Source organism: Malus sylvestris, chromosome 14 (assembly GCF_916048215.2).
Source record: "Malus sylvestris chromosome 14, drMalSylv7.2, whole genome shotgun sequence".
In the NCBI taxonomy this organism is placed as follows: Eukaryota; Viridiplantae; Streptophyta; class Magnoliopsida; order Rosales; family Rosaceae; genus Malus; species Malus sylvestris.
The window spans coordinates 15,702,696-15,769,400 of NC_062273.1; the positions used below are offsets into that span (position 1 = coordinate 15,702,696).

General features: G+C 38.1%; 2 protein-coding genes and 1 pseudogene across 2 annotated transcripts; 2 read left to right on the forward strand and 1 right to left on the reverse strand.

The window, feature by feature from the left end:
- Positions 1–9,986: 9,986 nt before the first annotated feature.
- Positions 9,987–17,888, reverse strand: LOC126599049 (uncharacterized). Its single transcript, XM_050265417.1, has 5 exons — positions 17,884–17,888; positions 16,962–17,639; positions 11,990–12,121; positions 11,523–11,610; positions 9,987–10,097 (listed from the first exon to the last, which is right to left on the reverse strand). Exons 1-5 carry the CDS (start codon positions 17,886–17,888, stop codon positions 9,987–9,989), a joined length of 1,014 nt encoding a protein of 337 aa, XP_050121374.1.
- Positions 17,889–20,091: 2,203 nt separating this feature from the next.
- On the forward strand, positions 20,092–24,876 carry LOC126599051 (uncharacterized; annotated as a pseudogene).
- A 19,913-nt stretch (positions 24,877–44,789) lies between these two features.
- Positions 44,790–50,211, forward strand: LOC126600238 (uncharacterized). Its single transcript, XM_050266804.1, has 8 exons — positions 44,790–45,048; positions 45,158–45,179; positions 47,527–47,583; positions 47,678–47,759; positions 49,170–49,265; positions 49,390–49,514; positions 49,599–49,617; positions 49,734–50,211. Exons 1-8 carry the CDS (start codon positions 44,949–44,951, stop codon positions 49,995–49,997), a joined length of 765 nt encoding a protein of 254 aa, XP_050122761.1. The 5' UTR covers positions 44,790–44,948; the 3' UTR covers positions 49,998–50,211.
- Positions 50,212–66,705: the final 16,494 nt, after the last annotated feature.

The following is a 66,705-nucleotide window of genomic DNA, read 5'->3' on the forward strand; positions in this document are numbered from 1 at the left end:
TTCGATTCGGCCTTTTACTATCGGCCAAATGAGCACATATCGAATGACATCGGTCTGGGCGATGCCCTGAGTGACTGAAGAGAGCATGTAATGCTTAAGTTTTGATGCAGCAAAAAATAAGGCTCGGTAAAGCTTCTTGACGACAAAATAATTAATCTCCAGTGGGTTGAGATTTCGACTAAGATAAAAAATGGCCTGTTCTCGCCCATCATCATTGTCTTGTGCAAGAAGGCATCCAATGGATTCGTAAGGGAGACCTTGATCTATGTAAATGCCTCTTGGTGTTCTGCACGCCATTCGAAGATGTCAGAATCCTTAAGTTTTAAGAGTGTGGAGAAGGTTTTCATTTTTGTTGCCGAATTGGCAATAAATTGATGGAGAAAGTCAATCTTGCTGAGCAATGACTGTAATTGTTTCTTAGTCGTTGGGGATGGAGCGTTGATGATTGCTCCTTATTTTCATCTACCTTAATACCACGATGATGTACAAGGAACCCTAAAAAATACCGGCTAATATGTCGAAAGAACATTTGGCGGGATTTATTTTAAGGTTGTGCTAGCAGATATGTAGGAAAGCCTGATGGAGATCATCCGAATGTGTCTGCCGACATTGTGATTTGATTACAACATCGTCAATGTAGACTTCGACAGTGGTACCAATCAAATCATGGAAAATAGTATTCATGGCTCGTTGGTATGTGGCACTGGTATTCTTAAGGTCGAATGGCATGACGACCCATTTGTATGTGTCGAGTGCCCCTGGGCAACAAAAAGCGGTCTTATAGACATCAACCTTGGTGATGAAAATCTGGTTATAACCAACATGTCCATGCATAAAGGATAAGATCTCGTGGTTTGTTGCTACGTCGATTAGCAAGTCTGAAATTGGCATTGGATACTCATTTTTAGGAGTTTCCAGGTTCAAATTTCAAAAATCAATACAGATACGCAAAGCACCATTTTTCTTTAAAATTGGGACGATGTTTTCTAACCACTCGACGTATCGAGATGTCTGAATAAACCTAGCTTTTAAAAGTCGAACGAGTTCATCTTTTATGCCGAGTTGTACTTCAGTTGAGAATCGTCGAGGTGGTTGGCGGAATGGTTTACACCCGGGTTTGATGCATAATTCATGTTCAACTAGAGTTCGATTTAAACTAGGCATCTCATGGAAGATCCAAGCAAAACAATCCTTAAATTCTCTGAGCAAATTGCAAAGCTTGGTTTTTACATGTTGGGGTAACAAAGCACTAATGAACAAAGGTCGTGGGTCTTCGGCCGTTCCAACATTTATTTCCTCTAAAGGATCCTTGACTTGAGGTTAACTCTCTTCGAGCTCGGTTGGTGCAGCTTGAACTTTGTCTAGTGAAAGTACTGGGCCATTGTCTCATTCGGCCAAAAATTCAACTAAGTTTACGCTTGAATTTGGTTGTTTAGAAATAGCATACCAATGGGCCAGCAGTCGTTCCATGGTAGATGAAACCGTGGCCCGGTGTCTGTCCTGGCTGTTTTCAAACATCAATGTCTGCGATTAGATCGGCCAACCCAAGTCTCATCGAATCCTGATGGACAGTCTCGGCGCCTACCTTAATTGCTTTCTGTACTGAAATTCAAGTCGATCGTCATTCTTTGTTCAAACCCTGTAGGGTAATATAGCCGACGTGATCATTGTAATACCGTGCCTTAATCATATTGGCTTCAAACAGTTGATTGTCGGCCGGATAAACCATAACGGATTTGTCATCCCAAAAGATGAGATCCTGATATAATGAAGAGAGAATGCAATTTGTTTGATGGATCCAATCCTGACCGAGCAATGCATTATACTCGGTCTTGGAATCGACGATAAAGAATGCGGTCATGTAATTACGACCTGCAACGCTTACCTCCAAATGAAGCATTCATTTGGTCTGAGACTTGTCGTCAACAAAGTTGTTCATGGTTATTCCTAATGGAATGAGTTCGTTGTTAGATTGTTGTAGTGCCTTCATGACAAAAATGGGCATGATATTAACCATAGCCCCACAATCGAAGAAGATTTTGGAGATTGGATAACGTTTAATGTGAGCTGTGACATACAACGACTTCAAATGTTGAAGATTAACTGAATAAGAGTGGGGAAATAATACGGCCAGAGCTGCTTTAAGTTTGTCAGCTTTACTCGGTTGCTCGTCTTTTTCAGTGGCAATTAAATCGACTTGTGTTGCTTCCACGGCAACCACGTCCCCATCCAAGGAATTTGGTTGGTGTGTGGTTGGTTGAAATTCAGCAGGTAGGACATGGACCATGCTGATTTCCATATTTTTGAGGACTGAAGGACCCATCAGGTCTTGGTCGTCGTCCTCCGGGTTATCCAGTATAGTATCATGCTTTGGAGTATCCTCGACCTCATCATCTCTTGCCTCATCGGGTACCTGCTCTTGTGGTATGTCAACTGAACCTGTTTCATTCTGGCTATCGTCGTCGAGCTTGTTCGTTGCTGGGGTTTTATTTTGTCCCTGCAGTGCTTTACGGGCTCGTTCTTCATAGGTGATTTGGGCGTCCCTTATGTCTAGATAGGTATCCAAACGCACCACACAATCCTTCTCATTGGCCGTAAGGCTAAAAAGATATACGGCTGAGAAGATTTCGAAATGATGTTGCAAATACTGAAGGTCTTCAAAAGAAAAAGGGAACTCAGTGGTGTCTATGTTTGTGTATGGGTCGACCTCGAAGTCGAGGACCAGCTTCACGTATGTGCTGGAATTTGGCCTTCATTGCTGGATCAGTGGTTTTCTGGATAATCTGTTCAGCATCAGGGCAAGTTAGTGCCAGGTCAAGAGCTTATTGACACGTCTTGGGTAAGCCATACAAGTCATTGACAGAATGATTCTTGTGAAATTCTCACATGTACTCCTAGGATTCTCCGAGGAATGGAGAATGTAGATTCCATCAGACTCTTATTAACGATTCTCGAGGGGGTAATGAGGGAAACTTGTTTTCGACTTCTTTTTTTAAATGCTCAAAACGAGCTTTCATCTCCCCAGGCCGAATGAGGAGTTTAATGCGCTTCTCAGACTCTTCAATGGTGGTTTCAAAGTCGCGATCAATTACCTTTTTCCCTTGAATTAATTCGGCCATGATTGTCGAGGGTTGTCAGTCATCTCCACTTCCTGTTGCTTCTTTCGGATGCCATTTGGTAGCCAAAGTAGCCTGTGTTGCATGTCGTCAAGCCATGCAGTCTATTCGCTGGCATCGACATTTATGAGATTTTGATAATGCAATATACATACCTATAAGAGAATTGTAACTATACCAATGTTGGTCGCATGGCTTAGGTGGCTTGAAGGTTTTTTTATTCACCGATGAACTCGAACTACTGGAGTTATGTGAGTAATAATCCTTGTTATAAAACGGCGCATCAAAATCAAGACGCTATCTAACTGAGGTTGGGCTGTCCATTCGTATTTAAGGGCAGAGTTTGTTAAACACTTTCTGGCGCTGGCCTACGTTGAGTACCTTTGGAGGTGTTGTCGCGGCCATGGATGGTTGCCATGGTGTTGGAGCCTGAGGTGGTTTCTTCTTTGGTTCGGTTAGGATGACGCGTGCTTTACAATAGCTGCACAAAACCATCGGTCCATCAGTTGAGTCTAACATAGATTCGATTATGGCTGGTCCCGAAAACTCTGTAGGTGGTTCGTTTGAAAATAGATCAATCTTGAGTCGCGGTCGAGAGTTCTGCTTTGGGACATGTTGTATTGGAACGAACTCAGCCTTTCCCTTCCCTTTGCTCTTGGGCAAATGAGCCTCTACAATGCCAACTGTCGCTGAAGGGAAGGGATCAATGTTGACAATCATCTGTTTTTCTGGAAATTTTAGCTTGCCTTTATCAATCCAGCTTTGAATAGCATCACGGAACACGTTGCAGTTGTTTGTGGTATGCTTATTCGAGTTATGGTACTTATAATACGGTTTGCCTTTCAACTATTCGGCCTTGGGAATGTTATGTCCTGGTCGAAGTTTGATGATCTTTGCCAGCAACAACTAGTCAAAAATTGCATCTGCCTTGGTGATATCAAAAGTGTAAAATTTTGATGTTTTAATTGTCTCTTCAGAGGCCGAGCGGGTTTTGGTATCCTCGGAATTAATTTGAGCCAATGCCTTGTATACGTACGTTTTATCTATCACTATCTCAGCCTTGTCCACATTGGCGTATTGGGAATCCTTGCCTTCGACCGATGCATAGCTAAACGTGGGATTCTTGTAAATTGTTCCCCGGGATGGGGACTTCAAAATCTTTTCTTCTCGGAGCAAATAATCATATTGCTTGAAGTGCTGGGCCATTTCGTACATATCTCGGAAGTTTGCCCCTAAGAATTTCTTTTTATATTCCATATCTAGGTCGTTCAGAGCGATTTTGACGAATTCAACTTCAGAGAGAGGTACTCGACACCAATTTTTGGTCGACTTGAACCTCGTTAAGTATTCCATTGGCGACTCGTTAGATGCTTGAGCCATCTTAGCCAGTGATGAAATTGACATTTCCATCCCTGACCGGTCCTAACTTTGGATGGAATTGGGCGGAAGGTTGATGTACCAAGCAAATGCTGAACTTGTTAACGAGAAGTTAAATAATCACAGTTTATAAAAGTCATTATTAACATCTTCGCATTAAGCAGTGAACCGAGCCACATGGTCTAACGAAGACAGAGATGTTTTGCCAGTAAAAAGGTTGAAATATGGGATTTTAAAACATTTAGGATATTCAAACTTCTCTACATAAGCTGGGTATGGATGGATGAATTTTGGGAACTTCGACCCCTTTTTCAAGGTCGAATCGATCATTCTTTGGACCTCAATCACATCGACGGATGTTGTTTCTTTTTTCTGGTTGGATTCGTCTAATCTGTTGCTTGATCTTCCTCTTTTTTCCAAATCGATCATTTTAAGCCGAGCAAATCCTGTCTCGGCTTGTTGCGTTGATACCAGATTACCCTTAGGTGGATGTTGCCAGGAACTATCGGTGGGTCCGCTATTGTAAACTTTACTAACTAACAGTTCGAGCATTTTGTTGTGTGCCTCACCATTACTGCGTATTACTTCAAGTATGCTTCTTACTTCCTGACTGAAAATCTGAGATTGCTCTTCGAGTCTTCTCCAAAGAAAAGATCTAGTCAGTGGATCAGAACCTTCACCACCATCCTCATCGCAATCTTCTATTAAAACGCCCTTGGTTCTGTTAAGGGTTTCTGAATTAAGGGGTAGGCCGCCGAGGCCAACTTCATTTTCTTGGTGTGTCACACTTGTGGCCTTAGGCGTTACGGCAATAAGAGGATTTTGTGCCTGTGACGAGTCTTCTTGTCCTGAATTTTGGACTGGAAGGTTGGTCGTGAACTTTCCCATGACTGTTCTCTTTTTAACCGATCGTGTCTCAATGGTCATGAACTTTGTAGTTTTAGCACTGTGTCCCACTGGGTGTGCCAAAATGTTGACCCTAAAAACTACCAAGCATATGTGGTGCGCAGGTCGAGTAATAATAAGCTAACTACGTCTTTCGGTTGTGTGCGAGGCGTGCCAACTCAATGGCTGAGCTCGGCCCGTGAGTAAAATTTGTTGATATTGCGTTGGGTGCACTGTTGACTTCTGAATCTTGTGACTGTGGCCGAGGAAGGAACATGCCTCAACCTTTGGGTTCTAGATCCTAAAGACAAAGCTGTTAGTTCTGCAAAGTTCAATATCAAATTCAAATCTTAGGGTGCCGAATGTAGTAACCTGGTAACACCTCACTTCGCCGAGAAGGCTGATGAGATGACCTCTGGCAATAAGGATTTGAAAATCCTTCTTGATTGAGACTTGGATAGGTAACCAGTCGGCCTCGTCGCAGTGCTATTTATCCAAACTGAAGGTGCTTCGTGATCGATTGATTCTACGACAACAATGTTGTTTATCTAAACTGAAGATGTGTTGACGGAAAAGAAAATAATAATCTTAAGGTGTTTGAGAGGTTTCGCATAGAGCGAGTGTTTGCGCAAGGCAGTTTGTGTGTTGAATTGGAAGGGTTTAGAATGATGCACCCCCTTCTTATTTATAGCAACCAATCTTATCATGGCTGAACCAGAACTATACTCGGATTAGGATTCCTTAACCTAATCCAACTAGGTCTCGGCCAATCCTGCGTCCATTAGGGCTTTGAACCAACCATTTTATCCGGCCACATTCACCTCTCAAATCTCAGCATCCTCATCCCATTGAGACTTCTTGTTATAATAGGATTTGACTTACCCCATAAATCCACCTCATACTAGGACTCGGCTGAACTTAACCAAGCGGCCCATAATAACTAAAATTCGCGATGATTCTAGAAACATACTGCCGGGCCGAGAATAACTTCTAACTCGGCCCACACCAATATTTTGGACCCAAACAATAGTCTATTATTTTAATACTCTTTCGCTATTGTATTGTGTTTAATGAAGATGTGCATTTGATATTTCTTTTGAAAACATGATTACGAGGAATGCTAGCGACATTCTCCACTTGTCTTCCTTCCTTTGCCTTTCTCACTTAGTGGATGTTGTGTGAACATATTTACACCCAAATTTGTGAAGGTTTTGTTTGTCCCTCAATATGGTAATCGAGCAGCATACTTTGTGGCTTCATTCATATTTAAATAAGGTGGCTTATTTATGGATGTTATGTGAACATATCTTACACTTAAATTTGTGAAGATTTTGTTTGTCCCTCAATATGGTAATCGAGCTGCATACTATGTGGCTTCATACATATTTAAATATGGTGGCTCATTTATGGGGTTGTTTTGGCCCCAAATTTCTGTTCAATATTTTGGTCAAGGACGTTAACATTCTGATTAGAATTTTAGAAAATCTACTTTTCTGATTAAAAAAATTATTTTAATAACTTATAGTTTTATTTATTTATTTATTATTATTATTATTATTATTATTTATATAAGTATCATTTTTACACTGTCTTTTTTTTTTTTAGGTTATTCTAAAAAAGAAAAGGATGAATGCTGGTCATGACTTATAAAGTTCAAGATTTTGAAAAGCAAATAGATATGGTGGTCGAGTTCAATAGAAGAATGAACAATGTTTCCGGTGTATGTCGTAAGTTTGAATAAAAATTTTCTTGTTGAATAGAATGTTAGAAGGAAAAAATAAATAAACAAAAAAAAAAAAAGGAGATTCCAAAAAAAAAAAAAGGAAACTCTTACAAAAAATAATATCAATAATTGAAGGATTAAGTACCTAAAACATCACAATTTTTTAGTTTCCTTCCAAATTTGGTCTCAATTTTTTTAACATTCCAAACAAACACCCAACCTATTAGAAATATCACATCCGTTAAGCCCCATATAATTTTTTCGTTAAATGCACATGTGGCAACAATGAGTCCCACTTTTTAACTTACTTGGAAACCAAGATTCTAAAAAACGCTAGGTGCTAGTTAGGCGGCGGGCTGGGACCTGGCGCCTAGGTGGGCGCCTGTGCAGACTAGGCGGATTTAATTAAATATATTATATTTCGTATAAATAAGTGGCTGCGTATACTTGAATATATATATATATATGTATGTATGTATGTATATATATAGGCCCTTTAAGGGAAGGGATCCTCATTTTTTTGGGGACACACTCTTGACCGTTATATTTGACTTTAATGAAATTTTGTGGTTGAGATTAAATCATAGGCCACAGAATCTCAACCACAGAAAAGCTAAATCTAACGGTAAAGAGGATGTCCCCATTTTTTTGAAAAATGGGGATCTCTTCCCTTAAAGGCTTCCTATATATATATATATATATATATATATATATATATATATATATATATATATATATATATATATATGTATGTATGTATGTATGTATATATGTGTGTATATATATATATATATATATGTGTGTGTGTGTGTGTGTATGTGTGTATATATATATGTGTATGTGTATATATATATATATATATATATATATATATATCTGTATGTATATATAACTTCATCATAAACTATAAAATAGAATGACATATATATTAAGAAGTGTTGAAACATAATGAAAATATGGGGAACAAACATCTAATATGTGTTCATTTAAGTATTCAACAAGTCTCTTATAATTTATTGAAAAAAATAAAATGCAAAATTAAAATTATCTATTTTCTATCAAAGTGAGTTGCGACCTAGGCGGGTACCTAGGCGAGTCTGGGCAAGTTAGGCGGGTGCCTAGGTGATTTAGGTGGGCGGCAACAGGTCTAGGTGTCATTTCTTAATTTTCAAACACCTATGTATTAATCGGGGCGGTGGCCAGCCACCTAGCGCCTAGGCGGTGCTAGGTAGAGATTTTTAGAACAGTGTTGGAAACTGAACTAATAATAAAATTAATAGCTTGAAGAATTAAAACAATATGAAGATCGAGAAAAATCAGCCCCCGACACCTCCATGCTAAACCATCTACCACTGAAATCTCAACACAACCTTTATATTCAAAATGGCAGTATGGAACCTCTCAACAGCTCCCACCAGTCAACTGGGGTTTTCAAGGTCAACATTAATATTAGTTGTCTCTGAATCTAAAATTAAAACATATATTATATAACATGGAAATCCATGATCAAAAGGGTATTGAATTGAATTGAAAATGGATCCAAATTGATTTACATCAAGAGGGCAATCTCCCATAAAGAAGGGGCTAAGAATTCAGATAGGTTTTCAAGGAGTGTATTTCTGCTAATGTGGTTTCCTCATTCGCCGATCTCGTAAAACTTGCAGTTCTTCCTTTTGGACTGTGAAGATGGTGGTGACCTATGTCCACATATTGTTGAATGAGTTAAAATTTGGATATCCTTGTCATAGAAAATTTAAATCATACTCATATGATGATAATCAACACTATAGTGTTTCTCATCATCACTTAAAAAGTAGTGAACAAATGCTAGCCCATTGTGAGGCTAAGCCCACCCCTCCCATCTCCCATAGTGTGGATAATATCGTTTGTAAAGAAAAAAAAAAGTAGTGAACAAATATACAGGGTTTATGCTCGCCCCTTGGAAGTTAATTTTAATCTCACTTTAGTCCCTATAACTCGGAAGTCGTCACTTTACTTCGTAGAACTCAAAGTTCGCTTCACTTTGCCACTTAGAACTTGATTTTGATTCCATTTTGCCCTTTGAAACTTGAAAGTCGTCTTTATAAAACTCAAAACTCGCCCCCACATTGCCTTAGATCTATTATTCTCTTATGTGGGTTTGATTTGGGTGCACCATGCTAAACAATTCTTTATTTATTTATTTTTTTCATCTATTCAATTTCTTTTAAGCTTAATATTCTCTAATTGTTGAATACTAACGCATAAGGAAGATTTGTAATCAAATTTATTACAAATGTGGCATATTCTTATTGGGTGTTGGGTCTCACATATATTTTAGGAGACGACCTACAAGTTTCAGGGAGAAAAGAGAGTTCACAAGTCAAAGTCAAATGAATTTTGACTTTCAATGAGTAAAGTGATGATTTTTGAATTACAGGGTCCAAAATGAGGATCAACATTGAATTTTTGGTGGCATAGCTAAAAATAAGCGATTACAAGAACGATATACATGCATGTGAATGGAAACTACCATAACATTGACAGAAACAGTTAGATTATGGGCTCGTTTGGTTGTGCTTTTTAAATGACTGAAAGCGTTTTTAGAGAAAATATTTTTGGATTCTAAAAGCACTTTAAGTGTTTACTACAAGAAGTACCAGTTATGTGCTTCTTCTAGGAAGCACTTTAAGTGCTTTTCCAGGATTTACTAGTATTTTTACTAAAGATTGTTTTCAAAAATATTTTCACAAAAAACACTTTCAATCATTTTAAAAGCACATCCAAACGAGTTTTATATTATTCATTACCACATATATACAGAGAAGTTTGAAATGATTCGAACCTAAAAGAAGGAAAAGCAAAAGAAACTCTTTGATTCTTTTGCTTTTACACAAAAAGGCTTTTTAGTCATGTTGTGGTCCGAACCCAAATATGCTAGAAAAACTCCTCCTAAAAATCCCTCCTCCTTCTACTGTTGCATTCATCTCTTCCTCTTCTACATTGAACCCTTCAACCTGCACAAAATTAACCTCATTAACTCTATGTTATCGCAATAACAGAAATTGTATAATTTAACATACAAAAAAGTAACGAAATCGTATATATAGAGTACTAGACTTGTAGTTGTCAGACCGTGAACAATAAACATAAATCACAGATTCACAATAGTAACATGACCAATCTGTTCAAACTCTTAGTCACACAAATTATAATTTAAGGTAATTAATCATTATTATGTTATCATGTAAGTTTATGATTACTTACCTTAATAGTTTATATGGTCAAACTTTTAGCCCATTGTCATAATATAGCTTAACAAGTATACACAAGGTAATATCATATTGCTAGACCTGCGTTATCAAATAAATTTGCTGAATACCATAAATTTAAACCAAATGTGTCTAAATTCTCAATCTCACAACATGTATAGTACCATGTAGTGGTGGTTCGGTATGGGATACCATACTGAAACTAGTATTCCAAATCCCAAGCCGAAATTTTTCTGGACGGAAATTTGAAGACTAATCCAAACCAAATTTTCGGGAATCCCAAAATATTTTTGGGATTTCAGGACAAATCAGGAATCCCAAATTGAAATATGAAATTATGAATTGTTCTTCAAATATATAATTCAAGAACACATTCATGAACTAGGAATGTCATTTCATTCACACTACCATTTAATCGAACACTGGCATGCCTGACTGTTTTTATCAGAGTCAAAATTTAAATTAATTAAACCCTTCATGTACTTAGACTAACCAACAACCCACATTAAGTTTAAACACAGTAATAATCTAATTTAACACTAAAAGTTAATGTATTTATGCAATAATATTATGTTTAATTATCTTAATTTAGATGATTTTAAACAATTTTAAAAGACTTTAGAATCTTGGTGTAGTCAACTAGAATTTTACAATATTTTAAAAGAGTCAATTCAAATACAGGGTAAGTCAACTAAGGGATTTTAAAAAACTTTAGAATCTTGATGTAGTCTACTAGGATTTTGAAGGATTTTTATAGAGACCATGCAAATCTATAGGTATTAAAAAATTACTAGATTTTGAAAGATTTCTTTCAATAAGAGATTTTGTAGGATTTGAGAATGAATGGTAAGCATAACAAGTTCCTACCTCCCCCCCTATGATTACTTTTCAACTACACACTTTCTTTCTCTCTTTCCCCACATTGCAACTTGAGCTTTATTTCTCAATCTCTATTTTCTTCGAGAAACCCATCATTCATTCCTTCTGTCGTCTCAGCCACCCACCCCATCCTCTCAATATACAATCTATATACTATTGTGTACAATCATATACAAAGATAACAAAGTTGATCATACCTTTGGAGATAGGACCTAAAGAAGGCGAGAGAGGGGGGTGGATAATTGAAGGGTTTGAGTTGCATTTGCTGATGGTCTCCTTCATTTTTCTGACCTTTGCAGTATCCATTCTTCCCTCTTGCATTTGCTGATGGATTCCTTCATTTTTCCTACCTTTGCAGCATCCATTCCTCTCCCTCTTTCTTGAATAAGAGGAATCACTTTTTAGAAAAAGTCAAAAGCCAAAAGCGCTTTCATGAATCAATGATTATGGTGGAAGGTTTGTGCCGTGGAGGACCATGGGCATGGAGGATAGGGGTTACTTGGGAGAACTGAGCACAATTCTTCATTCACTTTCAAGTTTAATCTTTTTTTTTATTTAAAAATAAATTTTAAAATGGCAAAAGAGTGTCTCAAAATCCATTTAAATCTTTAATCAAAGTCCATAAGAATCCTTTCAATTCTTTAATCAAAATCCATAACTTAAAAATCCATTTGAAAGTTGTAAGGATTCTACGATCATTTGAAACCTGTCACTTAAAAAAGTCTTTTAAAATTCTATGAAATCCAAATTCACTACACCCAGTTTTGTTGAAGTTTCTCTGTGGCCTTTTGGCTCTGTACTGTGAGATTCTCTCTTTCCTCTCTTCTGGACTATACTTCCTCGTTTTGAAGTTTGCAGCTGCTTCTTCCATCACTGAGCTCCCTCTAGTATTGAGGGTATAAATGTAAATGTAGGTAATAAAGATCCTACTTAGATATTGGATAGATATTGGATAGATAGCTAAGTTTGTTAAGTGCTTTCTATATACTTGTATCTATACAGGTTGTATGATTATTAAAAGTCAATGAAAAGATTATTTCTCAATATGGTATCAACCGCCTTCTGTCTTACGACCTGATCCAAACAGGCTACCGCCTTGCGACCTTTCTTCTTCCTTCCTTCTACATACGATCGTCGTCTTGATCTCCCAAACCCTAACTCTGTGCATCAATGGCGGCTCCTGCTTCTTCGTTAGATTCTACTACTCATGGTCATCCACCTCCATCCTCTGTCACGGTCTTTCCTCCGATGACCTCCTCCATCACAATTCAAAATATTGGATCTATGGTACCAATTAAGCTTACCACTACTAATTACCTCACCTGGAGTGCTTTGTTTGCTCCTATTTTTCGCCGCTACAATCTCACTGGCATCGTTGATGGCTCAACGCCTCCCCCGCCTCAAATGCTATTAGATGATTCTGGCAATCGTACGTCTCTCATCAATCCTGAGTATGTTTCTTGGTATGAGAATGATCAAAACATTCTCATCTAGCTAAATTCCACATTGTCTGAAACCCTATATCCTTACACTGTTGGAGTTAATTCTTCTCGCGAACTTTGGGCGAAATTGGAGTCCTGATTGGCTGCTGCTTCTTAATCTCACATTCATGATCTTCGATCGCGTCTGCGCACCATTACAAAAGGTGAATCTACTGCTGCTCAATTTCTCCAACAAATTGAGGAAATCACCGATGCTCTTGCGAGTGCTGGAGCTCCGGTGGTCGATTCCGAGCTCATTTCTGTCACACTTCATGGACTACCATCGGAGTATGATTCTTTTGTTGATGCTGTTCAATTTCGCATCAGATCGACTACCATTGATGAATTGCATGGCCTTCTTCTGAGTAAAGAAATTCAGTTGAATAATCGCAAGAAATAGCCTCTCACTGCTCCTTTCGAGGCGTTTAATTCTTCTACGGGTCTTCTTCCCGCACCATCTATGGCTCATCAGGCTTACACTGCTCTGGTTTATTCTTCACAGCCTTTCTCTTAAGGTCGTTCTTCTAATTACTCTCAAAATGGTGGTAGTTCTTCAAACCCTAGAAATTTCCAAGGCAGGGGTAATTTCAGAGGCAATTCTCAACGCACCTATTACCGGTTGAATAATTAGCGCTCTTCTCATGGTGGTCGTTCTTTCTCTGGCAAACACACTCCTTGCCAAATATGCCATCAATATGATCATGAAGCATTTGACTGTCCACAGCGCATGAATCTTAGCTACACTGGATCTTCATCTCACTCTGCTATGGTTGCTCATACTAATCCTACTTCATCTGCTCTCACTTGGCTTGTTAATTCTGGCGCCAGTTCTCACATGACTAATAACTACACAAATCTACAAAATCCTGAGCCTTATCGTGGTCCTCAGCAGGTCTGCATTGGTGATGGCAAATGTTTGCCCATTCATCACTCTGGTTCTTCTTCTTTAAATACTGATCACCATTATTTTCAGTTGAAAAATGTTCTTCATGTGCCTGATTTAAAGCAAAATTTATTATCTGTGAATCAGTTTCTTCTTGACAACTGGTGTTCCATGCATCTTTATCCTTTTCACTTCACTGTGAAGGATATTTCTTCGGGGAAGATGCTTTTTAGTGGACCAGTTCGTGATGGATTCTACCCTTTTCATACTTTGTCTCCTGCTCCTGGTTCTCCACACTTGTTTGCTGCTACAACAATGGCTTCTCAGGATCTTTGGCACAAGAAACTTGGCCATCCGTCTACCAAAGTTTTAAATAAATTGGCCTCTACTTCGTGTATTTCTATGTCTCGTACTATGAATAACACTTTCTGTTCCGATTGTGCTGTAAGAAAAAGCTCTAAGCTTCCTTTTGTTTCTAGTTCTTGTACTACAAGCAAGCCTTTAGAGCTTTTTCACATGGATGTCTGGGTACCAGCTCCTATTTCCTCTGTACATGGTTTTCGATACTATGTGATAATTGTTGATAACTATACAAAGTATTCTTGGCTTTATCCTCTGAAGTTCAAGTATGATGTTCTTTCTACATTTGTTCACTTCAAGTCTCTTATTGAAATAAGTTGGGTGTCAAAGTTATTTCTATTCGCTCAGATTCTGGTGGTGAATTCTTAAGCTCCAAGTTCTCACAGTTCTTACTTGACCATGGTATTACACACCAACTCAGCTGTCCTCACACTCCTAAGCAAAATGGGTGTGCTGAGCGCAAGCACCGACATCTTGTTGAAACTGCCCGTACTCTATTGACAGTATCTAAAGTTCCCTATCAATATTGGGATCATGCCTTCTCTACAGCCATTTATCTCATCAACCGGATGCCTACTGCACATAATGTCTCTCCATGGTAATCTTTATTCAAGAAAGCTCCAACATATGCTTCTCTCAAAGTCTTTGGTTGTAGTTGCTTTCCTTGGTTGAAGCCTTACACTACATCTAAGTTAGAACCAAAGAGCGAACATTGTGTTTTCTTGGGGTATAGTTTAAATCACAGAGGGTATCAATGCCTGGATCCTTTATCTCACCGAATCTATATTTCTCGGCATGTCATATTTGATTAGCACAATTTCCCTTTTCATAATCCTTTACCCGTCTCATCCTCTCAGTCTATATCTTCCTCACCCGTACATATAATCCCATCTCATCTCACATTCAACTTTTTTCAATCTTCCAAGCCATCATCACCCCATGCCTCTCCTTTCCCACATCTATCTCCTCCCTCATCTACATCTACATCCCAACAACTCCATATATCTCCTTCCCAAAATTCATCTTCCTTACCAAATTCCTCTTCTGCACCAATTCTATCCCAACACCCACATATCTCTTCTTCACTACTGTCCTCTTCTTCTCTCAACATTCATCCTATGCAGACTCGTTCCAAATATGGCATCTTCAAACCTAAAGCCTTGCTTGCCACTAAACATACTCTTCCATCTCATCTCAGTGTTGACTTTGTTCCTTCCACATATCATCAGGCATCAAAATATTCCCACTGGAGACAGGCAATGCAAGAAGAGTTCAATGCTCTTCTCAACAATGGTATTTGGTCCTTGGTTCCCTATTCTCCTTCGCAAATTCTAGTAGGTTGCAAGTGGGTATTTCGAATCAAACACAAGCCTGATGGATCTATAGATCGGTATAAGGCCCGATTGGTTGCAAAGGGGTTTCATCAACAGGAAAGGCTAGACTACACAGAGACTTTCAGCCCTGTTGCCAAACCTGTCACCATTCGCCTTTTACTCACTTTAGCTGCTCAATATGATTGGTTTCTCAACCAACTTGATGTCAGCAATGCTTTTCTGCATGGTACTCTTACAGAAACTGTGTTTATGCAACAACTTCCAAGGTTTCAGGATTTTACACAACCTGATTCTGTTTGCAGACTTCATAAATCATTGTATGGTATCAAACAAGCTCCTCGAGCTTGGTATGATAAACTACATGGTGCCTTACTCTCCTTGGGATTCGTTGGCTCAAAATCGAATAATTCATTGTTTGTTACGAATGATCCTCACTTGGTGTTTATCCTTTAACTACGTTGATGACATTCTTATCACAGGCCCTTCTCCTTCAGCCTACAAGCATGTTATTGATTAACTCAGTGCTCTCCTTCCTATCAAAGATCTTGGTTTTTTGCATTATTTTCTTGGTATTGAAGTTAAGCGTTCTTCCAAGGGTATTTTCATCTCTCAGCCATACATCTTGGACCTGTTGCACAAGGACAAAATGGATGGTGCCAAACCCTATGTCACTCCCCTGAGTACATCAAACCTTGATCGCTCTTCTCCTCTCTTGGATGATCCTACTGAATATCGATCTCTTGTTGGCGCCCTTCAATATCTCACATGAAATAGGCCCGATCTCTCTTTTGCAGTGAATCTTGTTTGTCAGTTTATGCACTATCCTCGCATTTCCCATCTTCAAGCTGTGAAATGCATTCTGCGTTATCTCAAAGGCTCCATTGAGTGTGGTCTCTGGTTTTTTAAAAGTTCTTCACCACCATCTCTCACTGCTTATTCCGATGCTGATTGGGCAGGCTGCTCTATAGATCGCCGTTCAACTGGTGGTTTTTGCATTTTGCTAGGGAATTCTATCATTAGTTGGAATGCTAAGAAGCAATCCACCGTGGCCCGGTCCTCTATAGAAGCTGAATATCGATCGTTGGCTAACACTGCTGCTGAATTATCTTAGATCTGCCAACTTATTGCTGATATTGGTCTTCCACTACCCTGTGTACCAAAGTTGTGGTGTGACAATATATCCCATTTTCCATGCTCGCACTAAGCATGTTGAATTGGACTATCACTACATCCGGGAAAAGGTTTTGGCTCATGAAATTTCTCTGCATTTTGTTTGCTCCCAGGATCAGATAGTTGATATTTGTACCAAGGCTCTGTCCAAATCACGATTTATGTTTCTCCGGTCCAAACTTGCTCTTCGGCAACCTCAGTTCAGTTTGAAGGGGGATATTTAGGGTATAAATGTAAATGTAGGTAATAAAGATCCTACTTAGATATTGGATAGATATTAGATAGATAGCTAAGTTTGTTAAGTGTTTTCCATATACTTGTATATATACAGGTTATATGATTATTAAAAGTCAATGAAAAGATTATTTCTCAATATCTAGGAGCACAATTTGTTCTAAAATTCTACAAAAAAATTGGGAAAAACAAAAAAAAATAAGACATGGGTTTTGATTTTAATTAAACATGGATTAAATCAAAACAAACGCAGAGCAGATTAATTAAAATTCTGGAGAGTAATATGATTTGCAAATCACCAGTGCTGGAAATCCTTCTCATTTGACCGTCCAGAAAGCTGCTTTCCGGAGAGCTTAAGTTCAAAGCTTGGTTCTGAAAACTTGGGGACTTCATGAGAGAATCAAAGCTTGGTTGGAAGTAAAAACCAGGCTTGTTATTATTTCCATCAAAGCAGTTACTGCTGTAGCTCATCTGCATAAACTTTACCGCATTCTCCGTGCTGCCATAGCTATGAGGCTCAAAAGCTTGATGAGATTCTTCAGCTTTGACCTCCAGAGCATCAAAAAGCGAGAAATTCGGCCACCCAATTGGCAAATTTGGACATTTTTGTTCCATTTGGTACAACTGGGTTTGCTGGTATAGACTTAATGTTTCGAACTGGTAACTTGGGGGAGAAGAAGAGATGAGAGATGGAGAGTTTGGGTCAGTTGCGTTTTGATAGGTTTGCTGGTTAGAGATTGCTTGGAGTTGAAGGAGGTCAATGTCCGAGAAGGGAGAGAATGGCTCGGAGAAGAACTGCAGGTCTTCCATTTCTGAGGTGGTGGAGTGGTGGTAGAATGAGTCGTTGACGACGTAGAGATCGGGCGAGGACTTTGTTGGAGACCCCAAAAGAAAATGGAAAAGTTGGAAACTGACCAGGAAAGTTAGGAAGTAGGAAGTATTAAGGCTACAAGTCAGTAATACAGTTAGTAAGTTTGTTAGTATTTAGTAAGAGTAGTTATGATTTCTCTTGTAAAAATAGAGTGGGTAATCTTCATTCAATCAGTTAATACAAATCCTATTTTCTCTCTCTAAACTCTCTCTCTAATATCTCTGTGTTCATCCTTCTGTTCATCATTTCTTCTTAATTTTCCCTTCAATTCCCAAATATTGCAATGTAGTTAACATGGTATCAGAGTCACCAGGCTCACGCCATAGATTCTGGTGGTTCCGGTTTTTTTATTAGATTTCATCTTCTAGTTTTATTTTCTCTTCAGATTTTTTTGAATTTTCCGTCAAGTTCTTCAGTGTTTCCTTCTTCTCTCTAATCCTTGAATCGGAGAAGGAATCAAAATCAATTTATTACTCAGTTTTTGTGGATGCGAATCGATTGAGAATGAGCGTTCTTGTGGAGATCCTTTGTGCCACCAGCGTGTTCCAGGCGCTCGGTTTCTTGAAGGGTTGGCGTAATTTCTTGTTGGGTTCAGAGACCTTAAGTTACTTGCTCAGTTTGACCTCTGTAAATCACCTCTCGAGAAGCAGAATCACTTGGCGATATGATATGGGTTCATCTTTTTCAAGAGAAATTGCAACCCAGACAACGGGATCAACAACTTAATCCACATAGAGATTGGATTCGGGTTCCAGAGAGATAAAACTTTGATCATTCCTAACTGGGTTTTGGAAGTTGATCAGAATCCATCACATGGGCTCAACATAACAGCAGCATTTGGGTAAGAAAGGCCTAAAATTAGATTGCTTTATGTGGCTTGCCTATCGTTGGTGGCATGGACAGAGAGGATGATGCTCCTACCGATGTCACAACATGGAGACAAAAATTATTTCTTTGCGACGGGATCTATTGTAGAAAAGGCGAATGGGGTGTTGATAGCATTAGGATGGGAGACAGATATAATCACACTCTTCGATATTGTTTGCGAATTTGATTTGTGTTTTGCTCTCTAGTGTGGAAGAAGGTTTAGACTTTTGTATAGTCTAAATGTTTGACGAAATGTCAGCTTAGAATTTTCATGTGAAGGTTAAGTTTTTTAGCCACTTCTTCTAAATTTCTTACTAAGATTCTTTCAGTATTTTGTAAATCAGTTAGTTTGTTATTGTGGGTATGAAGTCATTCAGTTGATATGTTGAGATTCTTCCAGTTGATAAGGGCTTGTTTGTGATATTTGCTTTCAAGATTCTTCATTGTTTCAAGATCCATGTTTGTGATATTTGGGATATTTGGTTCAAGAATATTGGTCATTGCTGGATTGTGCAATTTGTATGGTGGTGTCCAATTCTTTCTCTGCTTCACTGATATTCTGCAAGTTTATTGGGTTTGATCTTTCTGCAACTCTTGATATATTTGGAGAAATGGGTGTGAATTCTTGCATTTTGGCATGTATAATTTTGTGGTTGTTCAGAATATGCTTTGTGCCAAAATGAGAAGTGTAATGTCTGAGAAGATTGTTCAAGTACTTATTGAGGAGTTTGTGCAGTATGTTTTCGTATCATAACCGATAATGTCAAGTCTAACCAACTCAGTTGTTAGCATGTATCTACAATAAGTCCAGTTATACGATGAAGTTTGAAGAAGTTGATAACGGTAAATCCCACGAAGGGTAATTCCGTGATGTGAATAGGTAAATCCCACAAATGGTAGAAGAAGTTGTTAACGGTAAATACCACAAAGGGTAATTTCGTGATGTGAATAGGTAAATCCCACGAAGGGTAATCCTACATATATGTTGATTTTTTTTTGTTGAAATTGTGAAGGCCGATGCCATTGTTAAGAGTAGTTTTTTGGTAAAATCCATAAAGGGCGATCCCGTGGTACTATAGGTAAGGCCTATGCCACACTATAGTTTGTTAATTTTCTGTTTTAAAGGCTGATGTCAATGTTAAATGAAGTTGTTGACGGTAAATCCCACGAAGGGTAATCCCGCAAGAAATTGTTAGAACCGGCATGAGGATGTGTTACAACTTTATAAAAGGTTGTTCTTTGTGAAGCTCTTGTCAAAGACAGTGGAATATTGGAATTTTTACATGTGTGCATCATAGTTCTTTTCTAAGATCTTGGTCTGTATGTTGTGGTGAGGTAGTGAATATATTTAAAGTGGAAGGGCATCTTGTTGCTATCTGCTTCATCCGCGGATGTGCGTCCTACTGAGCTTGAAGAATACTTTAGGGCAGATTGAGATGTGTCTGTTGTGGTTTCGTCTTCACTGTTGCTCTGTAGTTTGTATCTGTCATAAAAGTCGCCCTTGCTTGCCTGAGATTTCAAGTCGATCTCACTTCATTCTGATGCAGTAGAAGCCGTTGTGTGGCTTAATTTGTCTTTAGCATCCTAGTTTCTTTTCATTATATAAATTTGATTGTTATTTGTAATAGTCTTTTGGTTAGAACTACAAAATAGTTTTACAATGTCATTGTTGTCAAAGTTGTGGTGCATTACAGTGGATGTTATTGGTACATTGCTAGCTTACAAGGGGGAGCTTAGGGACTACTATTGCATGGTAGCCAAAGTTGTAGGGCTGGAATGCCTGACTACAAAAAAGTGCATGAAGGCTTCAAATATGCATATAAAGACATGGCCACCAAGTATCCATGTTTCGGGCATGGTGCGAAAATGGCCAACATCATGTGGTGGAAAACTTGTGTCAGAGACTCCTTTATAAGGGTTGGATATCATTAGATGAGAAGGCATTTGAGAAAGTGTTTCGACGTATATATGTGTCATTTGGTTCCTCTGCTCCTTATTCCATCTTTCTTGACTCTCAACCCTTCTAAGATGGGTCCATGAACAAGGTCTTAAAGTTGGAATTATTAGCAATGTAGAATACCTTTATCGAGATGTAATTCTTCCAAACTTGGGTATGCACCAGGGAACTGATTGGGATTTTCTCATTGTACATGTCGATGGTTCAACTATGTGTTCTATTGTCTGGTTTCATAGGAATGATTGCATATATATTCTTCCAATCTCAAACTAGGTTTCCCCAGTTGAGATTGAGGGGGAGTATTAAGGGTACAAGTTAGTAATACAGTTAGTAAGTTTGTTAGTATTTGGTTAAAGTAGTTAGAATTTCTCTTATAAAAACAGAGTGTGTAATCTTCATTCAGTCAATTAATACAAATCTTATTTTCTCTCTGTCTGTCTCTCTCTCTCTCTCTCTCTCTCTCTCTCTCTCTAATATCTCTGTGTTCATCCTTTTTTCTTAATTTTCCCTTCAATTCCCAAATATTGGAATTTAGTTAACAGGAAGAAGCAAAAGCAGTTAGGTTTTGCTTTGCTTTTTGTGTAATTTGGTCATGAAACGGCCAATATGTACTGACATATTTGGGCTGGTTTTATTAAAACTTTTGAAAGATGGTTTTCAAACATCACAAGAAGAGACCAGTCCAAATCTCTGTTATGCTATATAAAGGGCTAGATTTTGCACATTTGCCCCCATTGTTTGTTACAATTAAAGGGTTCTCCATGTTTGACAAAAAAAAAGGGTGGGGGTTCTCCATAAAAAAATTCTTTTAGTTAATAATCACAATAGTTTCCCTCTTTGTTTGTTGGCCAAACTTTTAGGTTTCTATAGTTGTTGGACTTTGATTAGGACAAATTAGTGAAGCTAGTGGATTAGGGCATGTTGAAGACATACATCAACTTTATATTCATTCAACTTTTTGTAAGGATGTGCAATGTTTTCTCACATCAAAAAAATTAAGAAATTTTAAAATGACTTGTAAGGATTGAGTCAAATTGGTATTTTAGTTGTTGGGGGACTTTTAGGTCAGGGTAGACTTGGGCTTTGAGAACGTCCTTTTATCTCCCTTGGTACGGATTCGTAATAAGTCATGGGATATCTCGAAAAAGTTAACTTGTCTTAGGAAATACCTCAGTAACATCAACGGCTCGAAGATCGCATGAATGATCAAGATAATGACTTGCTCAAGTGAAGATTGGTGTGGAAGCTAGAAGATTATCAGTTGACATAAGAGAGAAAGGGTTTGCATGGTTGCATGGCATTCTTAGCTGCATGATTTGGGCTTTCCTAGGGTGACATCAAGGCTTCTAGTGGTTGGGATGTTTGATGGAAGGTTGTGGGAATTACTAAGGTTGTATGGATGATGATGCTTAAGGCCTGGAGTATGCTTCTAGGCTAACTGGAACTCTCTAGGCTTATTTACTAGGTGGTTCTCTCTTCTTGCATTTCTCCTATCTCTCTCTATGTTACTTTAATATTCTCTTCTAATGGCTTCTCTCCCTCTTTTTGTATGTGAACGGTTCTTCTCTAGGCTTCAAGAAAATCTCCCTTTGTGGCTTGGTCTTCCCCTTCTTTCTCCCTAGCTATCATATTATTCCCATTTTGGTGTAAGATAATTGCACTGTTGAGACCTGCAGTTTTCTTTTTCTTGAGACGCGGCTTTACTAGGGAAGCCTTTCACAGACGCTACTTTTGGTAGTGCACCTTATGGCTTTCACGTTTTGGTTGTCTGTGTAGGCTAAGAAGGGAAAGTCAGCATTAAATGCCTGACTTGCTTCAATGATGCCTGATAACCTAAAAGTCTTCAATGACCTCGATTCGATATAGGCCTGATAACCTTCTGTAACCATCCACACCACAATCCACTTGACAAAACCTGAATATGTGACTTGGGCTTAGTATGGATAATGACTAAGGAAGCATGGCGTGATGAATAAGCATGAGCATGGCGTGAATATCTGGCTTAATCACTATGGCATGGCATGTTGGTAAGTATATTCCTCGTCAATCTCGCGCCTTGGCATGTGTTTGGGCTTGAATGTAAGCTTTACATGACAATTGGGTCTTGAGACTTGGTTGGATTGGTGTGTGATTTGGGCCCCAACATTAGCCCCCTTGATTATTTAGGCTATGAGACATCTTGAGTTGGCTAAATAATCAAACCAGGCCCAAGGGATTCCTTTTTAAACATGGGCTTCCTTATTGGACTCATCATCTTCCCGCATGGTAGCTAATAACTAACTGCCATTGTGCTCCCTTGCCTCCTGTGCACGTCCAATCATATGGAGAAACTATGGGTATTCCTCCACCTCTACTTGGTAATCGTTACAAACTGCTCTTCTCCCTAGGACAAATATTTAATTTGTCCTTGTTTTTCCTTCTTCTTCTTTAATTCTCATTCCTTCTTTAAATTTTTCTTAATTGTTTTTTTTTTCGAATTTCTCTCTGCTTTTTACGCTGGGTTGTGCCATCATATTCATGCTTTTCCATGCTCTGTGACAAGTCTTCCTCAAGTAAGGAAGTTCTTCCCTTCACCCTCTTTTGAATTGTCTTCTTCTTTTTGGCTTGTTTATTTGCCCTAATGATGAAATTAGGCACGCATCTCTCATTTTCGATTACACATCCCAAAGATTTAGGGGTTTCAGCATCGGCTCACAAGGGGTGCGGCTTTTTCTTCAGGAAATTGAACTTCACTCCTTAGGCAGTCTGCTGCTTCAAAATCTTGTGCGTTTGCTTTCTGTGATTTCTTTCCTGTTTTTCATGTATAATGTGCAATTGTCATTTAGCCCAGCTTGTTTGCATGTTGATGTGTGCTTGAGCAAGATAAACTATTGATTGCATCAATATGCTTGGCATGATTAGCTTGACTGCATATAGCCTGTTTTTGCTTGGATATGTGCATAACATACTTTCCTTGACTTGATATTACAAGGCTTTGATAACATAGCATGTGTAGGGAAAGATGCATGTATTTTGCGTGATAGCATGTAAGGAAAATAATCTCATGTTAAAGTCTTAGACACTTTCATGAAAGGGTTTGACTTTTATAAATGTACCATTTTGCTTTCCCAAGGCTCGCTTGCTTGCTTTCCCAGGGTAAATTCCTTGTTATGCCTTGCTTTGCCTCCTTGTATATTTCTTTATGCATGTTACACTGGCCTGTAGTATCTATGGTTTGACGTTTGCTTTCCATAAGTGTGCTATGGCTGTGGAATCACCAAAGTGCTTAACTGCAGTGGACAGGTCTTTCACTACTGAGGACCTTCTTCAATGAGGCAGACCGCCACCTCCTCTTGGTGCTCAGAACAAAGCTTTGAAGAAAGATGAGCCCTCCTTAAACTCAATCCCTCTTATCGATCCCAAGCGTATTTTCCAATGCTGCATTAAGAATGGGTTGTTTCTCGCCATGCCGTTTCACTTTGAGTTCTCCTGCAGTGAGGCCACTTGCTTGGCAGATTGAGTGGACTCTGAGCTTGGCTTTGCGAACTAGTGTGCGACCTTGACAATGGCCAATGTTTTGGACGTTGTCTTCATGACCAAGAAGTAGGTTGTTTGCCTCGAGCCCAAACTTCTTCACCACGTGGCTAGGATGTGAAGTACAGAGAAACATACTTTGATTTGTGCCTGGGGAGAGTTTACCCCCACTCTGGAAGATGTTGCCAATATTATGCATCTTTCGATTGCGGGTAATATAGATCCATTCAATTATGTTATTCCTCCTGCATATACTGATACTTTTGATGTTTTAAAGAAGGGTGCCTCTACTTATCCAAGCAATGCTCTCTGCTTTAATGAGTGAATCAAACATTTTTGGTAGAAAAAACAAGAACCAAACTGCCGGTTCGAGGCCATGTTGTGTTGTAACTAGGCTGCTTTATCTTCTGCGATAGTAAAGATACTTTCAGCCGCTAAGTAATTCTTTGGGCCATGATGATTGCGTGTGCCTATGTGGTTCCACTGGCTTCGTTGTTCCTTGGGCTTTTCCACCATGAATTAGATTAGCTTCATAATTCTGATGAGCAGGTTGTGGGTAGTGCCTCATTGAAGAGTTTCCTCTGTGTTAGCTTTATGCAAATCTTCATATGGGAGCGTATTAAGGGTTTGAAGATAACCCTCTACCCTTCCGGTGCAACGAAGAGCTGTTATGTTATTGGTTTTTCCTCTTACTTGCCCATAAATCTCCCGCTGGCTTGCAAGGGGTTCGGGAAGATTCCAGCAAAGAAGCAGGACTTCTTGGAGCTTTTAGATGACGTGAATAACTTTGTTTTCCATCCGTACGCGTTAGTCCCTGAAAGTTTTGCCTCTGTGATGTTTTTTACTGATGGTGTTTGTGGTGATGATCCAAGTGTGATGTCGATTCCTTTTTCCGAGAATCTAGATTTTTCTTCGCTCACTGAAAAAGTCATTGGCTTTGCTGGCTCCTTCAATCCCCTTCCTATGAGAGGATAGCGAGGAAATGAATGTTGTTTACTCCCCTTTCAAAATGCGATGTCAGCTAGGCTTTGACCAAGGTGTGCCACGATCTTCCCCAGCCGAAGCTAAGGCTCGTTTCAATCATTTATTTTGGAGTTATATGTATATACCTCTGGAATGTCTTCACCTTTTCTATTATGTCACAAACCAGACCCAGGTAAGCCGTATCTCCAAAGGCTACGTTGCTTATTGGTTAAAGTGTTTCATTGTCATCCTCAAATTCCATGGTGATAAGCAGCCACGGTTGTTTCCCAACATTGTCAGCCACCTCAGACTAGTGTTAGATCCTACAGCTACTGCTTCTGGATCGAAGCGCCGATGCTTTATTGCAACAGAGAAAAGCAATGTTTTTGGTGATTCTTCCAGAAGTACCAAGAAGAGTAAGGCATTTGGTGTTGGTGAAGGAAAGCTTGCAGGTCAAGGGAAGAAAGCGGCTTTGGGTATATTTCTTGGCTTAACTTCTTTTGCTAATTTTCCCTTTGCATGTTTTTCCTTAATGCTTTATATGTTATGCCTTAAATGATGCAGTGAAGCACTTTAGGCCTCGAGTGGTGAAGGATGGTTTTCCCAACAGGAAGCTTGATGCTTTCCCCACCCCAAGGAAATCGAATATTCAAGGTTCCTCAGCGAAGCCAAGGATTGGTAATAGATCTTATTCCTTCCTTTCTTTACTTTTGTTGATTTGCAGTTGTATGCTAGCCATGGTTTTTGTTACAACCAACGAAGCAACTCTTGTTGCCCTTGCTAGTAGAACCAGTAATGCTTCAACATCCTTTTTTTTCCAGCACTCCCAAGCTTTATGAGTTCCTCGATATTACTGCCGCAAGTGAGGAAGAATAAAGCGCTGAAAAAACTAACGGCGATGAGGTAGCTGACGAAGGCTTGGATATTGTGGAAAGCAGCAATACAAGTACCGAGTCTGACCCTGGGAGTGGAGGACATCCTCAAGCTTCCTTAGGGAAGGACACGGAAGGTGAAGACAGTATCAGAGAACTAAGAGGCAAGGATGACAACAAAGCAGCAAAAGATGTTGATCTTAACGAAGTCAACAGATTTTTGAATGATGATGTTCAGGTAGAAGCAGAAGATACAGAGGCATGTATCCCTGTCCGTCGTTGATGCTTTCCCTTGTGTGAATTTGCTACTGTCAACCTTCTCCTTAAGTCTTTGAATTTTGCTTAAGCTTGCATGTGCATGTAGGAAGTAGCTAAACTTTGCCTAGCATGTTTTCTTCGTGTTTTTGCATGTGCATGTATAAGCATGTTGGTCTGTTGGAATTATGTATTGGATAGCTTCTGAGCTTCTGTAGGCTGTGTTGTTGTGTGTCTCCGCTTGTCGATTTATCCCCTTACTTGTGTATACTTTCATGTTTTCCTTGTAGGTGAATGATGGTGCTGCAGAGGCTACATGAGCTATTCAAGCCCTCAGTGACTTTCTTCCCGAGCCTACAGCTTTTCCTAAGGACATTTTTTCCTTTGATGAGCAGGCATCGATTGAAAAGTGAGCATCATGGCATGAGGCTCTTTGAAAGCTCAAGCATAATATCGTCAATGAAACCAGGGTATTAAATTCGGTTGAGGAATTGATCTATTTAGGTGAAGCTTTCTTTTCCCAGGTTAACTTTAAGGAAGTAAAGGTCCGCTCCAGGCTAGCTGAGGCGCTAGGCAGGTTATTCGATCGCGTCGGCGATGCAAATGTGAGCTTGATAGGTCTATCTTCTTTCACGCGTATAGTGATTTTTTAAGAGCTTGGGACCTTGATTTGTGGCATGGAGCATACTTCCCCATTGGAAATAACAAAGCACAGGCTGCTATGTTGGCGGGATATAATTAACGATGTGGCAGCTTTGGGTGTACCAGTGGGTTCTCTAGTCAAGAAGCTAGGAGAGTTGTGCGATACCATGTTTGGGCTCCGCCTTGAAAAAGAGAAGGGTGTCTTGGATCAATTCATCGAAGTTAACAAATTGATGCGTGTTCTTGAGCTGCAGCATAAGGAACTAAAGGTTGAGAAACTCAAGTTGAAGAAGTTTGTCTGCGAGAGCTCTAAGGAAATAACAGCTTGCCTTCAACTTGCAGCGAATTAGTTGCATGTTGGCACCTCTAGATGTTCCTTCGAAAGGTGGTGTTCTGAGCTTAACTTATCACATTCTCACAACTGCACACTTTGTAATGACTGTTTGCGTTTTCTTAACCCTTGGCTTCGGCAGAGCATGAACCTTGAGGTGTTGCAGTAACGTGTTATGAAGAAGATTGCTTTTCTTACTGCACCTTTAATTTCCATTGTAATTTCCTTTTAGACAGCTAGCTTATTACTTTTTGAACCCATAGGGTGGCTTTGCTTTGCGTTTTGCTTATTTACCTTTGGCTTTGGTTGCTGACATTGAATTTAAAATGATGCTTGTGATGTACTTAATCTTGCAATGACATTGGCTTTATTCTACTTCGAGTGCATGAGAATTTGCTAGATGAAATTCTGTTTAGGCTTTGAAACACAAGCTTGAGCTTTTGCTTGCTTTCCTAGGGGATATAATTGATCCTGCTGCTTGGCACTTTGTCAGTGAGTTTCCCTAAAGAAAGATGGAAAAGATGTCGTAGCTTCTGTAAGGAAGCAGAACATGTCAGGAAAGCTTCACTTGCTTAGCATTGATTGGCTTACTGATTTTAAAATCTTTTCCTTGCTTGGCTTGATTTTTAAAATCTTTTCCTTGCTTGGCTTGATTTTTGCAATGTTAAGCTTCACATTGATTTTGCATTGATAGGCTTTGGCATGTTGCGTGAGTATAGCTTTTAAAAAAGCTTTATTTGCTTGACTTAATGGTTTTGCATGGTGTGTTGGCTTAGCATGTTGAATGAGCATTGAACCTTTAAGCATCTTACATGACATTGATAGACTTGGCATATTGCATGAGTATAGCTCTAAAAAAAGCTTTATTTGCTTGACTCAATGGTTTTGCATGGCGTATTAGCTTGGCATGTTGCATGAGCATTGAACCATTGAGCAGCTTACATGAAATTGATAGGCTTAACATGTGGCATGAATATAGCTTTACCATGATTTGCCCCTTAGGGCAGCTTGCTAGGTGTGCGTTTTCTTTATAGCCTTGGCATGATTACTGCTATAGCTTGTTTAGAAGAAATCATTCTAGTTACTCTTGCCAATGTAAAGAAACGAATGTACCAAAGATTTTGACAAAATGCTCATTCATTTCATTAAAATTTGGGGTAAAATCAATCGTTCCATGGCTTTACAAGGCCTCATAGAGTAAGAAAATGATCATTGCATCGAATGAGCTTGTTCTTCTAAGAGAAACATAAGCATTTTAGCATTAATAAGGCTTTAGCCACTTTAAGTTGACAGGTTCCGTTAGCATACCTTCTTTGATCAAAGTCAAGTAGTAGTAACCGTTTTGATAGGCTTTCTTGACCACAAAAGGTCTTTCCCAATATGGGGCGAACTTCAAAGGTCCGGAGATCCGCCTTCTTATGTGCTCAGCTATTCTGAGGATAAGATCTCCTTCCTTGAAGTTGCATGGCTTAATTGTGCGGTTGTAGGATTTGGTAACCTGTTAGTGGTATAGGGCTGTTTTCCTAGCTGCTTCTGCCCTTTTTTTTTCCTCTAGTAACTCAAGGTCTTTCCACCTTTAGTCTGCGCATGCTGCAGCATCCCATTCCACATCGTTGATTATTGAAACTCTTTGTCGGTGGCATCATCATTTCCACGGGAGAAATAGCTTCGGACCTATACAACAAAGAGTAGGGAGAAAAACCTATAGCGTTCTTTGGAGTTGTACGATAGGCCCATAGGACGTCAGGGAGATGCATGCTCTAGCCCCCTGCGTAATTATGTACCATAAGACGTGGAGCGACAATCCTTGATCTTGTAAGCATCAAGCATGGCACTTACTTGTTTGTTTACAAAAAGTGTGTCGTTGTCATTCACTATCTTGTAAGATATCCCACATCAGCAAACAGCACATTCCTTGATGAAATTATATATTACTGCTCATGTTGCTTTCTTAAGAGGGATTGCTTCCACCCACTTTGTGAAGTACTCAGTGGCTACTAAGATCCATATTTGACCTTCAGAAGCTGGGTTGATGGTTCCTATCAAATTGAGCCCCTAAGTATGGAATGGTCATAGGGTATGTATGTCTTGCAGTTGCGTTGGAGGCTTGTGGATTAAGTTTCAATAGACTTGGCATGTATGGCTTCACTTGACCATGTTGTGCATGTCTTCCCTCATGGTTGGCTAACAGTATCCTAGGCTCAGTAGCTACTTGTGTAACTTTTTCCTTCCTTGGTGCTCGCCGCATTCTCCAACATGTAGTTCTTGCATGACTTGTGATGACTCGGATGGCCCAAGGCATCTCAAAGGTTCCCCATTGAATCTTTTTCGGTATAGAGTTACCCTATCCACAAAGTACCTATTGGTTGTCCCTTTCAGTTTACATGCATCTTTGACATTGCTTGGCAGTGTCCCATCGATAAAGAAGGTCAGGTCTAAAGACCTTCAATCATTAATGATGGAAATTGCAAATGCCTCTAATGGGGAAAGCGTTTTGCTGCACTTTAGACATTCAACTTGGATGCATGTGGCTTATTGCTTTATCTCTTACTAGTAATACCCTTTTCTTTGTGGTTAACGATAAAGACTTACTACTTGGTCGACTCCTCATGTGGCTTCATGGATTTTGTGCAATTGCCTTTGTGCTTCTTTTGGTCCAAGGCATCGGGTTAGCACTCCACTAGACAGGCGCTTGTAGAGTGTCCCAACAACATTAATGTAATCCTTAAGTTACTTGATGCTGAGCTCTCCACTTGGCTTGGAAAGTTCCAATTTGACAGTTTCCCTTCAATTGCCATCCTCCGACGTTTTCTCTAGAAAGGCTACATCAATGGCTAGGGCCTCCATTCTGATAACAGCAATGTTAAGTTGTTCTTTGACGAAGGTAAGCTTGGAGCCAAATGTGGCTACGACATCTGCATATATGTTGGTTGTGCCGGGAATATGTTCCAACACCACCTGTCCCTAAATTTACGTTTTTATTTATTTTAATCGATGGGATTGACGAAAATGCCCTAGAGGCAATGACTTTGACTTCCATTGACCATCGTCTAGAGAAACGTATGACTTATTCTTTTGGCGTATTTGTGTAGTACTCGTTGGTACAAACGCATAGGCGAAAGCCGTTTGCGAGTCCGGATTATAACGGTATAGTTACGGATGTTTGAAATTGGTTATTTATATTTTAGATTATAAAGTGTTAAAACTCCCACCTTGTGGCAAGACTAACTAATCAGTGTCAAGGAAAGAAAAAGGCATCAACCAATCAGGAAAAAAAAAAGAATTTTCCCTATCCCTTCCTGTCGACACTTACCCATGCAGACAAAATGGACTTCGACTCGGTTCTAATTTTGGTCATTTCCACCAATTTTTCAGGTGATTTTCACTTATCCCTCACTTGCAACCTATTCCACAACACTCCATCTTCCATCTCCACCTAAATCGTGTAAAACCATGTTGGTGACCCATGAGGTTTTGACGGCGATTCCACCGTTTCGGCAAGTCCCACCATCCACCACCACCCTTAATCAGCTCCCCTTGGACCGAGGAAAAAGACCCAACCAGTTGTAGGGATGTTGGAACCCCAAGGAAGTCATTTCCCGGCCAAATTGGACTTGGCCACAAGTATAAAACTTGCTCTACTCATTGAAATTTACACTTCTGTGAAATTTGGTAATTTTTAGAAATAGTTAAATTTTTCTAACGAGTCGAGGCGGTCGACCGCCGTGCACGGTGGTGCGTGGGCCAAGACCCCACCTGACCTGCCTAGGCTATTTTGGGTATAAATTCGCTAAGGTCTGCTACTTGGACATTTTGGGAATTGACAATCCGACTGTTGAATCGTCACCAAACCTTAGTACATTATAATACGTAATATTTGAGGATCATAGTAATTTATGGATCGGGAATCCAACGTACGGATCTTTTCGAATTAGATTTGTAAGTTCGTAAAATAAAACATCGGCGACCACTTAATTTTAGCAATTGCCGGAGATCCAACCGTTGGATTGTTTCAAAACTTTAGGATGTTGTTCTAGAAGCTTATTGAAACTCTTAAGAAGTTACGGATCGGAAATCTGAGATGCGGATCTTCCGGATCAAGATACGTAGGGTTGTGGACCCTACCGTCGACCTTTGATCGACGGTTGACTTTTGGATAAGGGTTTTCAAATCATTTTAGAACGTCCTTGGGGATCTATTTTATGTAAGTTACGTGTTCTATCGATAAGAATTCTGAGACATGATTTGATAATTGTTCTAGGCGACAATCGTTCGTACCGCCTTGATATTCATGCTAGGGAGTTGTAACACATACTCTAGGTGAGTGAGTCATTTCCTTTTTATAGTATATATATGATTGATAGTTTCCACAAATACTTTTAAATTGATTTATGCATTTTACGCCATGTCTTACATATATTTTTTTAAATACTATGATATGGTTTAGTTTTAGATTGCATCATGGCATATCCATATGCATATTACCTGCATATAATTGTTGTGAATGCTTGGAAATGTTAAGGTGAACACGGGACGCGCCGTCCAAGTAAGGTTATGTGGTAGATTGAAATGGTTGAATCATTTTGGTATGCACACATTTATTTAGAGCTCATAAAGGTTGCACCCCGGTATTAGTGCTCCCGCCAGGGGCTAGGGCCAGGCTTCATGTGATTGTTCACTTCCTACACCGCATGCTCACTTTGGATCCAAGTCTGGTGTCAGCCTGTCGTATATACGACAATAGGTGATTTCGACTCATAGGTGACCCGCGATTTATAGCACAACTTTCACGTGATCGTAGCACTTGAGCGTACACATTTATACCCAGCCTATCATACAAGTCACACTAGGTGACTCTGATTTGTGTGTTAGCCTAGCTTGATAAGCTACAGGTCCATTCGTACAGGTGACTCCGACTAGCATGCTAGTTTAGAATGATTTCACACTTAGCTTACATTTATTATTGCTGAGATATTATAACATGGCATACTTCAGTTTTCGCTGCTCTGGTGCATTGGTTTTCATACCTATGTAGTATTATTTTCTGGAAACTATACAGGTTTTACGACGAGTGGTTATAACATTTTCAAAGGTTTTTATTAAAACTTTATTTTCAGGCCCACTCACCCTTGTTTTTCACCCCCTCCAGGTTTTAGTAGTTGAGCTTTCGATTGACGAGGATTCTTGGCAAATATTGGTATAGGTGGTTACCTTCGATGGTATAATTCTCTTTCCACTTTACTGTACTTTACTTATGTTCTGTCATCACGTGTGAAATGGTTCATTCCCGCTCATAGTGCATTTTTAAAATTAAGCACTTTTAGGTTTAAATTTATTCTTAGTTTCCACATCATTACAATTTATGGCTTCGCCACCTTCCAAGTGTCAGCCAGTACAACTCGATTTAGAGTCTTAGTAGACATCTCAGGTTGAGGCGTGTCAACCTGCTTAAAGCTTGCTATGAATTTCTCAGCCATAGTGCAGTATGGTGCCAATGTTATTTCTTTCACTGCAAAGCTTCCCTGGACCTGGATCAGGACCAAAATTGAGTCCTCTATGACTCATATCTTCCTTGCACCAATTTCCCTAGCTGTGGAAAAGCCCATGATGAAAGCCTCATACTCGGTTACGTATAAGGCAGTGGCTTGGCCTTTTGGACTAACAAGTATAATGCTAGCTCCTCCTCATATGGTTGTGGAAGAACCATCGAAGTGCATGACCCATAGTTCATCTTCCACAATGATGGTAATTATCTCTAGCAGCGCACCAAGGACTTCTTTGGAAATAATGGCATATTCCTGTTCAAGAAACAATGTTAGCATGTTTATCACAGCTTGGCCTTACGGGGTCAAACTTTACCATGAGATGTAGCTTTTGGGCTAGGAATTAGTGGCGTAGCCACTATAATGCATAGGCAAGAGCTAGGCAAAGGCACTATGTATTCTTATAGTGGGTTTCGACACCTCTTAGCTATCTGCTAACATAGTACATTGGTACTTCTTCCTCGATTGGACTGTGCTGGGCAAGTAGGGCTTCTACATCAGTGCATGTCGCGGTTAGGTAGAGCTTAAGCATAATGCCTTAGACTGGTGTCTTCATGGTATGACTAGCTGCTGGACTCGTTCATAGGCTTTATCTCATTCCTTGGTCCACACAAATTCATTCCATTTCCTGAGTAGTAGGGCGAAGGCTCCTGTTGCTGCTGCTAATCCTAAGATGAAGCGTCAAATGTAGGACAACTTTCCCATCAAGCTTTTTAGCTCATTTACATTTGTTGGGGGCATGACATTTCTGACTGTGCGAACCTTGTCTGGATCTACATCGATGCCTCGTTGATGCACCAAAAAGCCCAAGAGTTTACCTGAGGAAATATTGAAGGCGTATTTCTTGGGGTTCATCTTCAACCCATATGCTCGGCATCTCCTCAGCACTTCCCAGAGCCCTTCTTTGGGCTTGGATTTCAGGACGAGGTTATCTAGATAGTCTTCTACCTTAATCCTCATCATGTCATGAAAGACTGCCATCATTGCTCACTGATAGGCGGCATCAGCATTTTTTAGTCTGAATGGCGTAATTGTGTAGTAAAAGTTTCCAATTAGTGTGCAGAAAACCGTCTTCTCAGCATTTTCGGTAGACATCTTGATTTGATTGTACCCATTGAAACCATCCATGAACGACATCAGGCCTTACCCTGAGGTTGAATCAATCATGATGTCCATGTTGGGCAGTGAAAACTCCTTATTTAGGCATATTGTGTTGAAATATCGGTAGTCAATGTATATCCAGATTTGGACAATGTTCTTTTTCGTTACTGGGATGATGTTAGCTAGCCAAAGAAGGTGCTTAATAGGCTTGATGAATCCGGTCGCTAAGAGCTTTTCTACCTAGACTTTGATTTTAGCCTCTATTTTTGGGTGGAAATTCCACCTTTGCTGCACTACAGGCTTAGTCACAAGGCTGTGTATATAGCGTGTGGCACATTAAATTCAGATCAAGGCCTTGCATCTCTTTATAGCTCTAGGCAAAAACGTCTTTGAACTCCTTTAGCAAGCTAACTAGTTCTTCGTTTCCTCACCAGTTAAGTAAACACTAATAGAAATCATTTTTTGCACAGAGGGATCAACATTTAGGTTTACCTCTTCAAGCTTTTCCACCACTGCGGTGGATCCATCTTGCATGCATTTTGGCGCAAACATGATTTTCTACAGGGATCCGTCCTCGGCAGCAGGTGCAAACATGTCTTCAGTTTCCATGGGAACTTCACTTGGTTGGCATGCAATGCCTTCATACTCGAGGCTTTCCCACACAATGTGGCCAAGCGCCCCCACTCATCATAAGCTGTAGACGACATGGTCGTCGGCCAGCATGACCTTGGAGCATTGAGTTAAAATGTAGGCACGAACATTAACCTTTGACTATATACACTTTCCTCTTTCCACTGTGGCTAAGAATTCTTGGTCACTAAGATCTCGAACTTCTTCCCAAGGGAGGAAAGGTATCATTGAGGCCTATGATTGATAGGAGTATATTTATGAGACTTAGTTAGCTTGTTTTCTTGCATTTTCATAGTTAGTTTGTGTATTATAGTGATTTAAGCTTTTTGCGTGTGTTTGTAGGTCTAATTGGCAAAGTTGGCAAGAAAGTGCATTTTGAAGCATTTTATAGCACTTTTGGGCTGGATTGGATTGCATGCATGTGGAGCACAAGGAATGGACATTTTTGAAGATCAAGTGAAGCAAGGAACGTGCTAAAGAGATGGAGAAATCAATTCAAGACTTGGAAGATGAGTAATCAGCTGCAAGGGGACCTAAAACCCTTCTAGAAGGCCTATCCCTTCTCTTATACATGTGCTGCACCAACCTTTCTAGAAGCCCTAGAAAGGTGGCGCCCCAAACCCTTCTAGAAGTCCCAATTTATGCACAAAACACAACCTTTGTAGAAGCCCTAGAAAGGTGGCGCCCCAAACCTTTCTAGAAACCCTAAAATCCTCCAGAAACCCTAGTTATTTTCGCCCTTAGAATGGGCCAAGCCTTGTGCCACAAAACCTAAGCCTTTTCCTCCATAATTTGTCAAAACCCTAGCCTATAAATATGTGTTTTCAGCCATAATTTCACAGCACCCCACCACAATTCATTCTACATCACAGAAACACATTAAGCTGCATTCACACACCATTCTACACCCTTTGCCGCAACCTTTGGAGAAGAAGAGCTTGGCCGTGGCTTCCATTGGAGGAGGAGGACCTTGTGCCATAAGCCACCTGCAACCATTGGAGTTCTAAGAGTTCTTTCTTCCCTCGTTTTAGTTTCAATGTTTATTTCAGATTGCTTTTCAATTGTTATGAACATGAGGAACTAATTCTTTTTAGTTAGAGCTGAATTCGAAGCCATGGACATATGTTTAATATGAATTGATTACCTTCAGTTATTGTTTCGTAAAACATGAATGTGATTTACTTATCTGTTTGATTGAGAACTGGTTCTTGTGTGTTGATTAAGGATGCATACTTAGTTTGCATGCATGAATCTGATGCTAAAATATAATGGAGTTTTACCTAATAGTTACAAACTTATATTTACAAGTAGTGAAGGTTGCTAGTCACAATTGTGTTAAGTAGATTCTCTGCAAGAGTATCATGCAGTTTATAGTTACGATTGCCATGTCAATGCTTATGATTTTCATAGAACGTAATGATCTTTGAATGTATCTATATCATGTTGTTCATATAGGGAACTTGAGGAGAATAATTTGGTTGCGATCCGTTGTCCATTCAATTCAATGAATTTAGGGAAATCTGAAAGTTAATTAGTGCATTCACAATTAATTTGGGGCATTGTAATTCATGGCTTAAAGAAACAATACTGGAAATCAATTTATGTGCATATGTTTAATGTGTGGAGAAAGACCCTCTAACTAGCTTTTCACCTTTGAATTCACCTTAATTTCGTTTTAACTTACTTGGTTTGCTGCAATTTACTTAGTTTTGTCAAATTCGTCCAAAAACCCCTTCAGTTCTTATTTGGTGTCTTAGTTTAGTTAATTTTGTTTAAATTTGTCCCCATTTAGTATTTTGAGTCAAGTTAGTTTAGAATTCGTCCAAATCACTCTTTAGTAGTTGTTTTGAGTCTTTTTAACTTAGTTTTGCTGTTTTGAGTCAATTTGGTCAGTTTTGAGTCATAAGAGTCTAGTTTTGTGTTTTTGAGTCTAGTTTAATGTTTTAGAGTTTAATTTGTGTAGAATAGCAGCCCTTCTAATCCCTGGCCTAAAACGATCCCTACTTTCATATACTACAATCATAGGGTTTTAATTTGAGTGTTAGAATATTTCACATCAATGATATCTTACTTCCAGCACTTGAGAAATCGTTATAGAACTCGGCATCAAAATAGTGAGCTTTGTCTAGGTTGAATGGCATTTGGTTTCCCAAGATGCGAATAGGCCTCAAACCAATCATTCATTTGACACATTAGTGGTAAATGGATGCCACGAGTATGTGTTTGTTTATCCATGGCCTTCTGAGGAAAGCCTGGTAAGCCACATTGATCTCAATCACATAAACTTAGTAAAAAGCCTAATATGGCTGATCTTCAAGTCGATCTCGATGTATCCAATAGTTTCCTCATTGCTATTCCCAAACCCATTTATAGAGATTTGAGACTTTACCACCTTCGATGTTGGGACACCTGCTGTAGTGAGCACTTATGCCTTCGTTAGTGAAGAAAATGGACTGTTGTTTTCAAGGAAAGCCCTCTGCGGTTGGGCAGCATAGCATTAAGTGCCATAGTCCTCAGAAACCTACATGAGAGCTTCAGTAACAGCAGCCTTTGCCTTTGGGCCATATTTAAGCTGGTCAAAGAGAGATTTGAACCTTATGTTTTCCTGGAGGACTTGCGCTATAGTGAGCCCTTGCCATTGGAAAAGGTAATGCTCAACTACGTCGGTTTCCATGTTAGAAAGGCTATACAAAGTTACAACCGTCATTTCATGGTTGAACAGTTGCTCTTCTGAGGTTCTTTCGTTGTATTCTTCTAGCTTATCGATGGTAAAGGCTTCATCATTTAGGCTTCAAGCAAAATCTATGAGACATCATTCAGCTTTATGACATGGTGTATCATAGCTCAACGACTTTGAATATTTGCACCAGTAAGCCTTCTCCAGTAAGCTTTCTCCATTACATGTTGTATTCAACTTTATGACATGGTGTATCATTCCTCAAAAGTGCATGTCTAATGCGCTTTGATTATACCCGTTACATGTTTTTCTCTAGTAATTTATCAAATTTGTGCCTTATCATGTATAACTAGTCAAATAGGTTTTATAACTAATTTGTTTTAATTTTTTATGGATGTTATATTAATATTCATGTGCAAGACTATGAAAATGTTGCAAGGCAATTAAAGGGTGATGCACATAACAATAAATTGGTGATTAACTCTATGTCGGTTACCGAAAAGAAATGAAGAAAGGAGAAGACAAAGAAGAAGAAAAGGAAACGGCCAGCCATTACCATTTCAATATGGCATTAAGGCTTATCAATGACCATCATTCAGAGGGTTATAAGGATTGGCATTAACATATTAATAATGGGTCAATGAATGACCATTATTCAAGAAGAATATGAAGAGAGGTTGGTTGTGGCAGCAATTTATATAATCTCCATTTGATTGTTTCCAAGACCCCAGCTCTTTCATAATTTAGACTTTTCTTTTTCTATTTAGTTTATGGAGAATTAATCAAACTAGCTAAAGCTAGGGGGAAACCTATATTACAAGTATGTAGTTTTATTATTTCGCTTCTATTTTAGAGTTTTAATGTCAATTATACATTATGGATTTTCAATGGAATTTCTTATTTATTCTATTTTTGGATTGATGAATGTTGGTTATGATTCATAAGTTTAATCATGTTTTTCCTATAGTTTTGTTTCACATTCATGCTTTTAGTGAATTGAATAAATTAGTAGATTGGTATGATTTCGATAGAGTAATTTCTTAATATTTTGTTGCCGTAGGTACACATTATGTTTGGGATTACTTCTATAAGAAATTGAATGGGCATTTTGTTTTGAATATCTACAATGAAAATCACTTTTCAAGAAGTTTTATATGAAGAAAATTTAATTCTATATTTTCCGGTTGAGATCACTTGTTGTTGGTATCTCAATTGAGTTATAAAAAGGAATCGAAATAGTGAAATTGCATAGTTGAATGCGAGTGGAACCCTGATGCTTTAGTCTTTTTAATTGCTGAACTTTTCTTCTATAAGTTACATTTCATTCGATATTATTCTTTGTTTTAGTCTTGATAATTCTACATTCTTTTTCAACGCTCTTTGAGGAATACGACACTCAGACTTTGAGTTTATACTGCTATACGACACATGCACTTGGGTTTAGCAAGCACTTATTTGGTGAAGCGTGGTTTGGAAGCTAGAAGATTATCAGTTTACATGAAAGAGAAAGGGTTTGCACGGTTGCATGACATTCTTAGCTGCATGATTTGGGCTTTCTTAGGGTGATAGTAAGGCTTCTAATGATTGAGATGTTTGATGGAAGGTTGTGGGAATTACTAAGGTTGCATAGATGGTGATGCTTGAGGCTTGGAGTATGCTTATGGGCTAACTGGAACTCTTTAGGCTTATTTCCTGGGTGGTTCTCTCTTCCTGCATTTCTCCTATCTATTTCTCTTTCTCTGTTACTCTAATCCTCTCTTCTAATGGATTATTTCCCCTTTTTTGTACGTAAAGTGTTCTTCTTTAGGCTTTAAGAGAATCTCCTATTATGACTTAGTCTTCCCCTCCTTTCTCCCTAGCCATCCTATTATTCCCATTTTGGTGTAAGATAACTGCATTATTAAGACCTGCAAGCTGCTTTATCTGCCTGAAGACGTGTAAACCAAAGATGAATTAACAAATATAAAGCAATACCTAATCCCTCCCATCCCAGGAATAATTGAGAGAGTTATATGCGCTACTTTTGGTAGTGCACCTCATGGCTTTCGCACGTTGGTTGTCTGTGCAGGCTGGGAAAGGAAAGTCAGCATTAAATGTTTGACTTGCTAGGCTTAACATGTATTTAATGGAAGAATCTAGTTAGTTCCTAACTAAAGGAGTTGGCTTATTAGGGAAAAGGGTAAACTAGATTAATTCTCCCCCAATGATGCCTGCATGAAATGTAAAGGGTATGGGCTTGGATCTTTGGAGCTCAAGCAGCCCAAAGTCTTCCATGACCCCAATTCCACGTAGGCTCGATAAACTTCCATAACCACCTATACTACAATCCACTTGACAAGCCTTGAATATGTGACTTGGGCTTAGCATGAATAGTGAATAAGGAAGCATGGCATGATGAATAGGCATGAGCATGGCGTGAACATCCAGCTTAATCACCGTGGCATGACATGTTGGTAAATATATTCCTCATCGATCTCCCGCCTTGACATGTGTTTGGGCTTAAATGTAGGCTTTGCATAACAATTGGGCGTTGAGACTTGGTTAGATTGGTGTGTGACATTTTTGGGCCCCAACAATAATTAATTTTAGTATCGAACCCCAACTTCCTTCAATATATCATAAGCTCAATGATTAAGTGTGCTACACTTCACTTGACGTATTGTTTACATGTTGTACTTGAGTGTCACCACATATCAGGGCATGTGAGGATGTAGAGTATTGTTGCATATATAATCAAGGCCGCAACCAAGATAACAACGTAACTTGGGTGGTTAGGATATTCAATACTAATGTACACTAACGGAAGTGGGATGTTAGGATAAAGTTGTGGACTGTCGTTGGGTTAAAATAGGTATGTCCACATGAAAATATTTAAAGATAAAAAAAATTAGGGAGGGTAAAATCAATTTATGCCCCTCATGTTGTGTCGCCCCTTTAGCGTACGATTCACTCGACTAGCTGAAAGTACGTTAGCTCCCCGATACGATAGCCAATGAATCGTCTTAAGAATGACTACATGCTCATGATTGTGTGTGTTCTCCAAGGCCATCAAGAAGCAGTTAAAGCATAAAGTCAGCTCTGCCAATTAGGAAATTATTAGGAAAATGTACAGTATAAAGACAATAAAAGTTAACCAAAAAAATATTTCTATTAGTTAATAAAACATTCTTTGTCAACCAAAAGAGGGTGAAAATACAACTTAATCTTCTTGTAAACACGAATATTCCTGCAATGAATGAGACAATAACACATGTACAAAATAATATTTGTATTAATGATTTAAGGGTTACAATCTCTTTTACAAATTTAGCCTCTGATTCGATCTTCGTAATGCGTAGATTTGTGGATTGTGTTGCTGATCCAAGGATCGTTGGGGCTTGATCTTGAAGGTTGACGAACGGATTTTCAAGGGGCTTTTGGGCTTGATTTTGAAGAACGGTTGTGCGGATTTCTTCAAGGGCTTTTGAGCTTAATCTTGAAGGTTGATGGGTGAACGGATCTTCAAGGGCTTTTAGACTTGATCTTGAAGAACGGTTGGATGTGTGGATTTGTTGATGTTATTGATCCAAAGGGCCGTTGGGGCTTGATCTTAGGATGAACGGATGATGAACGATGACCACTTTCTTCAAGGGCCATCGAGGCATGATCTTGAATTGGTGGAAGTTCTTCAAGGGGCGTTGGGGCTTGATCTTGAAAGAGGATTTGACGAAGAACGAAGTGTTGGAAATGTGCCTTAAAGCCAATCATATGATGATACTTTAAGGACATTTCACATGTTAAACTAATCTAGTTTAAATATAAAGGGCAAATATTATTGTTTGAGCCGTCTCATATAAATGTTATATGCTTAAACGATAAAGTCCAAGGAATATGTGATTGGGAGAATGCAATCTAATGAAGTTAGATTCATGAGACCATTTTTCGTAGACACATCCTAAATGTTCCTGATCATAGGATTGTCAATTGGGCATTGACAGTCAGTCAAGATCGGTACGTGTTACGTCTTATCTTAGGGAGAGTGACTAGTCTCGAGTCATTGGTGTGTGTGACATCAAGACAAGTACGTAGGTGCTCAGTAGAGAATGAGTTCACTGAACGCGATCAACGAAGAGTTCTCATACTCATGTCACATGAGAACTCATGGTTGGGATAATGCAAAGTAGTCCTTTGACCTGAGGCATCACAGTTGTCTTGTGGTTAAGTCCTTGATCTTTGATTATGTCAAACGTCATTCCATTGGAGTGTCCACGGCATCGTTGGGGTTAAGCCACTTAGCCATGGAGGCAAGTGAATGCGCAACAAGGGATCTCTAACCTTCAAACCGTTGGGGGAGAATACTCTATGATATGATTTAGAATCTCTGGCCAGAGTATGAATGAGATTTAGGAATGCGTTCCAAATCACATTCAAGGTAATCATATAAGCACACGAATCACATTGGATAGTAGACATGAATAAATAAACTATCAAACCAAACAATGTGGTCAAGAGTATTGTATTAGAGAAAGACCGTATTGCATTTGTAATCCCAAACTGAATAGGTTTTCTCTACCTCTTCTGATTAGCTTGGGTAACCATGATATGCTGCAAGGTGTTACTCATGGTTTGTGGAAGCCCTAAACGTGTGTAATCACTAAAGGGAGAATTGAAAGTAAGTTTCAATTCACAATCGATATAAAATGGTTTTAATCGCCCACTGCCTCGCTAAAAGGAACCTAATGGATCGCATACCGTGTAAGGTGGAGATTGAAGAAACAATGGAGATGAGTAAGAATGATTAAATGGTTTAATCACTTATTTATGGCAAGGATTAATTAATATGTTAATTAATCAAACGAATAAGTTCGTTAAAGACCTCGGGATAGTTTTGGACATTAAGGCCCAATGGGCTTCGAACGTCAAGCCCATTGACTTAAGTTGTATGACAACTTAATGAATAATGATTCACAAAGGCCTAATTAGCCCAAAAATACCCTAGGGCCGGCCATGATGCTAAGGGTAGTGAACTTGGACTTATTTACAAGTTTGCCACTCAAATGAATAAAGGTATAAATATGACTTTATAGCCTAAAATTCATTAGGGTTTGTTTTGGAGAAAATTGGAGAGAACATGTCTCTCCATTTCTCTCTAAAGAGGCCGGCCACCTTGGGGGTGCATCTTGCAATCCCACTACTCCAAGGTCACTCATTTCTTCTCCAATCTCTCCTTGGTGAAGAGACTTAGAGGTTCTCAATTTTGGGAACTTGGAGAAACCTATTCTTCCATCCAAATCCATAGATTTAAGATGCAAGGAATGAAGGCCCTCTCTTTGGGTGATTAGCCTTTGCTTATGCAAAGAGGAATCTACAAAGGTATAAATTTCAACTCACTATGTTTTGAGTTGAGTTTTGGTTCACCAATCTACTAGGCTTTGAATTTCTTGGTTAAAGTTTTGTTTTTAAGTGCATGCAAGCATGATTCCGCCTTTAATTGTTAATTGCATGCTTATTGATGTTGCTTAAATGAACTTGTTTTCACAAAATATTCCTTCACGAAGAGAGCTTTCTTGATCCTTCCGGCTTGGCTTGGGAGCTTTAGAGTTTCAAAGCTTCAAGGTTTTGGTGTGATGTGAATTGGTTATGAATTGGTGTCCTAAAATGAATGAAATGGCCTTGTATTTGTAGAATTTTTTCAAGGCTTAATTTTGAATATAATATTCAGATGAAATAAATCATTTCTGCCAGGTGTTGACACATGTCCTTTTTTTATGACTTTTCCAATTTATTTTGATTTTTCGTTTAGTCACACGCTACATGTAAAAATTTATGTGACACGTGAGCGTTAAAATTGTAATTATTGGTCAACATTTATTTCTCCAAAATTTCGATGTCTACACTTCTATCACACAAAAAAATAATGGGCAATAATGTAATTTCAAAGGTCCAAAATTTACTTTTTTTTATTGAAGCCTCACCTACAGGTTATGTTAAAATATTTCTAATATTTAAAATTTAAAATTAAAAAAAAGACCAAAAGAACCAAAAAAAACCTCCCACCCCCCACGATCTCTCTCTCTCTCTCTCTCCCTCCCTCCCTCCCTCTCTCCCTCCTTCTCATTGTCTAAAAAAATATGTTCATACACACAAAGTGTGCAACCAAATGCTAGTTTATATAAAGGTAAGAGACAAACCAATACAAATGCGTTTAACTTTCTGGCTCCTAAACACTACCCAAAATTTGAAAGATTTCAATTTAAGCATAAAAAGGTTTTAATGATTAACACCATAATAGTGGTACTCTAATAACATTTTTCTTGCCACTTAGTATTACGATCTAGTTGTATTTCTTTTCACTTGTAAGTGAGAGGTCTAAAGTTTGATTCTCACCAAATGCGAAGTTGAATCACATTATTGCTAGCCCATTATGAGGCTAATACACTGCCACTCCCTTAGTGTAAATAATATTGTTTGTTAAAAAAAAACATTTTTCTTGAGTTTTTGCACTTGATACTAGAGATATTCTAGATATTTGAGGTCAGTAGTTGAGCTAGATAAAAATCTACTCGACTTGAGAACAGTGTGAGTTACAAGTAGAACCAATCACCCTTGATATGTGTTTCTACAAGAATGAATACATGTTCATGATTTCGAAAGAGTTACTAAAGGCAGTTAAGAAACAATTACACGATCAAGTTTTGTGGCACAAATTATGAAAATACGAAGACACTCATATTGTGATATCAATGACGACAATGAAGGCTAAAGCCTCATTTTGTAGTTTGCATTTCATAAGATTTTAAAAGTATCAAAATTCAACCAACCGTTGCATAACAAGTTTCAAGTCAATGTGCTATAAGCTTTCAGTTGTTGCAAAATTTTCCAAGCAGTGCAATAGCTCGTTGTGCGAAACTACTCAACCAATTCAAGTATTCACAAAGCCCATGGAGAAGAGTAAGGTAATGAAGGTTTTGGGCTTCTTGGGGGCACCAACCCTTTAGAAGCAAATCAAATTCCAACTGTCAAATAATTGACCATACTCCAATTCAAATATTATTTTAGTCGGCTTGACACGAAGGTGTTGACACTTGACACATGGTATTCCGCGCTCACCGGATTCATCGAATTTCAAAACGGGAAATTTCCTCGTAATTAACTATCACGCGGTACACCATTTAATTATTATTTTATTAATTAACAAAATATTATTTTAGAGGAAATCGTAGTAATGATCCCTCAACTTTAATTCAATTTGAGCAATGATTCTTCAACTTAAAATCCACGATCATTGGTTCCTAAACTCATTAAAACATGGAGTTATGGTCATTTTCGTCACCTCCGTTAAAACTTCTGTCAAAATAAGTTACACATGAGGCTGGATTAAGATATGAAAAACCAAATGAAAAAAGTGTAGCAATGGCCTCTCAACTTTAACCCAATTAGATAAATGGTCTCTCAACTTTAATCCAATTGGAGAAATAGTGACTCAACTTTAGCCTATTGAAGGAATGGTCCCTCAATTTAATCTAATTGTAGCAATGATCCTTTCAATATGATGGAATTCTACAAAAAAGACCATGCCTGTAATTTTTTATGATGAACTATTACTCAAATTGAGTTAAAATTAAAAGGATGAATGGCACAATTTCTCTATTGTTACTTTTCCTTTGTCCTCGTCTCATTCATTTCTTAAAAGGGAATTTTAATGAAAAATTCCCGATATTATTCATTTTAACAAAAAACCACAATTTTACACTAAAAAATTAATCATGTATTATTCATTTTACATTTTATTTTATCTTTATTATTAAAACTCAAAGTTTACCATTCTTTCAAAGTTTACCCATTCTTTCTTAAGACGGAATAAAAGTCTGCCCCAGAGACTTTACGTAATAAAAGTCTGCCCCAAAGACTTCATATTTTCTAATTTTTCCAATCTTTTCATTGGCTCCTCGCTTTTTCCCAGATCGTCTCCCTCTGTTTATCCCCCACTCCCTCCTCTTCTTCCTCCTCGCCGATTCTCTGAGTCAGGTCTGTACGGAAGAGCAGCAGCAGCCATGCCGTCGCAGGAGTACATGGACAAGATGCAGGTCCGACAGAACTACCGGAATCTCTGGCACTCCGACCTCATGGGCACCATTCAGGCCGACACTCGCTGTATTACTCTCTCTCCCTCTCTCTCTTTCTCTCTCTCTTTAACTTTCTCTCTCTATAAATTCGACCGGTTCAGTGTCTGATATTGGACTGTGAATGTTTGTCGTTGCAGATTGCTGCTTTGCTGCGTTCTGGTGAGTTCTCTCCGTCGATCTGATTGCTTTGCTTGTTAGTAGATCTGATTTCCCTGCCGATTTCGCAATTTCTGTTCATGTTTTCCACGTTGACTTGGTCTGACACTCGTTGACTTCATTTCTTTATTTTAAATCTCGATGAATGCTAGGTAGATAAACTTTTCAGGCCAAATTTGCAAATCAATTCATTAGTCACCAATAGAAAATAACCACGTTAATTAATATTTAAGTAAAATTCCAATCATCAACAACTATGTCATATAGTTTACAAATTTGGTTTCCCTAGCCCATTTATTTCTCTGGATTAAAATTAGAAACTGAATACTTGATTGATTGTTTTTAGGATTAAGTACTTAAAACCCCCAAATCCTTTAGTGTCATTCCAAAGTGGTTCCAACCCCTTTGATCATGCCAAACAAGTACCCAACCTATTGAAAATGTAACATATGATAAGCCCCAGTTAAAATCTATTAAATTAACTAGAATTTACTTTGTCTCCAAAATCAGCATAGCCTCCACCAACTAATGGTCACCACCACCCTCATCGTGCCATCACCTCCAAACGCAAAGAAGAACTAGAAGCTTTACTAGTCGAGAATCGGCATATGAGGAAAACACATGAACAAAAACAAGCTCTTTGAAACCTTATATGAAATCTTAACCCTTTCTTTTGTTAGAATATTGTCCTCTTGATATCATTTCAATTTGGGTTTGTTTTTTATTCAATCCAATACCCATTTAATCATTGTGTTTCATATTGTATAATCTATGTTTGAAATTTCGATTTTAAGGTAACAAATATTAATGTTGACTATGATATACCCATTTAGTGGGTTTTGAATATAATCTATGTTCCTCGGGACCAGAATTCTCTTGACCAGACTCCCGCTAACCAGAATTGGCAAACATCTTGATCAAACTCCAATTTGAACTTCAAATAACCAGGCTCCCCCTAATTGAACTACCCATGATTAGACTCCCCTAATCGAACTCCTATTTGACCAAGCTCCTCTATATTAGATTTCCCTTGACCAGTCTCTCATGATCAGAACTCTCATCTCATTGCAAAGGCAATTATAGACTTCTTTGCAAGAAACAATTGCTCATCTGCATCTTGTTCCAATTGGCGTCAAACATCTTGCTAGCTTGCTCTTAACACCTTCAATTGGCTCATGGAGACCTTTACAATAAAGCATGTCCTCTATTCTTGATTTCCACGTAACTCAGTTGGAGCGGGTGAGTTTCATCATGGTGCTAGTCACACCTTCCATTCTAAACGGATATCAGCCAAATCAGGCTCTGATACCACTTGTTGTGAATATCGAGTTTAAGAATGGGAAAGACTAAACAAACTCGGGAAATTGAAAACAAAATAATCAAGATAAACAATGCTAAGAATTAACGTGGTTTGGCTATATGTGCCTAGGTCCACAGAGCAACAATAACAATCTTTCACTATATCGATAATGAGTACAACGGATAATCTTGCCAAGCCTTTAGGATTAAGACTTGTGAAAAACCTGAAAGAACAAAAACAAGAAATGCACTCTTATCTCTCTTTTTTATCTCACACACAGTTTGCCATCACAATATTCTCTCACTCTAACTCTTTGAGTGGTATATAACATATCATGGGCTGAAAAAACCCAACATCTACTGAGATAAATTTTAATTTAAAAAGTAGATGTAGGATGTATTAACTATGTGAGTGTAGTCAACAAAATGTGGGGTGTGGATAAAATAACCCTACTTGATTTTAGGTAACAAACTATTTTTTGTGCCCTCAATGCGTCAATGGATGCTGCTTTGATTTTTTTTTTTTTTTTTTTTTTTTTTTTGCCTTTCTGGATTTCTCAATGCAATGGAGGGAAATACCATTAACTAACTCTTTTTATTTTTTGTTTCCGGGTAGATTTCGTTTACTTGTCAAAAAGAAAGAGAAATTAAGAACAAAACCATCAGAGTGTACCATAGTGGTGGCAATCAAGCCGAAAATTCCACAACTAGATCATAAATTTTCCCTCCTCTAATACTTGTTAATCGTTATAACATATAGTGTGGCTCGAATTCTTTTGCACCAGATAGAGGCTATGAACAAGAGTAGAGTAATTAGCAACCCCCAATAGATTGAATTCCATCATATGAACTGAAAAGGGATGCTTAGATTTCAAGTAAGCTTTGAGGCATATTGCAGGGCCTTTTTAGTTATACATTGTCCATTTTATTTGGGTTGCTAACTTCAAACCGCACTTTTAATTTTACCCGTGTATGAATTAACTATTTGATCATCAGGTATTGAGTCTTCCTCCCATTGTGGTGATATTGATTGACTTTTGTTTCCCTGCAGTGCACCATGTGCTTCATACTTGCTCCGGAAACGAGCACTTTATAATGACATGTCAAGGTGATTTGTACTTTTGATTTTGCTTGAACCCTAATCTGAACTATGTGACCTTGTGTTTTGAATACAGTGATAATTGCGTTTTTGTTTGTCATAGATATGTATGCTGTGCTGGTTATATGCCCTGTAGCGGTAGGTGTGGGGAAAGTAAATGTCCTGAATTCTGCCTGGCAACTGAGGTATACAATGAATGTAATTTTACGATGGTTTATGTAACCTTCTTCAAATCCTTGGTTTAACATCTATATGCCTTTTGTGTGTTAATTTTGTCCTTATTTCTAGTAGATTTCACCACATTCTTGGTTGTTTCCTACTATCTTATCTTCATGCCTTATATATAGAAAGGACAGATTGATAGCTAATCATCTATTAGTTAAGTATTTCTGGAAGTCCTAAAATCCTGCTAGGAGACCAGCCTATAGATAACAGAGAGAATCCCCATGTCGCCCAACGAATTTGTTTGCTAAAATTTGTGCATCTGAAAATGGTTTGATTTTAGTTGCATCCCATGCAAGCTAAAAGGCTTAAAGTTTGTATTAGTAATCAGCAGAAGTATAGAGAAAATGAGGGTTTTTTTTTTAATGTTTGAGAATTCATAGGCAGAGAGAAGAATAAGGAAGAGAAAAAAAAAAAAAAAAAAAAAAAGAGGAAGTACAGAAGGAGATATGAATGAAACCACACCAAGCCTTGAACAACACCTTGCTATGTTTATTTCCGAGACCTAGAAATACTACTCTTAACTAGTAGAAGCTCTTAAAAAAAATTCAAAAAGCATGAAGTCTCTAAAATCCCACATACATTGGCTCTTAATAACACCTTAACTCTTAAGTGACCTCCAAATTGACTGAATCCAAATTTTATTTAACGATTATGTCAATTGACGAACTGTTTTTGTATTTTTAATTGCCAAGAGCATTTCCCTTTGGGACTGGGAAGGCCTTGACTGAAGTGTTCCAATGCATTTAATCTTGGGCTTTTAGAGATCCTTGATTGTTTTCCTAAGCAAACTGTTGTTATCCCATCACCTGATAGATCTCTTGGTGCATGTGATTTGGCTAATTAAGCTCCAGAAACATAGAATCATATGATAGAATAAGAAATTAGTACAAAAAACAGATACATAACAAGGTGCTCAAATTTGGTTCCATCGCAGTATCTTGGCACCTGTTGTTTTCAATATCCTGATCAGAATCTGGTTCACGTGTTCAATGCTATACAAACAAACCAATCCATATGTTATCTTGAATTTCATGGGTCATAAATATAATGACTTTGCTCAAATGTGGCTCTAGCCTAGTGTAATTTATGGCCAATTAAGTAGTGCTTTCGGTTCATGTAGTTTTCCATAAGTAATCAATTATACGACAAGAGTAATTGAAGGTCAAATTTGCTTTAGGGGTTGAATTTTAGAGGACAGACTGCAGCAAAGGACTTGTATAGGCGTTTTACTCTTTCTTTCTTTTGTGTAAGCAAACAATCTTATTTAGGGTCAGTTGCATGCTTGCCATTATTTTGTTACTATAAGCTGGAGCTGCACAGAGATTCGCTTCCTGTAGTTTCTAATTTTCATCCTACGCTTGACATTCCAGGTTTTCCTGTGTTTTGGGAATTCAGTGGCCTCAACCCGCTTTCTGTTGCAAGATGAATTCAATATACAGACAACGCAGTGTGATAATTGCATCATTGTAATCTCTCTCTTGCAATACCATCTTCTAGTTTATAAAATCTTTATAGCAGAGCTCGGATTGTGGTTTCTAATTTAATATAATGTGCTATTCAACTGTTAGTGATGCTTCCTCTTGTTAACAGGGTTTCATGTTCTGCCTACAACAACTTGCGTGTATTTTCTCCATAGTTGCAATGATTGTTGGAAGTGAAGAAATCTCAGAGGCATCTCAGTTGTTGAATTGTTTGGCTGACTTGGTGTACTGCACGTAAGTTCTTTTCTTTTACCCGTTGAACATTCTCAACCAACGTTGATTGGTGGTTACTAATTTTGCATTTGCTTTCTTTTGCAGGGTCTGTGCATGTATGCAGGTAAGCAAGTTGTTTTTTCTCTCGTAATTCATCTTAAGAATTCCCAAATGCAAAACTAGAACGAAAGTTAGATGAACTTCATTTTCTGGTGACTCCCGACTCTTATAATTTTGCAGACACAGCACAAGATTGAAATGGACAAACGAGATGGCAAGTTTGGACCGCAACCTATGGCAGTTCCTCAGTTTCAGCAGATGTCTCGCATTGATCAGCAAGTTCCTCCCACAGTTGGATATCCACCTCAACCAGCATATCCTGCTCAACCAGCTTACGGTCAGCCCTATGGTTATCCACCTGCTCCACAAGCTCAAGGCTACCCACCAGCCGGTTATCCTCCAAGCGGCTATCCACCCAGCGGTTATCCACCTTCCGGCCATTAATTGTAGCTGATTTTGAACAGATTTATGCATCCAATTACAATCTATGGTGGCCGTTTTGTTCAATCGTGTTACGTGTTGGTTTGCAAGTTTTGTCTTTGAAGTTCCAATTTGTGTATCTTCGACCTTGCTCTTCTTAAATTTTACTTGCAAGAGGGTTGACTGACGTATGCAGTAACTTTGTGCTTTGCTTTTTATGATTTAAAACTTCAAACTACCTCACACTATACACAAATGCGAGCATCTTGTCGTCTCTCTCATATTTGTTTTCTCATGGTAGTTTGTGTGGATTTGTAAGACTGAAATCATCTCTCACACTTATGGCGTGTTTACCTATTCGTAATTGGAATCAAAACAAGGAGTCTGAATCCGATTATCGAGTATTCAAGTGTTGGCTTACTAAACCCTGTTCTTTTCTTTTTAGGGTTTTCGTTACATAGCCATAGATCAGGTGTTTGCTCCCCTTCACACTTGGGTTTTGTGCAGGGTTTATGCATGACCCGGGTGGACAATGTATTGACACCGTATCTCTATCATATTGGCTCTCGATCATATTAATACTATAGTGTATTGTTATTATAAAATTAATGAGATGGGATACGCTGCCAATACAGGTCATGTGCAAACCACAGGTGCGCATGTGAGCATTTATGAGTCATAGAATATCAAAATGGGGTGTGCTATCCATAAACATTTTTTTTAATTCTCACTCTTTTAATTTTCGGTCGTCGGATCAAATGAATTGAGAATGTCAAATGACATAAATTTAGAGCATAAATCTATAAGCAAGCATTTCATTTCTCAATCCACCCATCCCAATGCTATTATTGTTGACTGTACTGTAATTTAAGACCTACAAATGGGTGGTTTAGGGCCTGTTTGGTATCTAACTTGAGAACAAAACTCAAATTTTTTTATTTATTTTAAAATACATGTTTTGATTTAAAAATTTTAAATTCAAAACTTTGTTTGGTATGCAACTTCTCAAAACTAATTCAAAACAGGAAAAATCAAACGCCCAAGCCAGACCAATTTCCCGACCATCGCATCCCTCTCCCCAGCGACTCCTTTTGCTATTTACCGACTCCTTCCTCCAAACTCGAGATGACAAACCAAGGTTGGTCACGTTAGCGATCTCAAATCTGAAATCCAACGACCTTCAAAACCAATAGCTATTTGTTGCTGTTGATTTATCTTGGTTGGAGGAAGAAGGATAGAGGTGGTGGCTATGGTGGATGCAAGTGGGAAGAATTGAAGAGGCAATAGAGAAGAGAGTATCAAGAGAGGGGTAAGAGAGAGAAGAGAGAGGAGAGGAGAGAGAGAGACGGGAGTGAGTGGTAGAGAGAGAAAGAGATAGAGGGAGAGAGAGGGGGGAGTGAGTGGTAGAGAGAGACAGAGGAGAGTGAGGTGAATCCCAAAAATAAAAAAAAGGTCTAAAAACATACTTTTTGTGTTTTCAACAAATAAGCTTTGTTTTCAAATATTATATTCAAATCAAAACCAAACAAAGATTTAAATTTGTAACTAAAAACTTGTTTTTGAGTTAAAAACATTGGATCCAAATCAAATAGCAAACATGCCCTTAAATTTTTGCATTTTTCTTTTGTCAAACACAATCTTCATCATATAGAAGAAAATGTTGTAAGAGATAAACATAAAAACAAATTGTAAATTAAGTAGACATAGAAAGCTAAGCAAAACACCGCATAACCCAAACAAAGCACATGATACCCTAATTAGACTCAAGCCTCTCGACGCAAGTCGAGCCTGCCACAACTACGTGGTCTGTTATGCAGAAAAAGAAAAATTAGAAACTTACTGTTTAACGTGCATGGGGATTTTTTTTCTGTTGAATTTTGTTCCTTCGTAAGGGATGGATGTGTCAGAGAAAAATTCATATGCGCTCAATTTTATTCAACTTTGATCTTACTTATTACGAGGATTGATTATTTTGGTGTATAGAATGGTTCTATATAGATTAAAAATTTAAGAGATTCACCAATATGATAATCTAAGTTTAACATAATGAGTTAAAATCCTAAACAATCAATTATGTCAATAAATAAAACTAAAACAGAGAAATTTAAAAGGGAAATTTCTCAACGCGATATTTAATAGAACTTTACAACCACGAGCTCAATGCAAGTGCGACTTTGATTTTTCGTCTCTTTTTCTCAGCAAGCAAATGGACCATTAGATAACAATGCATGATGCCTAAAAACTCAACTAACCATCCAACCCATATGAGATTACTCAAATCTTGATCACACACATGAATTAGTTAATGCTGATGCAGCTATCAAATCATATATATGCATCGTTTTAGCTCATGCTTTACGCTTAATCTAATCTCTCAAGTATGAACTAGACGTACGTCGTGGCATCGTGACCAAATAATTAAACCAAATAAACTTTGTCTTAACCACAACCACCTCAAATTTCCTTGGACGATGATTTTATGCTGATGCAGCTATCAAACCATATAAGCTATCTTTTAATGATGATTTATGTGGTCTCGCTCTGTAATAATTTGATGTGGCTTCGTTCTTCCACGATGACCTATGTGGCCACCAATATATGACTGTTGTGGTCACTGATATAAGACTGTTGTGTCTATGATTTTTGTGAAAATTTGTGTTGGTGATATTTTGTAGGGTTGTGCTTGTGGCAGCTGTATAGGAGTTTACTGTAGTTTGATTGATTGCGCAAATTCACTTCAAATCAATCTCTTAGTTGTTAGAGCTATGTGCCCAATTGACACCCTCTATAACCATTTGTGGTTTTAATGAAATAGCACCACTGTATCACTTCTTGTAAAAAAAAAAAAAAAAAAACACCACCACCTCTAAATTTCCTTGGACCAGACAATTAAACTATATATAATCTAATTTAAATAATTAATCTTGGCAGTACTTATATGTTTTGATTGTATTTTTCATTTTTAGACTATTTTAACCTTGTGCGTGTGGATTTTATTGTCTTTGTCAATCTATCGACTAATAGTTTTCGTGTAGGTTTTCCCTTATTCCAGAAACTGCAAAATACCATGTAACATTAACATGAACCAGACGCTAATTAATATGATACAGTTTATTGAATTTTTTAATTTAGTAGAAGGTTGCGTGCGTACGGATACGATAAAACGCAGAAAACACGTAGCTTTACGTGTTATTATGTTCATCATATCATACACATCATTTGGTCATTAAAATTGAGAAAAAATTATTGCCCTTCCCTAAAAGCTTCTTGTAAATCCATGGAGGAATTCGAACAAATTACTATAATAGTAGTTCTATCTATGCTTTTAAAATGATAATCTTACCTACAACCCATGATAGATTGTGTCAACAACACCCTCGAGAGTCAAAAACTTTAATTTGATGACTAGTATTTCTCACCTAGTTGTAAATTCTACTATACACGTACTCTATGTATTTTTGAAAAAATATGTATGCATCCTGTATATTTATCAAAAGGGGTATGCTATTCACACACCCCATTTTACTTTTCACACACCATTTGATAATTTATGTCCGTTGATCTTCTTCAATTCATCCGATCCGACGGCCGAAAATTAATTAAGTGTGTGAAAAGTAAAATGGGTGTGTGGATATCACACCCCTTATCAAAATTCAGGTATTAATTTCGCACATTTAATTTTACTAATAAATTTAGGCATTATACAATATTTTTAACATAATATTTTCTTCCAAATATAAAAGTATTAAAACTTTGTTGTAGGCATAATTTACTGAACGATTATGGAGGCCATAGAGAGAGAGAAACGTGCGACAATAGTAGAGAGAAGAGAGAGATGTGTAATTGTGAGGTGTGTTCTATTCCATCCCATTGTGCCTTTATTTATAGTAGTAGACAAAACTAATTCCTTACCCTTTTAGGATTACAACTCTTAATAGGTAATCAACTCCTAATAGGAATATAAGAGATATTCCAAGATATACTAGGATTTACACAATCACATTCATAATCTAATAGGACTGCAACACTCCCCCTTGAGTGTATAAATACTCAAGTAAATGGCGTATCAGGTCTTCAGTGATGAAGCAAGTACAGTTGATGAAGTCGTCGGCACAATGAGCGAATGCGAGTCTCAGATCAACAGAAGAATGCTTAAAAAATTAAAACTCACAAAAACTTTGCTATGGTAAAACCCAAGGTGAGAGAAAAACCCATAGACTAAGGATAAAATTGAGAAGTTGCATTAAGTCAAAACTATACGTCTTTTGGACGTAAGTAGAAGAACTCACAAGGGTATGATCAGCCCAGGATGGGTGCCTCATTAAAACCTAGTTAGGTAGCAAAAATCCAGTGGGAAAAATGCTCCTAATCGTAAGGAAAAAGAGTACATTAAGATCAAGTGAGTATACTTCTAGTTACTCCCCCTGAGTTTGACATAACTTCCAAATGAGAACTACAAGCATTGCATATGAATAGTTAGGCATACTAATTCCTCGGACAAGCTTCTGGAAGGTTAACTTCTGCAGTGACATCGTGTAGAGGTCGGCTGGGTTGTCTGGGATCGGCTTGCATGACTTCAATATCCTGATGCTTTGCTGATGTAGATGTAGATACAATATGTCTTTGCGTAGACTTGTATCATGGCTTGGTTAAGTGGATACATGCGACATAGTCTTTATGGATCGTCGTTGGGACTCAACGATAGATGAAAACACAACAAGTATTTTGAATATGCTAAAAAAAACTCCTAACCATGTCTCACTTGTGGCGTCGTGAAGTGAGGTGAGTCTTTGAATGATTCGAAGATTTCGCAACTAAGGTCATATCGTGGACCTCCAAGATATTGGGATATCCCTAACGGTAAAGACATAACCATTTGGGGTTTGATAAGTAACCTGTGTCAGCATAACAAACAAGGAAAACATCATTTCGAGGATCAAGGGGGTTGGATCCGCTTGAGATGTGTTGGGATTTTCCCACGTATTACCTTCAGGGTACGTCTTTAATACCAATTCAGTGGATACGTGTAGGCGCGGTGCTGTATCTTTACCAATAGATCAACAGTGAATGAGATGTCTTGTCTTAATACAATGAGCTAAGTACAATAAAGCACAAAGCTAAACTTAGATATGGAATTTCGGATTCCATAAACGTATAGACGATCATAGGTATACTCAAAGGTAACACATTAGGGGTGTAGTTCGACTGGTAAACCAAGGTACTGTCAGAACAACGCTTGAACTTCAGGTCAAGGCATAAACAAGTTTTCGTAAGATCCTTTATCTCAAATTCCATCTTCAAGTGCAAGGTAATTTTCTCAAACTCTTCTAGAGTCTTAGTGAGGTGCATGTCAACGACATAAACTGTAACTCTAGCAATTTGGAATAAGACTTCATAGTTTAACACGCAATGGCATAATTCATCTCTGACTGATCAAATAATCACTTAGACGGGTATACCACATTCGTCGGATTGTAAGTGAACGCCTCAAACAAGTTAAGAGGGTGTTCTGTGGTTTTGGAACTATTTGAACCAGTCCATGTAATTCTTCAGGAACGTACAAGTAAATCTCTATATTTATATCCCCATGGAGAAACCACTAACCACATTTTATCATGCTGCTATCAATCACAGGACGTTTGAGAGAAACCTTTCGCCGTAAGGCATGCATCATATCACACTATTTCATTCATCTCATAACGCTTCCTTTCCCACTTGTAACACAACAAGGTTACCTTGGGCAGTGTAGGAACGATAGGTATAAACACACTTTGGTAAGGAACAACGGGGTTACCTAGATTGTAATTTTGGTCGTCGAATCAGTTCTACGTTGTCACTTAATCAACGAAACACGGTTTGATATCGTCGCTTTTCATTTATGTCGGTAGCTACCATATAAGTGAAAACATCATCGATGGTAATCTCATTTCAATTCCATTTTCTCATCCAAACCAGTATACTGGACCAAGAACTTTAAGTCTCAGGAGTAATCTAGATTAATCTCATGAGATGGAAATGATTTGAGACAGTGATCGAGTTTAGATTCATTGTTGTGTCGTGTCTTCCTCTTCAAGGGAAGTGAATCATACGAACCGAGTGATCTATCGTGCTCCAAGCCAAGACAGATTGATTGGCTATCTACCAGTGTACTGGACCATCCAATAGGAGCGTCCAAATCGTCCAACAAGGGTGGCACACCCTCCAGGGATGTTGACTCGACGTCCGTTAAGTACATCTATCCATGCAGGCATGTTTGCAGCTGGTATATGATGTCGACACTTTAGCTAAATCAGAGGAATGCTTCTGGAGTAACATTCTGAAAGTTAGAATTCATCGCATTTGCTTATCACACTTGTGCGGTATGGGGATCGAGATGAGACATAGTGGGCAACATCCACGTAAATTCGCACTGTTCTACAGGAACGTTGACGTTCTTATCTCCCCCTAATAGTGGGAAGATTGTCTCATTAAAGTGACAACCCGAAAATGAGCGGTAAAGAGATCGCATGCAAGGGATCGAAGAGAGCTAATGTGAAGAATCATGATCAACAAAAGATACGCATCCTTCTTTGAGGACCCATATTGGTACGTTGCAGCGACTCAACTTGGCTCATGGAATGCACACTCAAATGCGTAAATACAAAAATCGTCAAGTTCGTACCCAGTAACCAATCGTAACGTCAAATAGGTTGGATGGCAATGGGTCTCAAGGCGGACCAATATAGCTACGTACAAGATTGCATAGCCTTAGGTAGAAACCGAAAACTTGGTACGTTTATTAAAATCTAGGCGATCATTTAAATTGCGCTTTATGATCACTAGGTGAGGCTATTTAGGGTGAACATGGAAATTGAACTGTCGATATAAACTCTCCGACATTATCCAGTCTCCTGGACCTTAAAGGATAAGTAAGGTGGTGAACCCTTAATTGGCCAGGGGGTTTAGCAGCAATGTGTGTGGACAAACATGTGACCAGTTTGTCTATTCATCAACTAAAACCATAAGTATTCATATGGTCCGCATTTTGGTTAGATTAGTCCACATATATTCCCTTGAATCCACTGTGAAAAGAGAGTTGTTTCGTATCTTTGCAGGGGATGATATAAAAAATCAATTTCCCTAATGAGCAGTCTTGGCAAAGTGTGCTTGTAAGCACAAGATTCTTACTTCGAGGAAGGAGATGCATTGTAGCATCATTGTTCGTCCTAAGTGTCCCAAATGGTCGTGCCAAAGCAAGTAAATTGCTCAATCACCAGGTTCCAGGCCGGCCACATGTGGTGTATTCCCAGTTGGGAGACAACTCATGGACCCCAAATCAAAGCTTCAGGCTCATTCTTGGAGGTGATGCAAAGATATTTCACTCTATTTTTTCAGTGGTTTCATTTATGATCATTGTTCTCTCGAATATCCTCAAAAACTCAACGACAGAGAGAATTTAAGGTCCCTTAAATGATGATTCAGTACCACTCATACAACGAGGAGCGTGCCAATGCTCTTAGTCAAGTTGGATAGACCTGAAGTCGCTGCTATAGTTGTGATTTAGGTGTAAGGTTAGTGTGTGTAGTATCACATCCCACATTCCTACATAATCACATGTTTAATTGAATCGATCACATGTATTAAGAAACATGATTCAATTAACTCATATTCGAGGACAATATCAATAAGATTATCCATAAGTAAAACATACACCAAACTTGAATCCAAGAACATAGAAAAATTCTCATAAAGTAAATGGTTTACTAAGGGGATTCAGCTAAGAAAGCCAATCCATGTCAAAATTCTACTCTTCCAATGAAGTTCGGTGGAGCAAAATTAGTCTCACATATTGACTATTAGAATGGTACTCCTTAACAACATTGGTAAGAGCACGAACAAGTGCATAACCAATGATCCATTTCATCAAGATGGAAGTAGATTTTGCAGGGTTAAGGTTTGGGAATACTATCCCTTGTTCTTGAAGTTTTAGGTCTTAGGTGCCAAGGATCATGCTTCAAGCATGATGCCACACCATGGCAGGCCCTAATTCTACCATATGTTTGTGGTAGTAATCAGATCCAAGAATTTGGTAAACTTCCACTTTCTACACTGCTGCTTCAGGAGTGAGTTAGAAACATGGAAGAACGAGAAAAGTATTCTCCAGTCAAAATTCGATCGGATGTATAAACTTCAGAATCGTACTCATTCATGGATATAATCATGATGTGCTTTGGGCAATATCTTTCATGATTCAATGGTCCATAGAAGCGAGCCAAAGAGCCATGGAATCCTTGTTCGGGAGGTATTTCTGTTTGTAATGCTTTGGGCATAAGTCTTTGAATGAAGATCATGGCGGAGGCTTATTCAGCTATTCTTTGCCATTGTTGGCTTCAATGGTGTCTCAGCTTCTTGATAGTCAAGCGGAGATTCACGCCTTGTACCCACATATAAAATGGTTTCTATTAGAAACGTCCAAATAAGGGAAATCGAACTTGTGACGGTTCGACAATCCATTGAATTGGAGGGAACACGATTGTGATTAATGCTATGGGAATGAATCATCCATGAGCATCAAAGTTAGAACATTTGGGTTCTAAGAAATGGTTTTCATGAAAAATTCGGGTTTTCATGGGTGTATTGTTTTATTAAAACTTCGGGTTTCAAAGGCACTAAATTTGAAACTACAGGTTTAATTTAGTTTGAACGTTTAGTTCATAAAAGAGAGGTTCCTGCAAGAACACAGAATGCAATATACAACTAAGTGTAGTGGATTCGAGTTTCTTCGGGAACTCAAGTGTGAGAGCTTCGTTACTACAAAAGTATGTCAATGGTTCAAAGTATTAAAATAAATTATTGAATCGTTAATGTCCAAAAGTGATCTTCAGGTACATAATTTTGGATTCATTATCAGATTAAAGGACTGCAGGTCACTTTTAATTAATTCAATAAATCGGGCCATATGGGTCAATTGTAGAAGCAAAAATAATATTAACATACAGGTTAAAAATTATTTAGAATGCTAAAATAATAGCATTTGGGTCAAAAATATTGCCCCAAAAATAATTGGGCTCGGGTTGGGTGCCTTGAGTAAGAGGTTGGGCCCTAAAAGGCCTCGGGAGTAGGCTGCATGCCATGGGGGTATAGGAGAAAACCCCAACTACAGCTGGGTTTCAAACCCAACAAATTGGGCTACAGGAAGCGTGTCGTGGGTGCTTGCACAAAGCCCAGCGCAAAGGCTGGCTTCAGTTTGGGTTCAAGACAAGCCCAGTCGTTTGGGCTGGCGTGGGGGACACGAAAGCCCAGCAAGCAAGGCTGCTGGCTGTGGTTTTAGACATAAGGCTTCTGGCCTATGCAAGTATCAACCCAGATGGAGGCCTAGTTGTGGTACAGTGTGGAGCCGCAGGCCCAAAAAGGGTTGCGCAGGTGGTCCAAAGGCATTAGGATGATGCCATCCCATGGTAGTGCTGAAAAATATACCCAATTTTTCGAACCTAGTGTTTAGAAAACCCTAAATATGCTTCTAATTTATTTTGTATACATTGGCTCACATACTCCACATAACAATTTAATTGTGCGATGCATGAAACAAATATATATATTGACAAAAATATAAACACATACAATATATATATCGGAAGGAAAATATGAACATAGGGAGGTTCATGCATCATGGGGAATGTTTTCATGCTTCACGGTTGTTTCAAATATCTTACTTTATTTTAAGCATATATGCTTTGCAGAAAACTACAAAAGCCTTTCAATTTGTAGAAGATAGAAGATCCTTCTTGGAAAGCCAGAATTGCATCTCCAATACGTTGTATCATGTTCAACAAAGAAAAATTAAATTGAATCAATAGCATGTAGATCAATTCAATAAAATCATAAATTAATCATAAAAAGAATGATTAAAACGTAATATTCTCTTGATTGAAGATCAAACTCTCTTTAGCGTAACGTCAAGAGCGTGCTGATAACGTGTTATAGGCATAATTTATTGAACGATTATGGAGGCCATGGAGAGAGAGAAAGGTGCGGCAATAGTAGAGAGAAGAGAGAGATATGTAATTGTGAGGTGTGTTCTATTCCACCCCATTGTGCCTTTATTTATAGTAGTAAAGAAGGTTAATTCCTTATCCTTTTAGATTTACAACTCTTAATAGGTAATCAACTCCTAATAAGAATATAAGAGATATTCCAAGATATACTAGGATTTACACAATCACATTCCTAATCTAATAGGACTGCAACAAACTTTATATAGTGGTCAAATTTTTTACCACAAAAAAATTATGAATTTTTACATAGGTAATTTCACTTAAAATATCCATTCCGTATTTCTTTTAATAGAGTCAATATCATTCAATAAACTCAATTATACAAACGAGACATTATTGCTAGCCCATTGTGAGGCTTATTGATGAGGCGATATTATACTATATATTTTACCCTATTCTTAGTTATAATTTATTGGTTATTTTGGTAGAATTTTGATACTTTGTTATGTATTTTCAATGTAGGACATCGACTTCCTGTAGAACAAAAAGTAACCAAACGGATGAATTTTGAAGTTATTCCAATTCGAGGATGTTCATGAGTTTTTCAAGATGATTGTGTCAAAATTCCAGATTTTTCTACCAAGCCGTTTGACCGTGGCGATGAAATTAAGCCCAACGCGCAACTTTCCCAGATTGACATTTTTGGACGTTTTGGGTATTTTGAAGGTCAAGATGGCATATTTTGAGGAAGATTCCTTTTGAATATTTGTAAGGACGTCTCCAGCTTTCAAAAAGACCTTTTGGGACCAAATCGAAGTTGATTTGGTTGGTCAAAAATCTGATTTTCTGAGAACTCCGAATTCTAGTTCAAATGGGAAACCTTTTATTTTCTGTTTTATTATTTTATTATGTTTCTAGTTTTATTCTAAGACTTTTTAGGGTTATTTTGTATTAGTATAAATAAGAGATATAGCCATTAGGGTTAAAAGGGGAGGAGAAAGGGGAACGCACGCATCAATAATTTGCCAGGTTTTAAAGATTCAAGTTTATTTTCAAGGTGTTTTCTATCCATGTTTTTAATAAATTCCTTTTGTTTTATGGTTGTTTATAACTAATTTGCAATGCCTTGAGCCTTAGCATGAATATGTAGTTTTTATTTAATTTCTTATGATATTATGCATGCATGCTTTGAATTATTAATTACTGTGCTTTAAATTATCTATATATCTTAGTTGTAACAGCCCGTCCCTAAAAATTATGGTTTTTATAATTTTAATACATGAAAGGACGGAAATGCCCTATGGGCAAAACATGATATTTCGAGGATGTGTGTAACTCTCGTATATTTTGTCATGTTTATTGACATATTCGGATAGAGCTCGATCTTACGGATGCGTAGGCACATGTAGAAGAGGATTTGGAGTTACGGTTAAAGTTTTACGGAACTATAAACCCAAGAAGTATTTTGGTTTTAGCTAATATTTATACTTATATATATAGAAATTATATATATATATATATATAGATATAAGTATTTTTTTTATAGGAGTATTGTTAGAATATGGGAAAAGAAAAGAAGAGAGCCGGGGAGGAAAAATGGAGGGCAAACAGGATTGGGCAAAGCTGCCCAATTTGGAAAAAGGAAAAGGTGGCGAATCAGGAGAAGAGAGAAGGAGAGGACGACCAACCAGAAGAGGGAAAGAAGGGAAAGGAGGGAGAAGGAAAAGAAGGGGAGCAGTCGGGTCCTTCTAACCCGTGCGAAGACCCAGTTCTATAAGGTGTTTTCCCAACGGTTTTTTGTCCAAATTTCCAGTTTTCTTCAACCTCCCATCACCCTCAAACACCCTCAAGATATCCTAGCATCCAATTCGACCCAAAAATCAACGAATTTTGTTGTGATTTCGTGAAGAACACCCACACGGGTGCTGTGAGGTCTTTGCTCCAAATCTACCATTTCTGAAACAATTTCTTCCAATTACCACTACCCATACACTTCCCTTGAGCCTAGAAACAATGCCCAATTGTTGGTTGGAGCGGCGGAGTTGAGTAGAGGACGAATCGATCACACCCAAAACTAGGGTTACCGACGGGTTTTGATGAAATTGGAGCCTTTCCATGCCAAATTGGCCTTGGTCACAAGTATGAAAGTTATTGAGTTCTTCAAATCTACAAATTTTGGTAATTTTTAGAGATAGTTGATTTTTCCGGCGAGTCGGGGCAGCCAACCACCATCCACGGTGGCACGCACGGCGACGCGTGGCCAGAGGGCCGCCAATACTATTTTTAGGCTATATTTGATGCCTTGAATTCAGTTTTGAGAATTGAATGACGTAGATTGATCGTTATAACCAAAATTCTACAAGATATGTTAATAGGCCATTATCTGAATCAATGATCCGACCGTTGGATTGTCATCAAACTTTAATTGGTTATTATTCATAATATTTGAAGAATATAGGAACTTACGGATTGGGAATCCGACATACGGATCTTCTCGAATTGGATTTGTAAGTTCGTAAAATAAAATGTTAACCGCCACTTGGTTTTGGCAATTGGCTGAGATCCGACCGTTGGATCGTTTTGAAACTTTAGTATGTTATTCTGGAAGCATAATGTGGATCCTTGGAAGTTACGGATCAGAGATCTGATTTGTAGATCTTCTGGACCGAATTACGTAGACTCATGTGCGATGTAAGTTATGTATTGTATCGACGAGAATTCTAAGACATGGTTTGATAATTGGTCACAGGCGCCGATCGTTTGTGACACCTCAATGTTTGTGCTAGGAAGTTGTAGCACGGACTCCAGCTGAGTGGATCTTTCCTTGCTTATAATATTTTTCATGATTGATAATTCTATAAATGCTTTTAAATAAAACTAAGAAATTTATGCCATGACATATATATATTTATATGTTATAAAATACTATGAGATGGTTGAGTTTAGATTTCATCATGATATATCCATATGCGTATTACCATAAATAATTATTGCGAACTACGAATGGCTTAATCCCTGTTTAGGGTACATAGGCAATCTAACCAGACATTAGATGCAGCCATATGAGATTATATAATCAAGATAATAGCCTTGCTTAAGGAATTGAGTAATGTGAGGGATATTGGTGAAAAATGTGTGTTTTAACTTTATGTTTTGGTGATTAATAGTTAGTACATCGTATTATATAATTGGAAGCACTATGAAATATTTTTATATTCTATGCTCATAATTATTGTGAACGCTCTGAAGTGCAAAGGTGAACGCAGGACACACAGGTAATTTCAGGTAAGTTTAGGTAAGTTCAAGTAAGTATACGGTATTATTTGAATTGATGGGGTTATGATATGACTACAATTATGTTTAAAGCAACTCCTACACTATCGTATAGGTTGCAATAGTAGGCAACTCTGGTATTATCGTACAGGTTGCTTATGAATCGTATACATTGTATTCGATGCATTTAAAGCTCATAAACCTGCACCCCGGGTGATTATGATTTAGCCAAAGATATGGCACAACCTGTTTATAATGTCACCTCCCACACCATATGTTCACATTGGATCCAATTTAGGTGCCCAGTCCTATCGTACAGACCATTACAGTGGTTCTGACTTGTGTGCAGTGTAATGCCGTATAGGTCACTATAGGTGACTCCGGCTAGATTGATTGATGAGATATGGATAAGTCGTGTAGATCACTAGAGGTGACTCTGACTTATATGCTAGCCATGATTGATGAGATATGTGATGAGATATGAATATGTCGTATAGGTCACTAGAGGTGACTCCGACTTAGATGCTAGCCTATATGTGATGAAATGTTAGCATATATAATGAATATACGTGATGAGCTAGTATATGTAATGAATACGTGACAAGCTAGCAGACGTGATGAATATGTGATAAGTTCGCATATGATTATAAATATGTGAAGCATGACTTGAACTAATATATATATATATATATATATATATATATATATATATATATATATATATATATGTATATGTATATTTTTATATTCTAATTCTGGAAATTTTACAGGCGTTGTAGCGAGGGGTTATAGAAATTTATATGGTTTCTATTAAAATTTTATCTTCTGGGCCATTCACCTTTGTCTTGTCTTCACCCTCCAGGTTTTCTTAGCTGAGCTTTCTTATCGTCGAGGAATCATGGTGATTCTTAATATTGGAGATTATTTCGAGGGTACGATTCTTAATTCACTCTTCTATACTTGCTTATGCTTTAACGTCACGTGTGAAGTGGGTTCATTCCTGCTCACCAATGCACTCTGGTATTTAGGCACTCTTAGATTTAAATTTATTCACAATATTTCCACATCATCACACTTTATGGCTTCGTCACTTTCCAAGTGTCAGCCAGCACAGCTCGATTCGGAGTGATGTGAAAATTAAGTTGACACACAAATTAAACCCTCTTGTATCAATTATAGTAAAGAATGTAAGTAGGGATCGTTCTGAACCTGAGATTAGGAGGGTTTGCTAATAACCTCTAAACTGACTCAAAGAATACAAAACTAAACTTTAAAACACTAAAGCAACTCAAAAGACTCAAAACAGCACAAAACAAGCTAAAAGACTCAAATCTGCCACTAAGAGTGAAATTGGACGAAAATAGGTTGTAACTTGGTTCAAAACACTTAAAAACACAAACTAAATAAGTTTCTAACTAATATGACTCAACAAAGTAAAGGGGGTTTGGTTTTGACGAATTTGAAAACAAAACAAGTAAATTAAAGAACTAATGAAATTTGCACGAATTTGGGTAAAACTATGGATGATAGGCTAGCTAGGAGGTTCTTCTCCACACATGACACACAAATCAGTTTTAATTCAAACGGATAAGTAAATTGAATTCACAACTTATGAATCACAACTGAAAGTAATCAAATCATATTCCAAGCATGAACATGGTTTCGAATTCCCCCTAGCTAAGAGGGGTTTAGTTCCTCATACTCACAAATAAACAAAGATAACTTAAATTAAACATTGAAATCAAAGATAGAAAACACCTAGAAATGCTCCAACAATCCAACGTCTTGAATGGCAAGCACGGCTCCAGGGACTCCTCTCCTTTCTCCTTGCAAATCTGCGGCACTAGAGGGATGTATGGCACGAAATTGTGATGGAAGATGGTCTAAATTATGGTGAATGGTTGTTTGTACGAATTTGTGATGAAAGGTGGATGGTGTGGTGATCTGATGGTAGAGGGTGGTGGATTAATTGCTGCACAAAGGTTTGTATTTATAGGGCTAGGGAAACCCACGAATTTATGAAGGAAATGAATGTGTATTTGGCACAATTCATGAAGGAAAAGGACTAGGGTTCACCAAAATCTGAAGGGAAAAGATTTGCACAATCCTAAGGGAAAAGGATTGCAGGTTCTAGAGCTTTTAGAAAGGGTCCAGGCGCCAGATTTGTAGGACAAGGGATAAAGCCTTCTAGAAAGGTTGTTTTGTGGCTGATTCCTAGAAAAACAAGGGATAAGGTTCGGCACCTTTGTAGGAGTGGATAAGGGTTTCTAGAAACCTATTTTAATGTGTCCTAATCTGAAAATAAATCCCCCATGCAGCTAGAATTAAGTTAGGATAGGATAAGATAAGATAAGGTAAGATAAGGTTTTGGATAATGTTCCTTTTTTTGAGCTGATTTCTTATCTTCCTTGACTTGGATTTATTTCTTCCTTGATATACGTAACCTTCAAAGTTGCATGGGTAATTTATAAGTAATTGGTAAATCTACATATGATTGTTAAGGTTAAGGGGACGGCGGAACCCTAGGTTTTTACAATTTGGTTTTCCAAAACTATTTTTCTTTTGTTTTCTTTACTTTGTCAATTTATTTAATTGTTTTTAATTAAATTCGTTTTTAATATTTTAGGTCATTAAATCAACCTCTTCTAAACTTTGTTTTCAAATAGTTAATTAAAAATTAGTTTAAATACAAATTATTTATCCAATCCCTACGAAAAACGACCTTGCTTGAGCCGTTTATACTACAACTACCTTGTTATCTTGCAAATATTTTTAAGTATTTTTATCCCTACTTTTACAGGTGGTAAAATCCCTATCACTTATCCCACTATCTCACTTCCTTATTGTAGATAATATTGTTTGTTAAACTACATACCAGTCTTGAAACAGATGTCTTAAATAATATTAAGATGATTCTCAAATCAAATCAGGGAACATGTGAAATACTTGTCTCCTGCAACTGTGAGATATGCATGCGAAAATCATCCACGATCAACTAGGAAGGGTTTGGAATGCTCCTCTTCTAGAACAAGGGATTTGAAAATGGTGATGTTTTACCTGTAGTTCGAAGAAAGTCAAAATATTGTATCAGAAATTCTACATATTTGTGGGGTTCGCCTAAAGGGGGAAACAAAGAAAGAAAACAAAAGCCAAAATGCTTTTGAATTAACAAATTCAAAAGTTGTTAATTCAAAAGTTATTTATCTAGAAGGATTACGTGTTCTTATTAGAAAGAAATAAAATATCCTCAATTGTGATTAAGAAACCCTAATGTGGGCTCTGCATGTTTGAAAACTAGCCACACGCGGTGGCTTTTTCTCCCTGCCTTGCCCCTTGGCTTATGAGTCAATAGATGTCATTGCCTCTTCAATTATGCAACTTCATCACCTACTCCAAGAAAATCAACTCTCAAATTTTCAATCATCTCACCAATGAATGCATGTCATATCAAATTTGTGTCGTTTTTTGCCAAGGAACAATTTGTA

Coding starts and splice junctions, on each gene's coding strand:
- LOC126599049 (XM_050265417.1), bottom strand. Junction 11,611..11,989: donor AGAAACTTCAACAAAACTGG/GTGTAGTGAATT, acceptor CTCTTATTCAAG/AAAGAGGGAGAGGAATGGAT. Junction 10,098..11,522: donor GAAGAATGGATACTGCAAAG/GTCAGAAAAATG, acceptor AATTTTGTGCAG/GTTGAAGGGTTCAATGTAGA.
- LOC126600238 (XM_050266804.1), top strand. CDS start 44,949: ATGCCGTCGCAGGAGTACATGGACAAGATGCAGGTCCGACAGAACTAC. Junction 45,180..47,526: donor TGCTGCTTTGCTGCGTTCTG/GTGAGTTCTCTC, acceptor GTTTCCCTGCAG/TGCACCATGTGCTTCATACT. Junction 49,266..49,389: donor AGTGTGATAATTGCATCATT/GTAATCTCTCTC, acceptor TCTTGTTAACAG/GGTTTCATGTTCTGCCTACA.